At 50.6% G+C, this 70,265-nt stretch overlaps 3 protein-coding genes across 3 annotated transcripts in view; 1 reads left to right on the top strand and 2 right to left on the bottom strand.

The window, feature by feature from the left end:
• Positions 1-23,439: 23,439 nt before the first annotated feature.
• Positions 23,440-32,761, bottom strand: UBXN10 (UBX domain protein 10). Its single transcript, XM_057556912.1, has 2 exons — positions 32,680-32,761; positions 23,440-26,581 (listed from the first exon to the last, which is right to left on the bottom strand). The coding sequence occupies exon 2, from the start codon at positions 26,564-26,566 to the stop codon at positions 25,730-25,732; it is 837 nt and encodes a 278-aa protein (XP_057412895.1). The 5' UTR covers positions 26,567-26,581; positions 32,680-32,761; the 3' UTR covers positions 23,440-25,729.
• Positions 32,762-42,350: 9,589 nt separating this feature from the next.
• PLA2G2C (phospholipase A2 group IIC) lies at positions 42,351-55,729 on the top strand. Its single transcript, XM_007175171.2, has 5 exons — positions 42,351-42,424; positions 44,374-44,518; positions 45,494-45,511; positions 46,329-46,408; positions 55,578-55,729. Exons 1-5 carry the CDS (start codon positions 42,385-42,387, stop codon positions 55,727-55,729), a joined length of 435 nt encoding a protein of 144 aa, XP_007175233.2. The 5' UTR covers positions 42,351-42,384.
• Positions 55,730-68,250: 12,521 nt separating this feature from the next.
• Positions 68,251-70,265, bottom strand: part of PLA2G2F (phospholipase A2 group IIF) — an 8,361-nt gene continuing 6,346 nt past the window's right edge. Inside the window, 1 exon segment of the mRNA XM_007175170.2 lies at positions 68,251-68,427. Coding sequence (XP_007175232.2) covers positions 68,251-68,427 — 177 coding nt within the window.

The following is a 70,265-nucleotide window of genomic DNA, read 5'->3' as shown; positions in this document are numbered from 1 at the left end:
CATCGAATCCAACGACTGGATTCTCTTGACTCTTCTTGCAGTATTGGGTATTTCCTGGAAGCTGTTTTAGTACAAACTAGTTGTACCTAAGAGTATACCCCAAGGAAATCATTAGGAACACCCAAAAGAAGCTGAAGAAATTCATCTCAGCATCACTCATAGTAGGAAAACATTGGAAACACCTGAGATGTCCGGCAATGAGGACGTGGTTGAGGAGGTTAGAACACACAATAAGAGGGAGTTTTATAGAGCCATTCCGAGTGGCCTTTAGGGAAAGTTGTTTGTTTTTTGTTTTTTTTACATAATGAGGAAATTCTTTTCTTTTTTTTTCTAAATTTATTTATTTCTTTATTTACTTTTGGCTGCGTTGGGTCTTCGTTGCTGCACGCGGGCTTTCTCTAGTTGAGGTGAGCGGGGGCTACTCTTTGTTGCAGTGCATGGGCTTCTCATTGCAGTGGCTTCTCTTGTTACGGAGCATGGGCTCTAGGCACGCGGGCTTCCATAGTTGTGGCACGTGGGCTCAGTAGTTGTGGCTCGCGGGCTCTAGAGCGCAGCCTCAGTAGTTGTGGCACACAGGCTTAGCTGCTCCGCATCATGTGGGATCTTCCCAGACCAGGGCTCGAACCCGCGTCCCCTGCATTGGCAGGCGGATTCTTAACCACTGCGCCACCAGGGAAGTCCCTATGGAAAGTTTTTAATGGAAGACATGGGAAAATGTTTACGATATAATTAATGCAGGACATAAAAATTGTGAGTTGAGCCTGATCTTGACTTAAATTTGAGAAGATATATACATGAAGACTGAAAGGAAATGGTCCAAGTGGATAATTGTACCAAAGTTGTTCCTTGGGAGTGGGACTATAAGTGATTTTTATTTTATTCTTTATATTTTCCCATATTTTCCAATTTTTCACAGTACATACTAACAATTTCAATTTAGGTAGAAATGTTACTTAGCAAAAGTAAAGGCAAAACCTCATAGGTCCAGGGAGGTGATCCTGGTAGAACCTTTAAATTAGAAATTGGGAAGAAGAGGAATCTGCTGGGTATTAATGTTTAGCACTGAGATAACATTTCATGGGAGGCTTTTAAGGTGTATTGTAGCACCTGAGCTCATTTTCATGCCATCCCTGTGTGGTAGGCGATAGGAATTGTAATAATTTTGTGAATGAAAAAAAAAAAAACAGGCACAGAATGAACACTGTATTTTGCTTCTACTGATGTTTTTAAGCTGTGAAATTTGGGCCCACATATGGACATATTGCCACCGTTCCTCATTCATACACACACAGACATTTAGGATTGGCAGGAACCGTAGAAATAGCGTGTTCTCCACTACCTCGTAAAGAGGAAACTGAGGGGAAACACTGAGTTAGCCTAGTATTTGGAAAGATCATTCCCGTGCCTACTCGTTCAGTATGGAGGATCTTCCAAAGGAGATTTTTGCTTTAATATATAACGTTATTCTTGCTGAGAACCTTCAAAAGAAAAAGGAGGGACGCTGAATGATTACAGAAGTAGACTGGAGATGGGGCAAGTAGGAAGGCTACTGGCAGCTGGAGAAAGTAGGCCTAACTCCTGGATTGCCCACTGGGTCAGTGTCTCTGGGGCTCTTCTCATCCCCTTGTAACAGTCAGACTATCACAGCTCCTCCTCGGTGGCCCTCCAGTCTCCTGCCACTGGTGTCTCCAGAACACCGGCCCATCTATGGTAACTCTTATATTTGAGATTAAGGTTATGCTGCCCTTAGAGTGATAATAGAATTCTAAGCTTCTCTCCATCCCAGTTTTCTGATGTAGTTTTAAAAGGTGGTCACAGTCCAGATTCAGAGGAGGCAAATACACATATTCCCCAGCAGTTACCATCTCTGGTGTTTTTTATCAGTGCTTAACTGAAGATGAACTTTTTCATGCATCCAGGAGTTTGCAGATATTCCAGAAAAGGCAAATGTTCATGTGAAGATGCAACTTTTGGAGTTTAATAGGTACCTGGGTTTGAATGGGGGTTCTCCCCTTGGCTAGTTGACCCTCAGTTTCTTCAAAGTGTAAAAAGAAGGTAATCAGAATAACATAATAATGCTAGGTTAGTCAGGATAGGGTATGCTATGCTGCAGTAACAAGTAAATCTGGAAATATCAGTAATTTAGTACAGCAAAAATTGAGTTTTTGCTCATGTAAAATCTGATGTGCGTTACCAGGTCCCACCTCAATCTGGTGACTCTGGAATGCAGGTGCTGTCCATCCAGTGTTGCCACCATCTAACAGGTGGCCTCTAGGGTCATGAGTTGGGGAAGCGAGAGCTAAAAGGTCATGCACTGTCTCTTAAATATTGTTCTGCAAATGACATGTCACTTCCTCTCATATTTCATTGACTCAAACTAGCCATGTGGTTTTGTCTACCTGCAAGGGGATTGGATATTTAGGAGAAAACATGGACCACTAAGTGTGCAGTAAAAGTCTCTGCCACCTTACCGACATTAATTGAGTCCTTCCTATGTGTCAGGCACTTTTATAAATGCTTTACACTCTGATCCCATTTAGCCTTAAGCCTTATGAAGTAGTTACTAATATCTCCATTGTACAGATGTACACTGAGCCACAGAGAGGTTAGGCTACTTGCCAAAGTATCACAGCTAGTAAGTGATGGAGCCAGGATTTAACACCAAATAGTCTGACTCCAGGGCCTGAGTTCTTCACCTCTATGCCTATTGCCTCCCTAAGAATATCTCTCCTGGAGGGGTTTCTGTAAAATTATAGGCAATGTAAATAAAACACCTGGCATGCGATGTCTGACATGTAATAGTTTCTCACATGAGACAGCTCTTTTTTTTCTATTATCATTGTTGTTATTGGCTACCTCAAATACTTTCTGAGTCAAGGCAGAGTATAAATAGATGACTATGTGATAGAGCTTTATTAAAAGGTATCTCTTTTGTTGAGGCATGTGAGACTGCAAGGAATGCTTTAATATAACCTTGCAGAGAAGTATCAAGAAATTACCATCATATGGAAGTATTTTAGCAAGTCGTGCCCATTCTTACCCTGTAATGGCACGAAAGCAAAGTCTATATTTTAATTACTGGCCTGCCATGTCTCATTACTGGAATCTGCAAGGCTGCTCTGAGCAAAATGTAAGGACACAACAGTGGTTTATTTTGTATTTGTTTTAATTAAACATTAGCACTGATCCTGACTTGTTCTCCGGGTAGTTAGAGCAAAAACACTGTGCTGTAAAGTGATTTCTGAACCTCTTCGTGAAGCCAGCAATATATTTGGTGTTGAAGTGACTCCCCTGCCTCTTTCCTGCCAGGAGCTGATTGCTAGCACTCCTGCCCTTTCTCAGGGAGCCTCAGACAGCCTGAGGTATGGGCCAGTGAGCCGGCAGCACGACCCCGAGGAAAGGAACTGTTTTGGATTCTCTAGATTTGCATACACCAGGGAAGGATATCACTGAGTCTGTAGAAGGACCGGGGCAATCAATGGTGCAAATAAATGTGTGTGACTCTGCTGGTTGGTGACATTCCTCCCCAGTGGGAGATGGAAGGCAGAATCTTGGTACTTGAGAACTATTTCTAATTCTCCCCTCCCACTGGGAGTTGAGGGATGGCTCCTTTATATTCCTTACCTCTCTCAGAAGCCCAATTTCTGCCATAGACCGCTGACCATTGTCTCTGACAAAAGAAGATGCACTCCTAGGAATCTCTCACGCATTCAACTGTGGACGGTGAGGTACTCTGCTCAGCAATGGGCCAGGATAGAAAGAGAAAGAGACACACTGTCCCAGCTCTATCACACACAGATAGATAAACAATAAACTAAGCGAATTAGAACTTCAAAAGTGCTAAATAGAGATACCCAGGGGAGTGCAGAGGAAAGGGTAATTAACTCCAAGGATCCGTCTACGGGATCACTAAATCACATATGTGGATACCTGAGAGTCCTTTTCTACTAATCAGAACCCACAGGTATTACTGTTTCTAAGGACTAAATAGGTCATGATAGGTAATGTAATTCCCCAGTATCATTTTAGCTTTAAGTGATTATCATTCTGAAGGATCTTTGGGTTAGGTATTGAGACTTTTTGCATTTTGAAAATAATGTCAGCCAGATATTGGATACATTTTGGCAAGTCTTTAAAAAGGGGTATTCTGCAAAATAGCATGTATTCTGTGGTTACGGTTATACAAAAATACCTATATATCTGTCCAACATCCAGAAGGTAATATGCATGGTGAAGAGAGTTGGTTTTTTTTTCATTTGGCTGCGCTGGGTCTTAGTTGCAGCATGCAGGATCTTCGCTGCCATGTGTGGGATTCTTTAGTTGCAGCATGCAGGATCTAGTTCCCTGACCAGGGAGTGACCCCGGGCCCCCTGCATTAGGAGCATGGAGTCTTAACCACTAGACCACCAGGGAAGTCCCAGGAACAGTCACACTTAATGGAAATGCTGATTTTTGGGCAGAGAACTTGAAAGGGGTTTTAAAACAGAAACACATTTTTAGGGAAATACAGGAAGCTTTTTAGAAGTCAGTAGATCCTGGTCTAATTAGGGATCTGCTATTGATATTTTTCAAACATCAGAGCAAAACTAAGAACATTCTAAATGTAAGAAAGAAAAATTCCCCCATAACACACAAATGCCACAAACCAAACCATCTTTTGATTTGTTCCTTATACTGTAATATTTGCTCACATATATACACAACTTTTTTTTTTTTTTTTTTAATTTTTGGCTGCGTTGGGTCTTCGTTGCTGTGCACGGGCTTTCTCTAGTTGCGGTGAGTGGGGGCTACTCTTCGTTATGGTGCGCGGGCTTCTCATTGTTGTGGCTTCTCTTGTTGCGGAGCACGGGCTCTAGGCGCACAGGCTTCAGTAGTTGTGGCACGTGGGCTCAGTAGTTGTGGCTCACGGGCTCTAGAGCTCAGGCTCAGTAGTTGGGGTGCACGGGCTTAATTGCTCTGCGGCATGTGGGATCTTCCCAGGCCAGGGCTCGAACCTGTGTCCCTTGCATTGGCAGGCAGATTCTTAACCACTGCGCCACCAGGGAAGCCCTATACACAACATTTAACACAGCTTTAGATACATTTATACAGTTTTCTTCCCACAGAGGACTATAAGTATTTTTACTTATACTGTACAATATTGTTTCAAGTATTCAGAGAAGGATTTACTGACTACATTTTAAAACCTGGTTACTCTGGTACACTTGTTGACACACGATTTTGACCTTGTCTCAAAAAAAAATAATAATGTCGAGGTTGTAGCTGAAAAAAGAAATGTCAGTCTTGTCATCTTTGACTTGAACGGACATGAGGAAACGTGCCGGTCGCAGGTGACCTGGACCGCCACCACTCGGGGACTCCATGGCAGGGCTTCCGCGGCAGAGGGTACTTGGCCTAAGGTTCTTCCTAAAGCTTCTGAGCCTTTGATCTGTGAGGCTGACATTCTAGAAAGCTCAGCCGCAAATGGAGATCCAGCACAGAGCCTGCGCCAGAATCCTCTGGTGTCTTGTCCTGGTGAAAACAGGGTACGTGCGGCAACACAGGCAACGCTGTGACGTTCACAGCGCAGGAGCCTGCCTGGCCTGTCCAGCCTTAGCCTGAGCGTCACCGTTTACACCACGTCGCTTTTTTTAAAGTTTTTTTTCTTTCACACTATTTTAAATATTTATTTATTTATTTATTTATTTTTGGCTGTGTTGGGTCTTCGTTTCTGTGCGAGGGCTTTCTCTAGTTGCAGCAAGCGGGGGCCACTCTTCATCGCGGTGCGCGGGCCTCTCACTATCGCGGCCTCTCTTGTTGCAGAGCACGGGCTCCAGACGCGCAAGCTCAGTAATTGTGGCTCACGGGCCCAGCTGCTCCGTGGCATGTGGGATCCTCCCAGACCAGGGCTCGAACCCGTGTTCCCTGTATTGGCAGGCAGATTCTCAACCACTGCGCCACCAGGGAAGCCCCCACCACGTCGCTTTTTGAAATGTAACTCCTGACCATTCCCTGTTCTGCTCTGATTCAACCTGCAGAGCCAGATCTCTCCATCTCCGTCTGGTCCTGGAAGAGCGGCCCCCACCCTCGCCTTTGCCGCGCTGGGCCAACTGGAACCGCCGAACAAACACCCACCGGATTGCCGCAGATCCCGGCCAGCGGCAGTTGGAGGCACGGCGCCATCTAGTGGAGAAACAAAATCTCCCATTGCTTTTTTTTAATTAGCAGAGCATCCTTGAAGCCGACCAAAGAATCAGCGGTCCTCGTTCGATACCAAAGGTGCTTGAGAACCAGAGAAGGAAACGGATTTCCCGAATGTCACACAACCGGCTAGTGGCTGCATCAACACGCCAGAACCTCATCGTTGGAGCCTTGGTTCAGCGTTCTTTGCACTACCTGCAGTAAAGAAACCAGAAGATAAGAGAGCTTCTCGTTTCTGTTGAGCATTTCAGACCTCTTCCGAGGTGGAGGTGAACACATGCGGGGGCCAGTGTCAGAAGAGAAGGCTCACTGATGTACTGTCCTGTAGCATGCCTCGGCTGGACTGCCCGTGATGGGTGCGAGGCCAGAGCAAATCCAGGTGTCTGCCTTGCTCCCCTCCCCCACAGGGCTGCCGTGAAACTCAGCACACCGTCAGACCACATCCATTGCACTGGGTTACTGAGCAGAAGATGCCACAGGTCACCTGTGCCCGGAGGGGAGAGAAGAGAAAGAGTGTGTGGGTTGCCAGCCCCAGGCTTCCCCAGCCCTTTTTCCTTTTTCCTTTTTTTGGAGCATTTTTTGCACCTTCGTGGTGGTCCCCAGGTGCTTCCTGGTCCTTCCAGGTCCCCAGATCCCGGAGGAGGGATGCGAGTGGGAGGGGGTGTGGCACCCCTGTTTCTTGCATTCTGGAGACTGCTGTCAGGAATCACGCAGCACGTGGGCTCCTCAGCCAGTCTACAGCCAAAAGGCAACCAGACTGGGTAGATCGTGGAAAGGGAAATGCATTATTCAGTGTCAGTGTGAGGGGTGGAGGGAAAGGTGAAAGCCGTTGCCTAACTTCATTCCCTCGAAATAAAATCCTAAATGTTGACTTGAAACATATGGCTGTGCTTTGGGAGAAATCTTAAGTCTAGTTTCTCGTGGATACCCTAAAATAGCCAAAGAATTTCTTGGTTGCATTCTCTTTCTTCAGGGTCTGGGCCTTCCCTTGACTCCCAGACCATCATTTCAGCAGGAAGGATCTTGCTTTAAATCCAAGGTCACTGGCAGCGTCTTAAGCCGTCAGTGTGAGTATGAAGGGCGTGCTATTCACCTTGGTGCTCCTTCCTTTCATTTAATGTCTTTAAAGCTGATTAGAGGAAAGGGAACTTTTCATTAGTTTTTCTAACCCAGGGAATCTGACTTAGGGACTTTTGTGGACTGGAATGTCCTGAACTGGCCAAGATTGATAAAACCTTCAGTGCCCAGGGCCCTGACTGAGTCACAGTGCAGCATCACACGGCCTGGTTTACTCCGGGTAAAAACATCCTAAGTTCACTAGATGACAGAACTGCTGGCTGAGGCTGTACTGCAGCCTGCTGAAAGCCTGTACTGCAGCCCCCGGGGCAGAAAGCCCAGCCCCAAGCAAGGTCCTGCATCTGCTTCTATCCCTTCCCCGGCCTCACCGCCCTGCTCCCCAAAAGTCATCCTCCTCCAAAGCGCGTGGTTAAACCTGGGCTTTGTGGCCGTGTCCAGGAGTCTGCTGAGATGTAGAAGCCTAGACAGTCCTGCCTTTCAGCCCAACGCATCCCTGGGAAAGGGGCTAGAACGAGTATTTTTGTGATGTAGCTATTCCCCACAGGGACACCGTTATAATCAGGGCACCTTTCTAACCAGAGACCTGGCACCACACGAATCCCCATGATAGCCAGCAGCAGGTCATAAAAGCCAGTATGTCCCCAGGCCTCTGTAATCATCTCTCAGAAGAAAGTCTCTGACAAGCCCTTTGCTCTGGACTCTGGCAGGGCTCTCAGCTCATTACTCAGTGTTCCTGAGCTGAGTGGTCCCTCCCCAGCCGCACAGGCCAGGGCCTCATCCCCCACCCCCTCTCCTGGCTTCGATCTTGATCCCCTAGTTGTTCCACACTGGCCGGCTCTTCTCCTTTCCTCACCAAATGCCTTTAACTAAAAGACCTTTGAGCAGTTCACAATCTCCTATGCCCTCCTTCCCTGCAGCCCCGTAACCACTGTGACATAATCCACACTGTGACGAGCAGCCCCCCAGATCGTCCTAACAGCCTCCCTCCCCAAGTTATTGAACCTGAACCGTGATTAGCATGTACAGAAACCCCCTACGTAATGCACTTACAGGTCTAAAACGCCAGGATATACCCCCAATCCATTAGGCTTTATGAGAAAAAGGTACCTAAATAGGGCATTCATTTATTCCAAAGATACTTATTGACTTCTTTCTATGTGCCAGACACTTTCCAAGGCACTCGGATAGAGCTGGGAATAAAACAGATAAAAACCCGCAAATGGCTTGAGAGGGGAAGGCATAATGGCATTTATCTAATGACTGGAAAGACCATTGGCTTGGGAATCAGGAAGTCTGCGGAGCCGGTCCAGATGCTTCCGCTAACCGGCTAAGGCACTTCTCCGTCTCTGATCCAGACTCCTCACCGGAGTCCTTCCCTGTGACCATCTAAGGGCACTTTGATTTGTGAGCTTCCTTCTACCGCGGAGTCTTTGGCTTCCCAACCAAGAGAGCAGAGCTCCCCTGCCTCCCCTTAAGTGGGGCATCTTTCACGCCAGCTCCCCGCTCTGCCCTCGCAATTCTTTTCTGCTTTGACTCTTCTTTGGTCTTAAGAAAAAGAGAAGAGAGAGCACCTCTGTATCGGGTTACCCTGCCTGCCTTCCCGCCTTATCCCCCCCGGTAGCCTCCCTTCTCTGTTTTCCTGTGGTCACAAATATTTTTCAAGAGCGGTCAAATGACCCCTTCTTCAAAGATGATTGTTGCAGGAGGCCGCCTCTTTGGGGTCACGGTGATGCCTTCGGGGCCGTCTGCTCCCCTGGGCACCTCAGGGAGGCCAGCGGACAGATTCCAGGGCAGGATTCTGCACAGTTGGTGCAACAGAACCACTGGAAACCAATTAACAGGCTGAAAACCAGAGAAAGGATGGTGGCCAAAGAACAGGCACCCCGTGGTAAACAATTACCAGTGTGGGCAGGGACAGCTATGTAGGTCAGCTCCCAGCCAGGAAATAGTTTTACAAGAGCAAAGTGCCAATCCCTTCTGGAAGCAGAATCTAGGTAAAGGTTTGCTTTCTATCTTTGGGCAGATGACCACCTGGTTGCCCTGCAACTCCCCTTGGTTTCAGAGACATCTGGCCTTGGCTTCTACCTCCCTGCCAAAAGAAAGTGGCTCAGGTCCCTTCTAACCTTGACCTTCTGGTTGACGATCACGACAGCGAGTGCTACATCCTGCTTTATGAACCAGGTCCGGACAGGGCGCCTGTATTGTACTCTCACCTTCTGAGGACACCGGATGTTTTCTGGCACAGGTGTAGGAGATGCTTTCTCATTTGTTTTTGAGCACTCAAGTTCACCCTTGTAAAGATTTGCCAGTTTCAGATGAATATCTGGGGAACTCAGAAATTAAGATCAACATCCAAGCACTAAGAACTGTCCTGGCAGGGATTTGGTCAAGCAGGACAGGAGACTCTGGGGTTCAGATCCACTTGGGGGTGAAATCAAGTCCCACAAGCCCTTCGGGGCTCATACCCAGAGGTTCAGGTGACCTTTAACCTCTGCGACCTTTAACCTCCTCACATGGCATGGGCACAGGCTTTTACAGGCTACAACGTGCTTCCATACTTATTCTCTCTCTTTGGTTCCTCAGAACAGTTTTGGAAAGTGGGCAGAGCAGGTGTTAACATCTCCGCTTTGTAGAGAAGGAAACAGGCTCAAAAATGCTGCAGGCAAATGGCATTTTGTTGTTCTTTTTTATGGCTGAATAATATTCCATTGTATATATGTACCACATCTTCTTTATCCATTCCTCTGTTGATGGACATTTAGGTTGCTTCCATGTCTTGTAAATAGTGCTGCAGTGAATATTGGGGTGCACTTATCTTTTCAAATTATGGTTTTTCTTCGGGTATATGCCCAGGAGTGGGATTGCTGGGTTATATGGTATTTCCATTTTTAGTTTTGTAAGAAAATTCCATACTGTTCTCCATAGTGGCTGTACCAATTTACATTCCCACCAACAGTGCAAGAGGGTTCCCTTTTCTCACATCCTCTCCAGCATTTATTGTTTGTAGGTTTTTTTCATGATGGTCATTTGCAGCAACATAGATGGACCTAGAGATTGTCATACTGAGTGAAGTAAGTCAGACACAGAAAGACAAATGTCCTATGATATCACTTATATTTGGAATCTAAAAAAAGGGTACAAATGAACTAATTTACAAAACAGAAGTATAGTCACAGATGAAGAAAACAAACTTATGGTTACCAGGGGATAAGGGGGGGAGGGATAAATTGGGAGATTGGGATAGACATATACACACTACTATATATAAAATAAATAACTAATAAGAACCTGCTGTATAGCACAGGGAACTCTACTCAATACTCTGTAATGGGCTATATGCGAAAAGAATCTAAAAAAAAAATAGAGTGGATATATGTATATGTATAACTGATTCACTTTGCTGTACACCTGAAACTAACACAATATTGTAAATCAACTATACTCCAGTAAAATTAAAAAAAAAATAATAAAAGGCTCTGGGCATGTTTGCTGAGCTCATATGTGACAGTCAAGCCTGGGGGGTGGGGCGTGGTCTCCTGCTGAGACCGCGTCAGATAAGCAGTTGTACTCAAGAAAGCATATCTCTGCCATCTCTTTTGACCTTATTCTAGGAAATTCTTTAGGTTTACTAGTAACTCATGGAGGCTGCTCCCAGCACGTTGCTTGGTAGGCCAGAGCCACAGAACCCTGACGGGCATTTTTCCAGGTAGTTCCTGACTCTGCTTCAACAAGACCAGAGCGAAACTGCATCCCCTAAACATCTGTGGTTTCCCAGGGAAGCGACAGTTGCTGTTTGCTAAGAGCTTCAGAGGCTCTGCTCTCTGGTCCCCACTCTGGTGCAGCTTTGCCCTGAAGCTGTTTCCCTCGCTGACACACTTTGGCCTCTGACTTATGTGGAAGTGTTGACCAAACCCCAAGACTCTCCTCTTCTCAGGCGCTGCTCGGGGCAGCTCTCTGGGCAAACAGCTCTACTGATGGTCAGACCTTCTGCTGGCCTTTTCACAGAAGAACAAAGAACCGTCATCCTCAACCTAGCAACATAAACCTCCACCCATGAAAAACACCTGCTGACAGCTAGTCCTGCAGCCTTCCTCCAGATGATACATGAGGAAGTCTGCCAATGCAACTGTCTGGAATCCTGATCTTACTTAACTTTGCCAGCTGAGTTGTCTTCCTAAGTGAATTGCAGTAGAATCCTGCTTGGACTTACCTCCAACCAGCTGGACCAGCTGCAGCTCACACCAGCCTCCCCCAGTACTTTCCATGCAGTAAGTGCTCGGATGAAACAGTTCGCTTTCCAGGCCCTCTCTAGGGCCTTGCTACCGAGGGGTAAATGTTAGGGGCGAAGAAAGGAATCTAACATCTTTTTAAAACCAGGAATTGAGAAGTGTAACTAACGAGCACACTGTAAAAGCACAGTGACCACCTCATTAAAGCTCAGAGCCATCGCCCAGGTTGGGCAGAAATGAAAATCCCCAAAGAAAGGCCACCCCATCCATTAATGAAGCACTTTACAAAAAAGTGTGGTAAGTATTCAGCAGACATTTTGATAGACAAAGAGCATTTACCAGAGGCCTTAAAAATAAAGCCCTGATTTCTGGTGGGATGTGTGGGGGCGATGAGAGAGGTGAGGAGGAAGAGATCTCCAGCATGATGTACTCTATGTATCAAAGAACCTCTAGTTTGGGATTTCAGGGTTCAGATGATTCTCAACTGTTCCTCCCTTCTCGGCAAGGACTCTTCTGCCGTGTTGGCATTTGCTGATTCTTCTGGAGCCCACCCCTGCTGTTGTCGTGAGGTTAAAAGAGAGGGTCCACAGAAAGCTTGAACTTGAGAGCCTGGCACACAGCAAGCGTTTAGGGTGTTTGTTGCCTGGGCGATTCATGATATCCTCTTTGGGGGAGGAGACGTATCCCTTCTGCAAATTGGGGAAGGAGAGGCGGGGGTCAGGGAGGTCTGCTGCCCACGGCCCCTGCAGAAGGTCTCAGCTGCCTCAGGCTTCTGTGTCAGGGCCAGTCTGACTTCAGCAACAGTGCTGGAGAAAGGCCAGCCTGCAGGGCGGTGGGCCGCTGGCCAGGGTCCGTCCCCCTGCAGCCCAGCCCTCCTCCGAGCACCCTGGCAATCTGGGTTGTGCTCAGACAGCAATGCTGACCTACCAGCGTGGTTGTAAACAGTGAATCTCCACACTGTCCTCTATGAAGAACCTTGTCAATTGTCGAGTGGCTTGGATTGAGCTGTACGTACTTTATGCTGCAAGAGCCTTAGCTCAGGGCCTCCAAACCTATCTCCCGGTCTCACCCTCCTTTACCCTTCACACAGTCACCAACAGACCTTTTGAGAACCAACTTCTGATTTGGGTCAGGATACACTCCTGTTTGGAAATCTCTGCAGGCTCGCCTTTGCCTACAGGGTCAAGGGCACAGTCATCAGCATGGACTTCAGGGTCCTCTACGATCACCCCACCAAACACTCCCCCAGAAGGACACACCCCAGGCGCTCTGCACTCATCATTCACGGCAGGGCAGGCCTTTCCTGGCACCACGCTCATCCCACTGCCTGGAAGGCTGTCCCCTACCCCCTCCTCTGCCTGGCGACCTCCTGCTTCATCATTCAAGACTCAGCTGCAAGGTGACACTCCCTCTAGGTGGCCTCCCCTGACTTTCTCAAGCAGAGGTTCACACACTCCCTGGTGAGCAGGAACCTCCTGCCTGGTGAAGGTCAGGATGTTTCCTGTTATACAAGGTCCAACTCCTGCCTACCAGCCACCCCGCCAGCCCCGGCTTCTGCGTGGGGCTTGGGTGCCGCTGACCAGTGTAGCCTGGCCTTGGGAAATGTCACATGCGCTCCATTTCAGCCTCCTTAGGAGACTTAGGATAAACACTTACCGCAGAAATTGTCCTAGACCTGGAAATTGTATAACTGAAGATTCGGGGTTATTAAATACTGTTAAAACATCTCATTTTTGTGATAACGAAACAGGGAAGCACGGGGACCTAGAACTGAAATGTGCTCTGAACTCTAGCAGGGATTCTCAGCTGAGGGTGGGAACAGAGGCATTTCGGAGTCACCCACAGGGCTTTTCTTACACAGATTGGATGCTGGTGCCCCTCCCCCCAGAGGCCACCCACCCCTGTGTCCCGCTCTGACCCACCCTAGTCACCGAGCTTCACAGTCACCTGTGTGCTGGGCACAGTGACGCTTCCTTGCTGAATCTCTGCTGCCTCGTCTATAAAAGGGAGGGGATGATGTCGGCCTCAGAGGCATACCCTGAAGATTAAATGAGAATCTACCTATGAGGTTCTTAGCAGGCACTAAAAAGAAGTTAGTTCCATTCTCCTGTCCCCTCCTCACTTCAGCTAGAAATTTGTCCCAGGTCCCACAGGCGGCCATGGAAGGGAGTCCTCAGCTGTGATGGGTGAGACCAGAGGGTGGGATGCCGGGGGCCAAATGCAGCCCCTTTTCCTCTTCTTTCTACTGCCTAGGGAAAAGCTCTGCCCACAGACACTTCATAGCAAGGGGTTCCGTAGATACTCACTCATGTCTGTGACCGAGTACTAGGCGCAGAGGTGGCGCCTTTGCCCCACCATCTCCGGTCAGTGCCCTGTGGGTCCACCGGCTTTCATCACTGGGGTGCAGACGGGCCTGGAACGGCTGAGGTGCTCTTCCAGGAAGTACACCAGGTGGTGCTGTGGAGTGACCAGAGGGTCCAAAGGGAGGGACCCGAGGAGGAGCACGTGGGAGGGGAAGCAGCATCCGGACTAGGTGGCTGTACTGGCGGGGACAGAGAGCCCCTGGTGGCCCTCCGCTCAGGAAGCCTGACAGAACAGCCCTCTGACCCATTTGCGCACAAGCCAGAGCACCTCCCTCCGTGCTCCTTGCAGAGTTGTTGACAAGAGCGTCGACCATATGCCACATGCAATTCTAGGTGTGGTTTAACCTGTTTAATTCTCACAACCCTGAGAGCTAAGCACACAAACCGCCCTAATGAAAAACACTGGGCAGCTGAGGCACAGAGAGGTGACATAACTTGGCCCAGCTGACCTGGCCGGTAGGTGGGAGGCCTGGGGCTAAGCCCAGGTGGTCTGGCCTCCTTACGCAAAGAGCTGATTTTGCTCCCGCAGCTGAAATAACTTTCAGGTTATCTCCAGTGGTTCTAGGGTAAATCAGCAGCCCTGGCTTAGAGAAGATACCTCAGGAGGCTGAAGATTCCACTTCCTCTTGGATCATAGGCCTTTAGATTGCCATTTTCAAGAGGCCCAAACCCAGCGTACCTGCGGTGCGCTCTTGGGCAGTGGGGCTTTCATTCACTTATTCCATACAAGTTTACCAGCCAGGCAGGGGGTGCCAGGGGTACAGACGGGCAAGGTCTCAGGCCTCGTGGACTTTATATTGGGGTTGGGGAAACAGCTAACAAGCAAATCCATAAGTAAGAAAATTTCAGGTAATAATAAAAAAGAAAGTAAAGGCAGGTTAACAGGGTAGAAACTGAACGATAGTTGGAAGAGGGGAGGGAAGGGGTGAGCAGGTTGGTGCAGAAAGATCACTCTGTACGAAGTTTGAACTGCACATTTCTTAATTCCGTGATCTTCTTCAGGCGGAGAAGATGTCATCGGACTTTTACACAGCGACCTCTGCATACACCCACTCGTATAATCACCCTCTCCTGGAGTAGAGTCAGCTTAGGCACAGGCTATGCACTAAACGAGGCAAGACTTATTCTCTAAGTGCCAGAGGTTCTGGAGCTCGGGCAGGCTGTCTGTGTGCCTTGCTTGCCCACCTGGCCCCAGGTGTAAATGGTGCAGAAACGCAGGCCCATTCGGGCTGGGTAGCTGGCCCTGTCAGAGGACAGTTGTTGAACCTGAACCTCGGTTTTGAGCGTTTTGCAGGAGGAACCTGTTGATGCTTACAGCTTGGCAGCAGTGCTTGCTTTTAGCCAAATCTCCAGTTACGAGTAATAAAGACCCAGTCCCTGGTGGGCTGCAGAGCCATGGAATTGAAGGGGTCCTGAGAGATTGCCCAGCCTCTGTCTTCAGACAGGGAATGTATAAAGCACCCTGGTCCCAAGGCACTATCTTGCTTCCTGAATGTATCTAAGGACAGAGATCACAGAGGGACCCCAGATGCATTCACCCACCCATGTCCTCAGGGTGAGGGCTCTGCCTCCAGTCAGGGCGTCTTCATTCAGAAATGTCATCTCCATGAAGAACCTAGTGGTAAGACAGGAATAAAGACACAAACCTACTAGAGAATGGACTTGAGGATATGGGGAGGGGGGAAGGGTAAGCTGGGACAAAGTGAGAGAGTGGCATGGACATATATACACTACCAAAAGTAAAATAGATAGCTAGTGGGAAGCAACCGCATAGCACAGGGAGATCAGCTCTGTGCTTTGTGACCACCTAGAGGGGTGGGATAGGGAGGGTGGGAGGGAGGGAGATGCAAGAGGGAAGAGATATGGGAACATATGTATATGTATAGCTGATTCACTTTGTTATAAAGCAGAAACTAACACACCATTGTAAAGCAATTATACTCCAATAAAGATGTTAAAAAAAAAGAAAAGCAATGTGGTCTCTGAAAGGGGCCCAGCAGGGGCCATTAAAGTCTTGGGTTACTTATCCGGTGACTGTCTCCGCTGCAGACTGGGCTTCTGTTCTTGTGAAACTGGGAAGCCTACAGAGAACAGGAACCTCCCTGTCTTCACGGTCCCTCACTGCTAAGAATGTATTATCTTGATTAAGGTAATGAGAGATGTGCTCTGAAATACGTGGATGAGGACCAAAGCAGATGCACGGAATTAATCTGTGTTTGCCAGCTCTACCCAGAGCACTGCAAGCACTTTGAAAACCATGCCAAGCTGCTTGGGAACGGCATCATGGAGACATGCCACCGTGAACTGGATGAAGGGCTTGGGTGACCCAAATGACCTGTCAGTTCTATGCCTTTGGTGCCGAATATTTGTTTGGTTTTGAAAGCAGGATCTTTAACAGTTTCATTTGGGGGACGTTGGCACCTACCAGGGGCAGCCCCATTGCTAGGTACCCAGAGAAGCACAGGAAAAATGAGTCATGGGCCGGTGTTGAAGGGCCCCACAAACTAGTCGAAGAGGCCAGCTGTGCGCCGGTTCTGGGCCATCGCTCCTCCCTTGGCTGGTTCCTTCCTACCCGGCCCGCGGAGCCTTCAGAAGCTTCCCCCATCCTCCATCTGTGATTCCATAATATCCTTTAATGTAGTCATTAATCCCCCAAACACTTACTGAGTGCCTGCTGTGTGCCAGGCACTGCTTAGCTGCTTGTGCTAATCTGGTGATATGACAGTTTTCTGTGCACCCATCGGCCTCCCTCACTGCACGGGGGCTCCTTGAGGGCCGTGAGCACATCTTCATTCCTGTGTTCCCAGTCCCTGGAGCAAAGCCACCGCTCCATAAACGTCTGTGGAACAAATGAAGAGAGAAATGGCAACAAGAGGGGTAGTTCCTAAAATAAAAATGAGCATTTATCCCTATTTTTACGGGTGTCAGAACATTCTCAATAGAACGTTACTTCTTCTGATTCTTCACCACGGCCCCTTGGGAAGATGGAGGCTTGGGTGAAATATGAGCTGCCCAGTAGCAGATGGGGTTCTTGATGCCAAGTCCTGTGCTCTCGCTACTCCACATGGGAGTGTTTCTTCTATGAGAACTTGGAGGCGGGTGGATATTGAGCTGGGGAAACCCAGGGAAGAGAGAGGTCGCTCCCTGCAGAGAACTTCAGAGAAGTTTGGGCCTGAGGCTGCAACTGAGAGGCAGCTCCTGACAAGCAGGGGAGGGGGGGGTTGGTGGGGAGGAAGCCCACGGCCCAGGGCAGGTTCCAAGGCCAGTCACTGGCCTGGCCTGTGGAGAGGGGGCTGAAGAGAATCAAAGACTGTAGGTGTTGGAAGGGACCTTGAAATGACCCAGCCCAGCAGTTCTAAGCCTGGGGACCCTTAGCATTCCCTGGAGGCGGTTCTAAAAGGGTGGTTCCCAGGCTCCAATCCCAGACACTTGAATTCAGAAGATCTGGGGCGAATCTTTCTAAAACTCTCCAGAGCCTTTGGGATGCTGGGGCCCCTTTTAAAGTCCATTCCTCAGGTTTGTTTTTTTTTTTTTTTTTGCCTATTGGACACAGTCTTTGAGTTCAAAAGCCGTTTGGGAGGCATCATGGCTATACCGCATCAAAGGCTTGTTGGGGGTGGTCTGAATTTTCCCCAGTACTTGCAGCCTCGCCCTTGTCTGCCAGCTGCATCCCCCCTCGTCCCCCATATCCCGCCCCCCCTCTCCCACCTTTACACACTGGTCTTCCCACTCCTCTGGCTGAAAATGAAGGAGCAGCCTCTGCTGTTGACTGTGAGTGTGTATGTTGATTTAGTCTCTCTTGAGCACTGGGCTCACACTTGAACTTCCCGGAGACGGGACTGAGGACTCTAGACTGGTTGGTGCCGGATGCCTTGGCTGGCCCGGCCTTGGGGGAACGATTGCAGGAGTGGAGCACAGCATGAACAGCCAGAACCAAGTCCGAGAGCATCTTCAGTCAGTCATGGGAGTGTCACCTTGATGGCCCTTTCCAGTACAGATGGCAGTGAGGGCAAATGCTCTCTGCAGGGTGAACTGATTTCCTGAGCTCCCACACTGGCCCTTGCCTCAATGTGCCTCTTGTTCCTCCTCCATCCTCTTTTTAAATCCAAATTAAAAGGTGTTAGAAGACTGTGGCAGGGTAGCCTGGGTCCTCAGACTGATCATTCATGGCTTTAACCAGGTTCCTGGGCAGTTGAGCATGCAGACCTCCTTCCAAGACTATTTGTCATAGATCAATAGGAATATTTTCTGCCACTGTGGAGTGTAGTTGGTTTCAGACTACTGTCAAATGAGATAAAAGACGAGTATAATACTCATCACATATGATTTTTTAAAATCTACATGCCTCTTCCCTCTAGATGGGAAATTCCTGGAGATCAAAGACCCGCCTGATTCATCTTTATGCCCCGTGTCTGGTGCATGTACATGTCCATTTTGTTGGTTCAATGAAAAGATATGTATTTAAGATTTGATTCATAAAAATTCGATAGGCGTACCATTCAGTTCATGACTATATGTATTTTGAAAAGTGTAATGTTTATATCAACTATGATGCATATAGCAACAAATATGAATATTAAGAACAAATTTGTCTCTCAGCCCCACCCCCATCAGTCCCACTTTCATTGGGTCCCAGATTATGACAACAAATTAAATGCACCTTGAGGGACTTCCCTGGTGGCACAGTGGTTAAGAATCCACCTGCCAATGCAGGGGACATGGGTTTGATCCCTGGTCGGGGAAGAACCTACATGCCATGGAGCAACTAAGCCCGTGCGCCACAACTACTGAGCCTGAGCTTTAGAGCCCACGAGCCACAACTACAGAGCCCGCATGCCACAACTACTGAGCCCATGCACCGCAACTACTGGGCTCACATGCCTAGAGCCCATGCTCCGCAACAAGAGAAGCCACCTCAATGAGAAGCCTGTGCACGGCAATGAAGAGTAGCCCCCACTTGCCACAACTAGAGAAAGCCCGCGCAGAAATGAAGACCCAACGCAGCCAAAAAATAAAAATTAAAAAAAAATTGAAGTGTTCTTTGAGTTTTTAATTTTAATATTAAAAATATTTTGAAAGACATGCAAAAAGTGTTAATATTTAATAGTAATCAAAGACATGAAAAATATTTTTAAAAAGCATTTAGCTTCTTTTTTCAACAAAAGTAAAGAAAATTATAACAAGCAGTAACCTCAAAACTGAAGATGCTGCATGAAACTATTAGGTGCTTGTTATATAATCCTTCGAAAAGCAAAGCAGAATCCATAAGTTTACATATATATATATATATATATATATATATATATATATATATATATATATATATAAAATTGGACCTATCTATTCCTATTCCTGCAAATCTGTCCTAAAGAAAGAATTCAAAAGATGCAAAAAGCTACATAAATGAAGATTTTAGCATTGACTTCTGTAGCAAAACAAAAACAAAACCTGGAAATATGTAAATGTTCCCCAAAAGGGAAGTAGCTTAATAAATTACAGTACATCAACATGTTGAAGTATTACTCAGTCTTACAATAATTATGAAGACTATAGAAATTTGGAAAAAATATAAAACTGCTGTTTTTGCTAGGATTACAGATGTTAAAAATATGCACGTGTGCCTACTGACAAGAAGGTAATGTGCAAACGAATGTAATCTTTAAGAATGAGACAATATACACCAAGATATTAACAACGGTTGTCTCTGACTTAAAGGATCATGGACGATTTTTAGTTTCCTCTTCAATCTTCCCTGTATTCTTCACGTTTCCCATTATTAAAAGAAAAAAAAGCCTGTGTTTTGTTTTGGGGGCAGGGTGTAATGGTTCTGCAGAGTAAACCTCTTCTGCCTGGAAAAATCATTTATGATGACGGTGCATACTACGGGTTAGCATTTACTTCACTACTGTTTTTACAGTAAAATTAATATTTCTCGAAAAAGTAAATGGATTCGATACCCAGAAGCTGACTGCTTCTCAGGACATCTGTAGCTACCTCTCCGGTCTTCATTGCTCACTTGGATTGTACAAGTAATAGCTTCTACTTGTTCTTCCATCTTCTGCGCTTGTCTGCGCTCAGCACAGCAGCCAGAGTGCTGATGTGAACACGTATGTCCGTAGACTCCTCCGCCCAGCGCCCTGCAGTGGCTCCTGTTCTACCCAGAGCTGCAGCCCCTAAAAGCTCCCAAATGATCTGTCTCTCCGCCCCCATCTCCAACAGCTCAACCCCTTCCTCCCACCAGCCGCACCGACTGCCCTTCCCTCCAACAGGCTAGATGGGCTCCCGCCTTAGGACCTGTGCGTCCCCTCCGCCAGGAGCAGGTTCCCCGCCCCCGGAGCCCCGCCCCCGCCCCCGCCCCCGCCCCCAGGAGCGCGGCTGAGTCTCATTTTCAAGTTCTTCTCTCAGATGTTGCTTTGTGTGTGAGGTCTGCCTTGACCACCCACCCCCCATGTAAGATCTCATCCTCTGCAACCCCCATGCTCTCCAGGTCCCCCTCACCCTCCTCTGCTTTTCCGTTTTCCATCACCTGTATCCTTTTCTATCATACTATATTATTTATTATGTATATTGTTCCTTTTCTGTCTCCAGGCATTTGAATGTAACCTCCATGAGGGCAAGGAATTTGTGCCTGCTCTGTTCACTGATAGACCTAATAAGTGCCTGGCCTATAGGTGCCTATAGATACATTTTGAATTAATTAGTTACAGCTAATTTGAATAAGGTGAGCTCCTGCTAGGAACTCCATTAAGAAGCAGAAATGTGAGCTGAGGTCCAGGCCTGGGTTGGGGAAACTAACAAAGCTCTTTTGGGTCTGGATCCAGAGTCTTTGGGACATGGCCCATTCAAGTATGGTCTGGGTTGACCCTGCAGTATATCCAGCGGCTGGATGCAGGGCTGGAGTGGAGACAGCAGGTGATTTCCAGACTGCGCTTCCCAGTAGGGAAGATGAAAGTTGCTACCATTCTCCCACGGTCTGTCTGCCGGTGGCTGGCCATTCTTATTAACAGTGGGCTGGGGCTAAAGCAGACCCAGGATGTCTGTTGGTGGTACTCACCAACCAGAGTAGACCCATGATCCCCACCTCTCTGCTAGAGGGCAGACGTCAGAGAGGTGCAGCTCTCAGCGGGTCCAAGGCCCTACAGCACAGCTCTCCTCAGTGTAAAGAACAGAAGAACAGGTGGGCGTGGAAGTTATGAAACTAGGAGCTTTGTTAATTACACCAAAGGACAGTGGTTTTATTTGCCCTCCTGAAAGGAAATGCACCCCAAATCAGCCGCTGGATTTGGCTGAATGGAATGGAGGCAGGAGAGGGAGGGAGAGAAGAAGACATAAACAATGTATTTTACTGGAACAAGGATTTGTCATAAAGTAACCTTGGCGGTAATTATACCCCTAGAGTTAGACAGTAATTGATTTAACCTATACATTAAGTGAAATAGCAAGCTTTTTAGTTGCATCTCTTAATTAAAGCAATTAAGAGCTTTGAAATTCTCCACACACTTTGTCCAAAAACTTTCATGCATTTCCTTCCTCTGCACATTGCTTCTGGTCAGGGTTTTTGCCCTGCCTACCACGTATTGGTCTTGTTGCTGTCAGGTTTGTTTTTGTTTTTGCAGAAACAGTCCACATTGGTGATGTGGTCAAGCTAAGTCCACTTGGGTAAATTCCAGTCTGTCAAACTATCTTTCCTTTTCTTTTTCCTTAAGAAAATGGATTGTGTATCCAGAATCTGACCATCTCTCGTAACACTTATGGCTACGCCCCTGGCCCAAGCCACCACCATCTCTCCTCTGGTTACTGTCAACGTCCAGTAGTTGGTCTCCCATCTTCCACCCTGACCCCTACGGTCTGTTCTCAACACAGCAGCCGGAGCGCTCCTCTGAGCAGGACTGTGGGAATGAGGCTCACTTCATTGTACCCATTGGCAGTTGTCACATCAGTTGTTCAGCGTCTTGGGATGGGATTTAAGTGTGTCCAAAAATACTTCCAGAGATGTGTGCTTGTGCATCAGCTGTTCAGGATTTCTGCTGTTTCCTCAACTGTTTGAAGGTAGAGGCACAAAGAGGGACGTCAGCAAGGGCTGGTAGAAACTGCCCTCACCAGGAAAGGAAAATGTCACATCACCGGTGCAGACGCAAAATAAAACACCCAATTTTATTTTTATAATTGAGTGGCTGTCTTGTTTGTTGGTGAGTCACCAAAAGTCTGCTCCAGACTTGGATGGCCAACTCCTCCGCAGTGGCCCCTGACCCTCTCTGCTTCTATGGTAGGGTTTGGTCGGTTCTGATTTCAGGGCGAGGGTAAACATGCTCAAAGTTTTAACTTTATTGTGGTGTGTTGCCTCGGTGCACTAAGAAAACGGATATTCCTGCTTAATTCTCAGAATGATTTCCACACTAATGCTGAAGTAAAATGATCTAGTTTTCTTTGCAATTCTGTTTAAAAGGTATAAAAGTAGATCCACTGACCATATAAAAGGCTAGTCTAAAATATACCCCAAACCACGGGAAACTGAATACTCCTTTATCTCAACATATTATGAAGACAATTAAAAATTGTGTAAAGAGAAACCTTTTCGCCTCTTGGGGCAGGGTGGCTTTATTTGACATTAGACACCCCTTTCAAATGGTGATGAGAGCATGAACAAAAGCAAAGTCTAGTGCGTGAAATGCCTTACTTTTGTCATGCCTGATAGTGAGACTGATCTGTCACTAGTCTTGAAAGTTTCTCATTGGAATGGAAGCCTCAAGGCTTGTCTTGGTTTTTTTTGTTTGTTTGTGAAGGATTTTCTGTGGGGAGCTCGGGGGTGACCGCTGGCCCATGGTCCCGTTCACCTCGCTTCTTCAGCAGGACTGCCCTGGACTCACGGCTGTGGGCTGGGTCTCCGGGTACTTTCAGGGCAAGGGCTGTTGTTGTGTTAGAACCACCTGCCATCTGTTGGTGAAAATTTTTTGGATTCTACATGATGAGTCACTTCTTTCTCCTGCTGTTCCTTCTGCTGTCAGGACGAATTTACCTACTGGACTTTATCAGGGGATGGAGGGGAATCACTCATCATGAAGCTTTGTCCTATGCAAAGTCCATATCCCTAATGAGCGATCTTCCTAGTGCCGTCACTAGGAGAGGTGGGGAGGAGTTTCCTCTGTGTTCCCACAAGGTGGGGAGAAGACCGGCAGCCATCCAGTCTGGCCCTCACTCTAGGGCCCTCCCAGATAAAGCTACAGCTGCCGCCCTCGGCTGGTTGGAGTTGACAGTCCAAGGTGGTTCCACATTGTCTTGCCAACGCTCTCTTGCTAGGGCGCCAATGCCTGTGAGCCGGTGTGGCACAGGGCAGACCCTCAATGACTGTGGGTTAAATGAATGACTCAGGCCTGTGACCACAAAGTGGGCCAACTTCAGACCTACCAGGGCCACCAAGAGTTAGGCCCTGGGCTCAGCTTAGCCCATTAGGCCAGGGCACCTGATTGGCAGTACCACCTACAGAGCCAAGAACGCTGAAGTTCTGATACAGTGTGTTCTTGCCGACCTCAAAAGGAGAGTACGTGGAATGATTTGGGGAAGAAATTCAGGAGTTTCTTCCCCTACAGACCAGCTTAGTGCTCTGATATGAGCTGAAAGCAGGAGCTTTCGGAAGGGTGGGCATCTGGAGTGCCTGGGGAAGAGGACTTGGATCAAACAGCAGGGCCAAGTGCTTTGCCAAGGAGAGAACTGAAGACGGGGTTCACAATGCCCCCTGTCCACTAGCGTGGGTGGCTGAAGCCTTGCACTGAAATAAGAAGATGCACTTCTCCACTGACTCAGTTTCACGCAAATCGGTTTTTATTATTAGTATTGTCATCTTTTGTCCCCGCAGAAAAAGTTTATTTGAAACAAAAGATGTGTTTCAAATCTAGCTTTGTTCACATATCCCCAAATATCCTAAAATATTTCTATGCTTTATGCCTTCCATTTTGTTCCCACCACCCCAAAATTCTAAGCTAAATAGCAGTAGCAAACCCCTAAGTGCAGAACATTCTAACTCCTCCAAGCTTGCTCCATTTCACTGCAATTTTCTAAAGATTTCTTGCCTGGAGAAATTACCAAGTCCCAGGTGGGTGGGATTTTATTCTTACCACAGAGTAGGTGGTAAGAATAAAATGTGGGAGGCTCTTCCCCCAGCCTCCTAGATCAGAGGCAGAGTTCTGTGCTCGAGTCCTGGGTGGGAGGCGAAACCCCTGGACTTGAGTACCAGGCTCGAGTCACCAGGCCCTTCTGCGTGGTCAGCAGCTGGGGGATGTGGCCAGTGGCCTGGGCCTGCCCAAGGCTCCACCAGCCCCAGCTGACCTTTGCAGTCAGAGGAGCGGCTGACCAAATGGCATTAAGAAATTTTGCAAAACATTCCAAAATAACCTATTCTAGAATGATCTGGGTGGCGTGGGATGCAGTTAGGACAAGGCGAGCCTTCTTCAGAGGAAAGGATGTTGGTGTTCATCTCCAGGGCCAAGTATCAATTTGCTGGAAGTAACATTTCCAACCACAGGCTTTATCTATGCACGAGATGCACTCGTTGCTATGCTTGTAGAAGTCCTGCCTTCTCTGTGTACCTAGCAAGTAGGGGTGTGTATCAGTACTCAGGGCTTTGTGATGGCTGGGCTCTGGGAGGACAGGTGTTCTCCACTCTGAATGGGGATTTGGCCGTAAAGGGGATCCAGGTGAGATGTGGGAGCCTTGCTGAGCTTACAACACGAGGGAACTTGGGAAAATTTCCATGTCACCATTTCAGAGCTGGAAAAGCAAGACTCCGGGGTCTGCCACACAGCTACGGGTGTCATGCTGATCAACCAGACATTTATTTGGGCACGTGGTCTCAGCGTAGGCACAGCAAAGCGACACCAAACCGAGGCGCCCTCTTCCTCCGGGGGATTCTAAATCAGAACACAGGGGCACCCCTGTCGTCTCAAGGGAGCCTCCGTGTTTGAAGTAGGGGAGACCCTGAAACTGGGGGATAAAACAATGTATCCACACCCAGATAAGCCAAGGGGGCTTTTCCTACAAGTTTGTGCAGACTTGTAGGTTTGTGGCATTTAAAAACAAAAGATGCCACCACTGGGGAAAGCAAAGGATGTAAGATTACACTGGCTTTTCTCAGTTTGGGGAAAATTTTGTGCAGAGAGTAGCTACCAAAAATTGTAAACCTGGTCAGTCTGTATTAAAAATAAAGCAGCTCCTGGCTAATCCCTGCTTATGGAAGGGATTCACTTTCCAGCTCTTGGGCTCTTTCCGAAATGTTGGTGTATTGGGGGATTTGTATTAGCTGAAGACCTATTCTTTCCTCTGAAACCACCTCACACAAACGGTAATCCCCGAGAAACTCGAGCCACCCGAGCTTGGCAAAGGGGCTGCTCCCAAAATAGGGTCAAGCGCCTGTTTCTTAAAGATACTTGCAAGAAACACAAATGCCAGTGCAGTATTTCCTGAACCCTGGTTATTTACCAGACCAGAATCCTCTCTGGGAAGTGTTTAATCCTGCATCAAATACAGAAAGGCAAACCATTGGCTTCAAGAGAGTGCAAGTTCATTGTAAAGGTAAGCAGGTGCTTCAGAAAGGACCCAAGGAGAAAAGGAGAAGGCCTGGTCACAGCTGTTCCAGGAACAGCCTTGGTCACTTGCCAGTTCACTCCCGTGGTGGAGAGAATTTAACAACTGGAAGAGAATCCTCTTAACGCATTTGGTGCCTGTGTAGATTTCACTGCTTCAAAGAAGATGCGCTGAGGGTGAGTGTCCCGAGTCACAGCTGCACCAGATTCACATGGCACTTGGAACCAAGCTGCCTGGGAGGCCGTGGCGCCCAAGCACGCTCCTTGCTCAGAGACCCAGGACCCCAGCTGGGTGGCTGTGGACTCAGGGCCATCCCTCCCCATCTTCCCGTGAGATGCCCAGCACTGACTTGTGGAGGATTCCGCACTCCTGCAGAGACTTGGTGAGGTCAGAGAAATGTCTCCTGGGCACCTCCATCGTTTCAATGCTGCAGTGTCGGTAGGTGGCCTCGTTCTTTTGTTCGGCCACGGCGACAACGGTGTGTAAGTCATCAGTTGGCCGGAAAGGGTGGACAAACCTTCGCCCTGACGGTGATCTGACGGCAAGCAGCAGTCTTGGCTCTTGATCTGACGGTTCCTCCAGGTCTCTGGCCCTGTAGGAGCTTTGTCTCTTGGTCCGCACGATGCATTTCCTCTCCGGGGAACAAGGTTGAGCTCGGGAACCTTCTTCACTCGTCTTCACGGTGCAGGTCTCCGCTTGGTAAAGAGCCTGGGTGCTGCTCAGCTGCAGGGAACCAGCCTTTTTAGCAACTGTTTCCAGGGCCGCCTCCTCCAGGGTCTTCCTGTTGATGGAAGGAAGGACCGGGTATTTATTGAGGGAAGACGATGCCCCTGTGGGCACCTGCTGCAGCAGCTCCGGGTTCTCATCGGCGGCTCCCTGACTTGGAGATCTGGGTGTGCAGGCTGCCGGTTTCTGGCTGCTCGGCGACTCGCAGGGAATGGCTGGAGGTGAAGATGGCGTGAGGCATCCCTCCGTGCCCGCGGGCTTATGCAGACTTGGCCGAGTGCGTCCCTTGGCGGACTTGGGCCTTGTGACGTGCGTGTTCAGTGAGTCTGGCTGCCAAATGAAGCTGCCAGCTGCTGTGCTGACAGCAGTGCTGCGTTCAGGGGGCGCTGTATTCACAGGGGCTTCCGTGGTCATTGCTCCTCAAGACCCCTAAGGAAGCAAGAGAGGAGAGGAGGCTGTGGGTTAAACATCCTAGGACTTCTGGACCTGAGCCATTCACGTCCCAGGATCCAGAATAAGGACCGGCCACGATGGGGGCGGGAGGGGGTGCGCAGAGGAGCTTCTCTCTGGATTTCTGGCATCTGGACAAGGGCACCAGCTGCAATTCATTCATTCCTTCATTCCAGGCATTGGAATATATCAGTGAACCAAAGTCCTTGCAACTTAAATTATTATAGTGAGAAGAGGCTGGTGTGAAATCCACAAGTAAATAGATATTTTCAGCGACTCATAACTGCTATGAGGAAAATAAAGTATTGCTCCAGCGAGTGACTAATTCTTATTCTTACGGGGGGTCGGGAGGGCTTTAACCTGAGAGACCAGATTGATGAGAAGGAATAAGCCCTGTTACGATCGAGAGCAGGGCTCAGCTAACTTTTTCTCTAAATGGTTTTGGCTTTGGGAGCCGCGTGGTCTCTGATCCAACCACTCACCCCTGCCCCTGTAGCACAAGAACAGCCATAGACAATACGTAAGCAAGGGACTGCGGCTGTGTTCCCTGTGTTCCCAGGCAACTTTATTTACAAAGACGGGGTGGGCCCCGTTTGGCCCACAGGCTGTGGTTTGCCCACCCTTGCTCTAGGGGGAAGGTGTCCCAGGTGAGAGAAGAGCCAGGGTCCAGTCCTGAGGGCGGAATCTGCTGGCTCCCAGGGTGGGGCGCTCCGCCCTACACCGTCCACAGACCTGGAGGCCCAGAAGAGCGTTACCCGTGGCTGCCTTTGCTCAGAAGAGAGAAAGTAACCCTGTTCAGTTACCCAGCAGGGAATCCAAGCTCAGCTTCACTCAAAAGCTGAGAGCTATATATACGCGTTAGCATACGGTATTTGTTTTTCTCTTTCTGACTTACTTCACTCTGTATGACAGACTCTAGGTCCATCCACCTCACTACAAATAACTCAATTTCATTTCTTTTTATGGCTGAGTAATATTCCATTGTATATATGTGCCACATATGGAATCTAAAAAAAAAAGGTTATGAAGAACCTAGGGGCAGGACGGGAATAAAGACACAGACCTAACAGACCTACTAGAGAATGGACTTGAGGATATGGGGAGGGGGAAGGGTAAGCTGGGACAAAGTGAGAGAGTGGCATGGACATATATACACTACCAAATGTAAAACAGATAGCTGGTGGGAAGCAGCAGCATAGCACAGGGAGATCAGCTCCGTGCTTTGTGACCACCTAGAGGGGTGGGATAGGGAGGGTGGGAGGGAGACGCAAGAGGGAGGGGATATGGGTATATATGTATACGTATAGCTGATTCACTTTGTTATAAAGCAGAAACTAACACACCATTGTGAAGCAATTATACTCCAATAAAGATGTTAAAAAAAAAGAGCTGAGAGCTAGAGCTTCCTGCCACAGGTGGCAGGGGGGCTCCCGCCGGGTATTCACTGACAAGTCACTTCACGCAACATCCCTCTGCTGCCCTCACTTTGTCATCAGGCTGGGGGAGAGGAGCAGGAGACCCCACTGCTGGTCCACCCATTGGCCAGAACTCACAGGGGGGCACTCAGCTTCCAGACCAGGGTTGGCGATCCCTTTTCGTAAATGGCCAGAGAGTAAATATTTTCCGCTTCGTGGGCCACAGTCTGTCACAACTACTCATCTCTGCCCTTGTGGTGTGAACGCCGCCATAGAGAGTGTGTAAATGAACGGGTGTGGCTTTGTCCCAAGGAAACTGCCTTTATGGACACTGGCATTTGAATTTCATATCATTTTCATGCGGCACAAAATCTTCTTCTTTTTATTTTTTCCAACCATTAAAAGTGTAAAAGCTATTGTTAGCTCACGAGCCACACAAAATGAGTGGTGTGATCTGGCCTGTGGGCCATGGTTTACCAAACCCCGTCCTAGGCCAACTTCAAAGGGGCCTCCGGCCACACGCTAATTCTACAGATGTGTGAGCCAGAAAAGCAGAGCAAATGCCCCAGGCCGCCAAGCCAGCTGGTGGCAGAGCCTGAAAGAGAACGCAGGTCTGTGACACCCAGTTCTGTTCTCAAGGACCAGTCTTGGCCTCTCCCCCAGCACTGATCACATTCAGTCTCTCCGTTAGCTGTTGACATTTCTTCTTCCCAACCACCTTGTCAACACTTTGAGGGCCCCTGTGTTTGGACCTCCCACACCCTGTATTTGGGGGTGTGCACGAGTGCACGTCCTGAAGCATGGTGGGAGGCGTGTTTCTCTTGCAGGCCTGGAACTGCCAAGTCAGGTCCCCTCCCCTGTCCTCGCCGTCTTCACAGCACCTTCGCTAACACGCTTCTGATCACCTTTTCTTCCCAGGTCTGGTTACGTCCTTCCCAGGACACTGCAACGTGTTGGGCTCCCTGCCTCCTCTGAATCCTGACCACCACTGTGACTGCGGCTCTCTCCACATGCAGCCTGAGCAGCCCTCTCCCAGCCCTCGAAAGACCTTCTGGTAGCTTCCCAGAGCCTCCCCAAGAAGCAGCACGTTTGGGAGCAAAGGGCCCAGGACCCGGTGTCATAAGACCTAGGTTCTATTTCAGGCCCTGCCAAGAGCTAGCTGGATGACCATGGGACAATCATTCTACCTTTCTGGTACATTGCTTTCCTCATCTATAGAATTAGCTATATGACCTTGAAAACATTATTTAACTGCCTCTAAACATCAGTCTCTTTATCTGCAACATGAGGACAGTGATACGAAACATCATAGGTAAGGCCGTAAAAACCAGGCTTGGCACACAGTAAAGGCTTCATTTTTCTGCTTTTGGTTTTTGTTTTCTGTTTATTTAGTGCTTTCGACTGTTTTAGGTCCAAAAGTCTTACGTGTTGCTTCAGAGCTTTTCTCCAGGGTGTCCGTGGTGGGTCTACTCCCAGTCACCTCTGACTCAGGGGACCCATGCCTGCCCCGCCCACTGCACAGAAATGCCGGAAGGTTGACTCCAGTGAGCTACTGCCTATGAAATTGCCTCCAAAAATGCATTCTAATATGTCCCTTCTAATCCCATACTTTAACTTATTTATTTAGTTAGTTAGTTAGTTATGTATTGGCCACGCCACATGGCTTGTGGGATCCTAGTTCCCTGACCAGGGATCGAACCTGGGCCCTCGGCAGTGAAACCGTGCAGTCCTAACCACTGGACTGCCAGGGAATTCCCCCTAATCCCACACTTTAATCGTATACTTACCTCCCATTCACTTACTCCAAACTACCTTCATCACACGATGCTGAGCAATGCAATTCAAGCCCCTTAGCTCTGCACCCTAATATTCCCATTCTGTGCATATTACCATCATTGTCTACTTTTAGGGCATATCCCCTTCCTCACCGCTAAAACCACAACCAAACAAAACACAGTATCCCTGTGTATTCCAGAAGGGCTACTCAGTTCAAAGTCTGCCCTGTCAGAAAGAGAAAAACAAATACCGTATGCTAACACATATATGGAATCTAAAAAAAAACAAAATGGTTCTGAAGAACCTAGGGGCAGGACAGGAATAAAGACGCAGACATAGAGAATGGACTTGAGGACACGGGGAGGGGGAAGGGTAAGCTGGGACGAAGTGAGAGAGTGGCATGGACATATACACACTACCAAACGTAAAATAGATAGCTAGTGGGAAGCAACCACATAGCACAGGGAGATCAGCTCAGTGCTCTGTGACCACCTAGAGGGGTGGGATAGGGAGGGTGGGAGGGAGACGCAAGAGGGAGGGGATATGGGTATATATGTATACGTATAGCTGATTCACTTTGTTATAAAGCAGAAACTAACACACCATTGTAAAGCAATTATACTCCAATAAAGACGTTAAAAAAGAAGAAAAAAAAGTCTGCCCTGTCTTTCTTAACTGCAAGGCCTCTGTGTTTGCTCCCTTCTGCTCACAGGCAGTGTCTTTCCACACTCCTATTTTCCCACCTCTAGTCTTTCACACTCAATCTGGCTGCTGGGAGTCCGGGAGCCTTCTCCTTGGCATCAAAAAAGCCTACCCAGCTCCTTGTTAATTTAGTCTATTTTCTGATCAACTGTGAAGAATGTGGGGGGGGGTCCCTTTAATTTTAGTCAAAGTCTTTCGCTTGTAATTAAGCAGCTCTGCACTTAACTCAGGATGGCATGGGGAGGTCATAACTGCCCAACTGTTCTGCCAAAGAGAAGCTCAACTGGGAGACCGGCTCCCCCTCTCTGCCCACCCTTCCCCGTCGAAGAAGCGCTGTTAATTTGCCACAGCTTCTACCCAATTATCACAGACTTGGCATCTAATTCCCACACACGCCTCGGGAAGGTTTAACTGTCAGTAAGTTTGGTAACTTAGAAACCTCTTCCTTAACAACTTTGATGAGGAAAGTCATGTGTTCTCATAGGCTCCCTGCTGGATTATTTTTAACAGTAAAACTTGAGTGTGTGCGTGCACTTTCTATACCTTTTGGTACTATATAATTATCCATGTTCAGGGGGTGTCATATCCAAGACACCCTGGTCATAAGATAACATGACTGCGAGCTATCTCGGAGAGAAACCTCAATTATGACTAATCCTTATAAGCCCACTCATGGTTATTTAGAGATTAACACCTCCTTCAGGTAAAACCGTTCCATCAAACCTGCTTTCATAACCCGCTGCCTCCTGCCGAGCGCAGGAACCATCTGTTACATGCAGGGAACATCAACTCTCCCCAGCTTCTCCCACATGGAGAGGGGAGGTGGGGGAAACAGGTGTTTGGGGACCTGGGCCAACGGTGTCTTTATATTCACACCTTGGGTCTCAAACTCTGCCTGCCCGCCTCAGTCCAGGGAGGCTTCTGCTGCATCCATCATCAACCCTGCTCAGCTCATCTCACCACCTCTAGGCCTGGCAGACTCTCAATCACAAAGTGATTTGACAAGATCTAGGCGTAGGCTTCCATCAAGCTGCCTGTTGAATAGGCAAGTGGCCTGTTTACTTAAACATAATAGCTGCACCCCAGAGGCCTGCTAGGAGTCAGGAAACAAACATTGATAACGGTTCCCAAGGAACTGCCAAAAGGGCAGGTGCCCATGCCTTAAGATTACTCACCAAATCAACTGGAAAGAAGGAGAACTGGATAGGAGAAGCTAACGGCATCTTCCTGTTTTCCCACCTCCTACCACGGGGTCAGACCACCCTATTTCACTCACAACCCAAATCTAAGCCTACAATAAATGTAATAAAATATAACTACCCACGTATCATCTGCTGGTATATACCAAGGATGCATACATTTGAATTGGTCTTTTAAAAATGTTTGTCAGTTAATACTATCCCCTGCCAATCCCCACCCCTCCTTGTGAGGCTCTGAGGATGAAAAATGCTCAGAAGAACCAACAGGAGATAGTAGTTGGCCTGAGAATGAGAAAACTTTGGTACCATTCCCAGTTCTACCCAGGACTAAAGATTAGAATACACTGTCCTACGCAGAGTGCCATGTTTAAAAGGGGGAGTGGAGAAATTGGACCACAAGCCACCAAGTGATCAAAGGTCTGGAAAAGGAACTGGGCATGATTCCAGCAGCAGTGGGGAGGGAGGATTAGAGGTAGGTGGAGAAGAAGAGCTCAGTTCTTTTCAAGTACCGGCAGCTCTAGAAGGAGGCAAGATGAGGCGGCAGGAGGGATGTGGGGGGAGGGGCTAGAAAGTGCGAGTTGACCTGGGTGAAACAGCGGGGGTCTGGGGGGAGGCTCAGATCTGGTTCCGGTCTCTCTGTGTGACAGGACACCCCCTTGTCCCTCGGAGTCTGTGTTCGGTCTGTACTGCCCAGCCAGGAGGGCATGGCCCAGCAGCTTCCTAGGCCCCTCGGCTTCCGCAGAGCCCGGGAGCTGTCCCATTCTGCCAACGGTGAGCTCCGGGCCGGGCTGGCTCTGCCCCTGGGGAGCAGCCACTTCCCTCCTGGCCCCTGGCCTGTCTCCCGGGCTTCGCCCCTGGGGCCGAGTCTGGGGAGGCCCGCCCGGGCGACGGGCCCCGGGGGGCTCGGGGCTGGCCTGTCCCGGCCCTTCCCAGGCCCCCAGAAGGCCGAGGACAGACCCGCGGGCCGGCGGCCGGCCGCGCTCACCTAGCGGCGCCGCTCCATCCGCCGCCGTCGCCGGGCTCCGTCCCGCGGGTAAACAGCCTGGGTCTCCCGGGCAACCGCGCCGGTGGGCGGCCACGTGCTTCCGGTCTGGCCGGAACCGGCCCGGCCTGGGGGGAGTGGGTGTGTGTGGGGGGGGGAGGGGGTCGGGTCGGGGCTAGGCGCGAGGGCTGAGGCCCTGGGAGGCGACGGGGTGGGGACTCAGGCCTGGCCTCTCCTGCCTCATCTTTTCCTCACCTAGCCTGCCTGCCTCGCTGCACATCTCCTGGGGGAGAGGCCGTCCAGGGGGAGGAGAGCCCTGGCCAGGAGGCTGGGGGTGGCAGGCCCGCCTGCCTCAAACCCCTTTCGTGACCTTGGCTCAGGCCCTGACGCTCTCAGTGTCCCTGATTGTCAGATGAAGCTGCTGAGCTGACTGAATCTTGTGAATCCTAGAATCTGAGCGGCTGCTTTTGGGGCATCTGATTGAGTCCGCCCTTTCGACACCCGTTCCTTGACCTCCTCATTTCCCTATCAGCCTACCACTCCCAGGCCACATCCGAAATCTTGCTGTAGCTACATCTGCACCTGCTTTGACCCTCCTGACCATGACTTCTTCCGCAACTCCAGCCACTTCTACCACGCTTGTCATTCAACATCTTCCAGAGCCCCGTCCATTGCCTTTCTGCTTTCTCCATATCAACCTGCGTCTTCCCTACCCTGTTGAGTTCAAGCTCCATTACCTCAGCCATTCCCTTTCAAGAAGCCGTGCCCTTGTCCTGCTGTCTTTCCATCACTCCCACCTGAGGAAACCCCAACCAGTCCCTCTACACCAAGGTCCTGAAGAAATCTTGACCAGCCACAGGCATTGATGTCATGGAAACATGGGATCTCCAACCTCCTTTGGACGCTCAGTCCTACACAGAAATCATCCCACTTTCCCCAGGCCAGTTTTGACTCCTTTCTTCTCAGTGGCTATTTCAAACCTTGTCCTCTCTCCTAAAATCTCTCACCTCTCCTCGTTCCTCCTCCTGCTCAGAAGATATCCTTACTTCCCTCCTCAGAGAGAAAATAGAAGCCATCATATGGGAACTTTCTCAGCTTTCTGCCCTCAGACCTACAAACCTGCCTACTTTTGTCTCCCTGCTTTCCTTCCTCCCTCCTGTTCTGATGGGAGGGAACCCATCCTCTGATTCTGTCCGAGATTCACTGCTGCTCCAGGGCTGCCCTGAAGGCTGTCCCCGGCCACAGGGTCACACCTGTACACACCCTCATCATACTCCAGGGCTTTGCTCCTGCTGTCCCCTCTGCCTACAAGATTCTTCTCCACTCTCCCCAACTCCTCATCCTCTTTCTTTGCCTAATGGCCACTTATCCTTCAGATCCCAACTTAATAGATGAAGGTTTTCTTCCAAGATGGAATTAAGATAGCTTCAGAAGGAGACCTAACTGGACATTTGTCTGCCAGGCCCTGTTCTAGACTCTTGGAATTTGCAGAGGAATAACTAGTGACTATATTATTAGAAGATAACGTTCAGAGACATTCAAGCACCATATCATCAGAGGAAAAAATTCAGATCCACTACCTAGCATAATGGCAAAATGTTTGCTACCTTGTCTATCCCAGATGCGTGGATACAGGACTGTAATAGAGCACAGCTCTAACCCTCCTGCAAGATGTTCACGATTGGCTAGGAAGACAAGTCGCACAGTCATAAGGAGTTACAAATCAGATTCTTTTCAGTACAATCTGAGCCAAGGGTGGAAAAGCCGCACAGGCTGGACATGATTATGTGCCACGTGACTGGCACGGACAGGAAGTTCTCTGAGGGCCTGGGAAAGAGGGGATCGTTTCAGCGGTGGTGCTTCTTCCCATCTCAGAAAAGAAGCACCTGATCTGTGGGAGCTGCTGGCGAGGGCCTGGGTTGGGCAGGCCCCAGGCAAGGGTCACCCCCTCACCCACCCTGCACATCTAGGGAGGCATCTAAGGACCCAAGAAGGTGCAGGAGCTCGAGGTTTTAGGAGCTGAAGGTTTTAAAGCTCTGTGCTGGCGGCTTATTTCTTGTAAATGATTCTGTCAGAAATATCTAAGCAAGGCTCTTCAGCCCTTCAACGCCCACCCAAAAAAGATTAAAGCGGATTCTTCATCAGCTATTTTAATATCACCTAAGAATTATGCAATCTTTTGGAAAATCAGATTGGCTACTTACCCCATTTGTGTGCGTGAGTGTGTTTGTGTGTGTGGATGTGTCCCCATGTGTGCACACAGTGGAACGGTGCTTATGCCTTGGGTCTGTTTAATCTTCAGCAGTGTGTGCCTTTTGCTCCCAGGGGCCACGGAATGCACAGCCCTAGGGGGGAGGCTGGAGGGAAGGGAAGGAAAGGAATCTGGCCAGTCAGTTGCTGTGTCTGCCTGCTCTTTAAAGAGAGGGCTGACTCCGCTACCTTTGTCTCTCCGCCTCTTTTGAAGAGGATGTCTTTAGAGGATGAACCCTTTAACACCAGGTCTTCAGCACACATACAAAGTGGATTCTCAGTAAACGTGGCCAAAGGTCACTGCCCTGCCAGCTTAAATGTGGATTCACCTCCTTCCCAGCCATGGGTCTCTCTACTCCACAGCTCTCTTCCTGGGCTCCAGCCAGCTTGTCCCCCAAATGGGCCCTCAGATTTTTCACCTCCAGGGTCTTTGCGTGTGCCTGCCCAACCCTGCTCCCTTCCTTGAAGTTAATCCAAATTTACTGATCCTTCAAGGCCTATCTTAAAAGTCACCATCTTCTTGAAGGCCCTTCCTGACCACACCCCCCCCGACACTCCCCCCCCCCACCCCCGTGCTTTCTCTGGTCCCTTTTGGTCCAGTGGAAGATGCCCAAGATGGCACCATGGACCCCACTAGGTCAACTCCTCTGATCTTCAGGACTCTCCTCCCTGCCACTGGAGTTGTAGAAAACAATTGAAAATCAGCGCCCCCCAAGTTAATGATTAGCAGAGCAGTTTTAGAACCCCAGTCCAGCTGATTCCAAAGCCCACCCTGTACCCCAGAGGCCCATCCCCCACCCCAGCATTCCCGCCTGGCACTTTACCTGTACCCGCCTATTGCGCTGGTCATGGGTTTGCAGGCATGACCTCTGGGCTCAAGGCTTGAGTTTGAATCCCAGCTCCACCCCCTTGCTAGCTGGAGACCTTGGATAACTGCTTTAACTTCTCTGGACCTCAGTTTTCACATCTGTAGAACGGAGGTGATGAGAATAGGATTGTTGCGAGGGTGAAATGAGATAACACGTGTAAAGGTCTTCATAGTGCCTGGCGCGTGGTAAGTGCTTGGTGAGGGTTAAGTTCATCATCCTGTTGTTCTCATCCCACGGTGCACATCTCTTTCAGTAGATTATGAGCTCCTTGTGGGCAGGAACTTGCCTGTGTCTGAGTTTCCTGCTTTGCCCACCACGTGCCTGCTTTGTGGTAGGTACCTGTGAGAATTCAATTAATGATGATGGTGATGTTGATTGCACAGCTGGCTTTTCTATGAGAGATCCAGCAAGTTGCCAGTTGGTATCCCCCCAAGGGTATGTGGCTTGAAGTCTAAGTGAGCCCTCCCCCGGGGCTGGGCTGAAGGCAGGAGCTTCAGTTTCTTAGCAGTTTGTCCCCAAAGAGCAATCGGCCTTTTTTTTTTTTTTTTTTGAACTAGCGACTTGTAGATTTTGGAGTACCCAGTGTCCTGCTCTGTCTGTCCTCAATCCCATTAGACATGTCGATTGAGATCATGGATAACCTTCAAGCAGAAGGGTGGATCCACTGGGTGGATCTTCTGGTAAAGAGGCCAAGAGGCTGCCACAGTTAGTCATGCCTCCCGATGAATCAGCTTCCTGAGCACACTGCAAGAGAGAAGTTTCTAGAAAATGAAATTCGCCCCTTGACATACTGCAGTTGTTTTTTAAAAAAAATATTATTTCCGCCATATTATTGGAAAACTTCCAAAAAAGTATTGCCTACTCTTCCCAATGTTCTTCAGCAAAACATACCAGACATGGTAACTCACCTTGGCTACTGTTGACCAAGTGCTTTTGCCGTCGGGAGCTTGTTGAGTCTTGCCAGCAATCCGTCGGGGGCCAGGACTATTGTGTCCATCTCACAGATGACGACACTGAGGCTCATGGAGCTGCAGTGGCTGTGACAGGAAGTGGCATCTCTGCACACTACAACCTTTTCTCGGGTCTCGGAAGGCAATAACTTCGCTCCGGGTGCAATACTGTTGACGTGGCTAGAGCCACCTGCCCTGCACTCCTGGCCCCAGCTTTGCGGGCTTGGTCAGTTATCCTTTTAATCATTCCTCTCTCTCCCTTGCCTTCCTGCTAAGAGCGGCCACTCTTTTTTCTAATTTCTGTTCAACTTCTGGGTCTGAGAAAGAGAGGCTGATGCTCTTGCTAGAATTTTGTCTAAAATAAGAGCCTTGTGCCATGTGCTTGGATGCTCGGGGGCGTCTTCGGTTTTGTTTTCTCGGCTGTGTGTTGGATAGTTACAGCGTTTGGCTCAGTGACCCACAGGTAAGCAAGAGAACTGCTAAGGGGTTAGGGGTGCTGTCTTTGGAGTCAGACACACCTGGACTAAGCCCTGGCTCTGTCAACTTGAAGGACCACCTACCTACCCTCTGCCAGTCTCTATCGCCTCACCTGTGAACTGGGCTTGATCATCTGTGCCTCTTCGGGAGGACTGAAAGAGGATTCGAGGAGATAATCCACGTACCAGGCTTAGCCCCATTCTGCTCCTCAATGGGCTGTAGTTTCGTGTTTATTTCTGTGACTTGAAGCATGATAGGCCTCGGATCATTCATTCATTCATTCACCCCTCGAGTATTTATTACTGCCCATCTCTCCGTGCCTAGTTTCCTTTATCTGCAAAACGAGGATAATAACAGTTGTTATCTAGCTGAGGACTAGATATGAGGACTTAAAGAGTAAATATATGTGAAGTGCTCAGAATTGTGCCAGGTGTAAAATAAACGTGATACACATGTTAACCGTCATCATCATTAGTACTGGTTTGTGCCAGGCACTGTGATAGTTAGACTCTAGGTGAACAAAATAGAATGACCTTGGACTTGTGGATCTTGTAGGCTCTTTCCTCCTTATTTTCTCCATGGGGAGAAAAGCCAACCAATGTTTCATCGCTGTCCATGTAAGATGAAGTGATGGGTTTGAGAGAGTCGCTCCTAGGGACCTGCCAACTTGCTGGCTGTTGCCCTAGAGGCTGGCGTAAGAGTCATGCCTCCCTCCCTCCCTCCCTCCGTCTCCCCCTTCATCAAGTCTCTGGGCCCCTAGCCCTGTGCTCTTGGCTTTGGTTCAGCACAATTCAAAGCACCCGTAAACGATTACTCAAAGAGAGAGAACCACGTCTGTCTTGCCTAAGTCACAGCTGTGGAGGTCAGTGTGTATGAAAAGGCTCTGTAACCTTCCAAATGCCACACAGACAAGAGGTTTAGGTAGGGAGCCCGGCGAGGTGGATATGAAGTTAGGGAACAGAGCTTAGTCCTTGGCCCCGCCACTTGGTAGCCATGTGGATCTGTTTCAGGTCACCTCTCCTCTCTGAGTTGGTTTCTCAATTGTCAAATGAAGAAGTGATAGGTCCTGCCTGGTAGGATTGTAGTGAGGAGGAAATAGGAGCAGAATACAAATTTAAGGTCATGCAAGACCCCCTCAAACGCCTCTGTCCTTTTGGAGGTGAGTCCGCTGCCCCTTTCTCTGAGCTCAAAGGCGTGTATATATACAACCACTAGAGCAACGCTCATCACTCCGCACAGGCTTAGACGGGCCTCCCCGGACGCAGACTCTGAGAAGGAGAAGTGCATTGCCAGGCGGCTCCCTGGAGAGACACCTGTGCGGAAGTGAACCAGGCGAAGTTGGGGAGCAGGAGAAGCTGACACGTGGAGACAGTTGCTAAGGCCACAGCTGGTCCCCCAGCGATCTCTGGGAGACCTGGGATGGCCTTTCAGAGCTGTCCCGAAGGACGCAAGGGGGCGGCCCTTTTTTTTTTAATTTATTTTTTTATTGAAGTATAGTTGGCATACAATATCATGTTAATTTCAGGAGTTTACCAGAGTGACTGAGGAAAGGCATTATGAAATGATCACCATGATAAGTCTATTAACCATCTGTCACCACTCAAAATTATTACAGTATTATTAACTATATTCCTTGTGCTGTATATTACATCCCCGTGACATTTTATAACTGGAAATTTGTATCTCTTAATGCCCTTCACCTCTTTCATCCAACCCTCCACCTCCCTCCCCTTTGGTAACCACCTGTTTGCTCTCCATATCTATGACTCTGTTTCTGTTTTGCTTTGTTTGTTCATTTGTTTTGTTTTTTAGATACCACATATAAGTGAAATTATATGGTATTTGTCTTTCTTTTTATGACTTATTTCACCTGGCATAATACCCTCTAGGCCCATCCATGTTGTTGCAAATGGCAAAAATTTTAATTTTTTTATGGCTGAGTAATATTTCATTTTATATATATATATATATGCTTAGGTTGCTTTCATATCTTGGCTACTGTAAATAATGAACATATGGGTCATCTGTGTTTTCGGATTAGTGTTTTTGTTTTCTTTGGGTAACTACCCATAAGCGGAATAGCTGGATCATATGGTAGTTCTACTTTTAATATTTTGAGGAACCTCCATACTGTTTTCCACAGAGGCTGCACCAATTTACATTCCCACCCACAGTGCACGAGAGTTCCCTTTTCTCTACATCCTGGGTGGGGGAGGGGGTTGGCCCTTTAAATCATCACCTCGACCAGGGGCTACTCCTCCCCCCATCACCTGTCGGAGTCATAACCTTCGACCAGACAGAGGCAATTCCCAGTGAGTGAGTGAGAGCGTCAGGAACAGCTGATATTCCATCCCTAAAGAGAGGACCTGCCAGAAACTATGCCAAGCATTCGGGATCAATGGAGACCAAATAGAATTTCTGCACATGGGGCTTTCGATCTATATATAGTCTATATTTACCTATTTGGTCTCTGGTCAGCTTGGAGGCCCAACTTGGGCCACAGTCTTGTCTCATTAGAAGAACGCAGGGCTCCCTGGTGGCGCAGTGGTTGAGAATCTGCCTGCTAGTGCAGGGGACACGGGTTCGAGCCCTGGTCTGGGAAGATCCCACATGCCGCGGAGCAACTAGGCCCGTGAGCCACAACTACTGAGCCTGCGCGTCTGGAGCCTGTGCTCCGCAACAAGAGAGGCCGCGACAGTGAGAGGCCCGCGCACCGCGATGAAGAGTGGCCCCCGCTCACCGCAACTAGAGAAAGCCCTCGCACAGAAACGAAGACCCAACACAACCAAAAATAAATAAATAAATTTGTTAAAAAAAAAAAAAAAAAGAACGCATAGTTGGTGCTTAATAAGAGTCTGTACCATCTCATTCCCGGTAGTGCACCCAGGTCCCTTTCTTTGTCTCTCCAAAGTGTCACCACCCGATCTTTTGAAAGATATGAGTCCCTCATCATGGGCTAAACCATCACACAGTTATTTTTTCACACTCAAAAGAGACAAAGGAACCCAGCTGTAAGATGGAACCTCATTTAAAGACATCCTATGCAGCATCTGAAACGAAGGCTGCCTGGGACCAGGCCCGGTGAGGGCCCAGTCTCGAAGGATCCACCAGAAACTTGCCAATGAGGGCAAAAATGGCAAAGTCTCCCAGGACGCTTCAGCAGGACGCTTGTTTTGAAATTTTCCTGGGAAACTTTGCCACGGAGTGCAAATCTAGCTGAAGCTCTACACCTGCCAAATCCTCTAGGCTCTGCTGAGCGAGTGTTTATACTCCAAGTCTCGACCTTATCAGATTTAGCCTGATTTATGATGGAGTGCATAAAAACCACTTGTATTTAAAGAGAGCTGTTGACTGACTAGTGGGGACTCCATGTGAGGATGTGGGACCCTGAGCCTGCATTCTCCTCTGTCGTCCTGTGGGAAGTGCGCCGGATATGGCTACCGCTACCATTGCTAATAATATTGGGTTGGCCAAAAAGTTCGTTCGGGTTATTCTGTAAGATGCTATAATAATAATAATAAGGGTGTGGTCGCCTGGTACAGCATTTTATAGTGCCAAGCAGTTTTACTTGCATTATTTTAGTTGGTCCCCACAAGTCTGTGCAGTAGGGGGCTGTCTGAGCACGAGGAAGTTGTCCAAACTCTCTAGGCCTCAGTTTCTCCATCTCTAAACTGATAATAGAGCCTCTTAAGTTATTGTGAGGATTAAATAATGTAACACCCATGAAGCCCTTAAAGAAAATAGCACCTGGCATTTATGAATTCTTTTCTTTTTTCTTTTTTTTTTTTTACAAATAATTTACTTTATTAGAAATAAAAATGGGATTTCCCTGGTGGTGCAGTGGTTAAGAATCTGCCTGCCAATGCAGGAGACACAGGTTTGAGCCCTGGTCTAGGACGATCCCATATGCCGCGGAGCAACTAAACCCGTGAGCCACAACTACTGAGCCTGCACTCTAGAGCCTGCGTGCCACAACTACTGAGCCTGCACTCTAGAGCCTGCGTGCCACAACTACTGAGCCCACGTGCCACAACTACTGAAGCCTGTATGCCTAGAGACTGTGCTCTGCAACAAAGAGAAGCCACCGCAATGAGAAGCCCGTGCACCGCAACAAAGAGTAGCCTCCGCTCGCCGCAACTAGAGAAAGCCTGCGCACAGCAACGAAGACCCAACGCAGCCAAAAAATAAATAAATAAACAAATTTATTTAAAAAAAAGAAATAATAAATTGTTATGATGCAGTGATCTGCTAAGTGTTTTTTCTTTTTTTAATTGACGTTTAATCGATTCACAATGTTGTGTTAGTTTCAGGTGTACAGTAAAGTGATTTAGTTATACATATACATATACCTAGTCTTTTTCAGATTCTTTTCCCATGTAGGTTATTACAGAGTATTGAGTAGCATTCCCTGTGGTTTATCTATTTTATATACAGTAGTGTGTATCTGTTAATCCCAAACTCCTAATTTATCCTTCCCTCCCCCACTGCCTTCTTTGATAACCATAGGTTTGTTTTCTATGTCTGTGAGTCTATTTCTGTTTTGTAAATAAATTCATTTGTATCTTTTTTTTTTTTTTTAGATTCCAACTAATTTCTAACAAATGTTTGAAATTACTGATAGGCAATCTTAGTTTCTTTAGGAGAGGAAAGCCAGATTCAGAGGGGCTAAGTTTATGAATAAGATACCTGGGCATCAAGGAAGGAAAACAGAGGGGGGACTACCATGCAAATGGGGCCAGACTTTCCCACACTGGATTTCCAACATGAGCCATATAGTGTTTGCCTGTCAACTTGGCAACAGAGGAAATACTGAATCTTCAAAAGAAAAAAAAAAGATGAAGGCATAGTATTGCTAAAGAAAGAAATAAAAAAAAAAAACAACGTGCACTTTTCTAACAATTGAACCCTTCTCATCTTTATATTTAGGTCTACATAACCGAGGGGTTATCATATTCAGAGACAATTAGGTTTGAAAAAGGTCTCTTTGCTCCGAGCCCTCCAGTGAGGGCTTTTGAAGGCCTGCACTGTGCTTGGGGTTTCACATCCACGTGGCCTCCCTCATTTTGGTTATTTCCTCCCCAAACAGGAGTTCAGCTGGCAGAGCCCTCGAAAGCAGAGGAAAGTGTGATCCTGGTGCCTTGGACCCCCTGGTCCCCGCAGGAATGAAGGTCTTTGGGGTTCTCGTGGTCTTTGTCTCCTGCCGTAAGTAGTAACGGCTGAGTGAGCTCAAAGGCGCTGTCCTGTCTGTATGTCTGTGTCCGGGGTGGCCTCTCCTCAGGTAGCATCAGGTGAGGGGAAGTCAGGTGTCACTCAAAGGGGAATTGGGAGTGGAACGGCGCCCACCAAAGTCCTGCTGCTTCTGTTTCTTCTACAAAATGGGTTGTTCTTGGTGTTGGGATCTCACAGAACGTCTAGAAAATCAAAGGTTGCTAACCATTTGCTGAGAAAGAGGGCATTTGACTATTGTTTCACCACACACACACCATTCAGGAGTCTTTTTTTCATTTGGATGCTAGTTGCCTTTATTTAAAGTCTTGTGGATTCCAGAACAAAAATGCAGACATATATCTAGCTAATTTAGGAATGATTAATTCTCATCAGAAAGCCATTCTTATGGTGACCTATGGAATAATTAGTAATTATAAGTCATTGCTACCAGGAGATCCGATTACATACCTCTGCAAAGTGAAAGAGAACTTACTAGGAAACCGTGTTGGGTTTGTTGGAAAACTCTTTGACTCTTTGGTTTGATTAGATGAGCAGAGATTTGCTCAAATCCATTTTTCTATCTGTTTCAGCTGTGAAGCAATCACTTTGGGCTTCCTAAGTCAAAATGTCAAAAATGGGGTTCCCTTTTCCCTTAGTCAGTGGTGGAATTTACAGTTTTCAAGATCATGATATTAGAGGCAGGGGACCCATGTGCAGGAAGAGCCACTGCTGCAGCCCCCATCGTGTACCCCAAGAGCAGTGTCTGAGTGTGGTCCTGCCCTCTCTCCAGGGGCTGCTCCGGCCCCAGAGACCACCCCCAGGCTTTGGCCCCCTCTGCAATGCTTTGTGACAACAAGGCATCCAAAATCACAGTATGAGATGGGAAGGCTCCTGGGAAAATTTCCCCAAACCTCCTGTCTTTGGTTTTGTTCTTCAAGTTCACGTTTTTATTTTATTTTTTATTGTAAAAGTAATATCTGCTTATAATTAAAAAGAAAAATACACAGAGTAACAAGAGTATAGAATATGGAGTAACAAGATAAAGCCCCTTCTCATCCTTCCCAGACCCTGATGCTTTTCCTACACTCAGATGTAAGCACTCTTCAGAGTTTGATATACATCCTTCTAGGCCTTTATATACATACATTTCATACATTCAATAGAAAAGTAATAAATCCTTTTTGTAAAAAAAAAAATATATATATATATCAGACAGCAGAAAAGTATTTAAAATAAATGTTGCCTGTTGTTTTTCTCCACCTACTTCCTCAGTCCCATTGCCTAGTGATATTGCTAAAAGTAGTATGTTTTCAAGACATCATTTAGTTATTATCTCCCTGTCCCTGGGCATGTGGGTAGTCTCCAATTTTTTGATATCACAAATAATGCTGCAGCAAATATCCCTGTATATATATATGTATATACATATGTATATATATATATAAAATTTTCCCCCCTCACTTTCCTAAGCATTTTGTAGAAGGAAAAATTGCTAGGTCCATGTGTATTTGCCATTAAAAAAGTGGATTGACGACAACTTTTTCTGCCTCTTAAGTATTTTGTTTCTCCTGTGAGGTTGTAAATGCCTGATGGTATTTGCAAGGACTGACATTTCTGGCTTTGAACCTTTCTCATTAATGTTTAACATCAGATCTGAGAGTATTTCTGCCCAGGATGGTAGTCTTTTACTTTGGGGAGAAGACTGTAGTTGATAGTATTGTCCTGAATGTCATGGAAACTGGGTTCTCATCCTGGGCTAGCGAGACACTAGCTGTGTGACGCGGTAGACGTGACCCTATCTTGTCCCCATTAAAGGGGCTGATGCCCAGGCACCACATTTAGGGGTCTCCTGATATCTGAATGCTAAGCGCTCTGGCTAGGGGACCTGAAAGCAGCATCTTTCTCATCACATCTTCTCTTCTTCTTTATTTTCTCCTTGGCAGTGATGGCCCCCACCCATGGCAGCTTCTGGCAGTTTCGAAGGATGGTCAAACACATCACAGGGCGGAGCGCCTTTTTCTCAAATTATGGATACGGCTGCTACTGCGGGCTTGGGGGCATAGGGACCCCCATGGATGACACTGACAGGTGAGTGCAGAGGCTCTGAGGCCTCCTGTCGGTTGATTTGCATTGAAATCCAGGCTTGAAGAGAGAGAGGGTGTTAGGACCCTTGCATTGCAAGGAACCGAAACCAATTCAGGTGAGCCTGAGGGTAAGAAAACAACTGAATGGGAGTGGGAGGGTGGTCTTGAGGAACCCAAGGCTGGGGCTGGCTTCCTGTGGCCTATGCAGCTATACAGGGCCCGCATGAGGTTCACTGCTCTGTCACCTTCTGGAAATGCTTGACAATGTTTGAATAAGGGGCCCCTCGTTTTCATGTTGCACCAGGCTTTGCAGATTATGTGGTCAGCCCTGCCCAGAGCTCTAGAATGTTCAGCTCTCAGTCCTCATGGTAAACGTGGTCTTCTCTCAGGCCTCCAGTTTTAGGATTACAGATGCAGCAAGACTGACCAACTGTCTCCCAGTCCTAATTCCATTTTCCAGGAAAGAGAATCCAAGTGGCCCAGTTTGGAAAAGTTGTCCATCTGGGTGAGGACACATGACACAAACTTGGCTGCCAGGCCTACTTCTAAGGATGGGCGTGGGGGAGGGTGAATTCCCAGAAAAGGTGGAGGTTGGTGTTAATCTGGGGAGGGAACAGGGAGGTAGGAAACAGGATGGTTTGTGTGTCTTTTTATTCGAAGAAATAAGAAGCAAAATGTTCCTGGTCACTTTCACCGTAGTGTGGATAAATATATCCCCATAGTAAGGCCTGAATATCACCCCTGGAGCTTGATTCCTCTGGGTTGGGCTCATGAGACCATGGAATGTTCCAGCTGGAAGGACCCCAGAGCCCTTGAGGGGACCTGACACTGATGAAATGCCCGTCACATCCTGAGCCCTGGGATTGGTGGTTTGCATGCAGGGCCTGGTTTAATGCTCCCAGCACGTGGCCGAGGCCATGCCACCATCCCCACTCTACAGGTGACAACGGTGAGGGACCCACAAAGCAAAACAACAGAGCCCAAAGACACACAGCCCTTGAGTGGCAGGGCCAAGATTTGAACCAGAATTTGCCTGTTTCAAAGTCCGGGCCCTTTGACACTCTGTGCCTCCCCTTCCAAGTCCCGTGGCTGATGAGAATTTTAACACTATTAGCCAACGATGACCAACGGCAAAGAGCCCACGTGTGGATGGGGATGGTGAGTGAGGAAGACAGAGCGTCCAGCCCAGGACATCGGCCGGAAGCTGATCCTTTTCATGTCTTAGAATCCAGCCCCAGATCTCTGTGCTCCTGCCACTCAGATATGGTGGAAGAGGTGGGCCGAGGCCGTCCCCCAGCTGTTTTCTCTCCTCCAGTGCTCTCCCCTCCCGGCACGCCCACCCCTCCCCTGGCCAACCCTGAGCTTCGAGAGAGCAAAGACTGAAGGATTATGCCTGATGTTCTGACCCTTGTCTGCTCAGAGCCTCTCCCAGGGCTGGGCACATATTCAGTGCTCAGTCAAAAGTCATTAAATGAATGAATAAGTTATGGGCACCTAGATTTGAGTCCTGACTCTATCATCTTCCAGCCGTATGATTTTGGGAAATTCACCTCTGGACCTCATTTCCTCTCCTATAAAATGGGGTCAAGGACTGCACATCCTAGGGTTACTGTGCAGAGCTCATGAGTCAGCAGTAGGTAGAGGAGGGCTCATTTTGTGATTTTTAATATCATCAGGAAGTTACCTCCCTGCCTTCTCACCTGGGGGGGAGGAGGCATGTGAATCCTTTCCAGCCAGTTCCCCAGGGCCACCCTCAGGAAAGCTCTCATCTCCCTCCATCTAGCCCCCAGGTGCTGCCTGGCCCACGACTGCTGCTATGAGAAACTGAAGCGGCTCAGCTGCCAGCCCGTGTTGAACGGCTACCAGTTCCACGTGGCCAACGGGACCGTGATCTGTGAGTTGCCTTCTCTGTAGGGAATGTCTTTGAAACTGGGCCTTTCCTTAAGGTCAGCCTTGTGGACCCAGAGAGCTTTGGGGAAATGAGAGTTTTTTCCAAGTGCTTTGGGATGGAGAGCTGTAATTCCGAGAATCAGAGCTTCCGGAGAGTCCTGGCCCGGTCCCTCCCTGGTCCCCGTTCGCAGCTGTGCCCCCAGCTCCCTCCAGAGGCGGGGTGCAGGGCACAGCACCCCCGCCCCCGCCCGGGGGTCTTGCATGTGCTCGATAAATAGTTGCTGACTCGGGAGTACAGTGAATTCTGCAGCTTCGCCTGGCAGCTGCTGCTGTTGAGAAGCTTCTTCCCGATGTCTGTCATGTGTTAACAAAGCAGCTCAGCTGTCGTTCAGCTGAACAAATATTTGTGAAGGGTGATTGCGTGCCAAGCACTGGGATAAGTGTGGGGGCGGAGAGGGGGGACACCAAAGTCAATAGGAGGGGGACAGGGAAGGGAACCCACGTGTCATGGAGGCCATTCAAGGAAGAGGGCCAAGGACAGAGTGGGCAAGTACTGAGTGTCCAGCGCGTGGGGAGGGGCCCCTGATCTCCCAGAGCATGTCCTGGGGCTGCTGGGTGTGTAGGGTAAGTTGGATCTAAAGAACAAGCCCATTTGCAGGTGCTGGGCCATGGCCTTGTCGTGAACGCCATTCATTTCGGCGGAACCGGTGGTTTGAATGCCCCTTCGAATGTGTGGCTCGCCTTCCGCTTGGCCTTGGGGAGTTGCGTGAACTGCCGTCACCCCCTTGTGTGTTTATTCAGAGCTGTGAGTGTGTCTTGGAGATCGTCTGTCTTCTCCCGAGGCCGGGGGACTGCCTCCCTTCCACTTATCTCCCAGAGCCCCCAGCCAGGGCTCCGGCTTAGGACACACTGAGCGTTAGGATGGTGCAGTCTCCCTGGTCCCAGTGGTGAAACATGGCTCAGGCCCCTGCAGACAGGAGACCAGCTTCAGCAGAGTCTGCTTCTCGGCCCCCCCAAGCACACCACCGATGGGGAGGGAACCCCCTTTTTCTTATGTGAGCTCAAGGAGACTTCCTGTGTTGGAGCTCTCTGGCTGTGACCATCCTCAGGCCTAAAGCAAGGCGTCCCCTCCATGAGGCCCCCAAGGCCATGTCCAGGAGATGGGGAGGGATCAGGGTCTAGTGGAGGGGCGGGGGAGGGGGTGACTGGAGGAGGTTGTCCCCAAAGGATTGTTTGCTTCGGCACATGATGCCCTCTGGAGGCCAGGGACCAAGTTTCTGACCTCTCCTCCCACCCCTCTTGGCTCCACATGGTGGAAGGCAGGGGCCAAGCCTGGCGGTCGGTTGGTGGCGGAGAGGCACACAGAAAAGCTGCCCCTGACTCTTCTCAGCCCAGCTCATGGTCTCACTTTCACATGGCTTCTTCTCACCTCTTTTCGCCTTGATCTTAACATCTGTCATGTTAAGTGTTACCTTAGAATGGTTGAAAAACATCACTTTGAGAGAAAATATGCTCTAAGAGCTCTCTCCTCTGATGCCCCTGTAAAGCGCAGGGACCAAGGAAGGAGGGAAACGGTGTTCTGAGGAGGGAAGTGGAATTTCAGTCAGTGCAAAGGACCTTCCCGCCCTGTGGTCTCAGGCCCAGGCCAAGCCTCCGCCCGTGCTCCTGTGTCACGGGGGCCAGCCGGGGCTCTCTGCACCTGGAACAGCTCCCTTATCCACCCTCTTCACCCTCCCCGGTGGGGACCAGAGCTGCAGCCCAGGACCCCAGGAAGTGGAGGAGAGTGACCTGGGGGCAGAGGCTGGAGGCCCAGGAGGTGGCACAGGAAGCGTTCTCTGCTTGGCCCATCAGGCTGGGGGACGGTGAGAGGTGCAGGCAGGGGCCGGGCCCTGCTTTCTGCAGATGCTGGCGCCTGCCAAGCAACAGAAGCCAGTTGCTCCCGAAGCTTGACCAGGGCTCCCAGAGTCCCACACCTTGCTTAGGGAGTTAGCACGGAGGGATGCTGCCCCATCCTCACCAGGCCATCAGCATCCCCTCCTCGGCTGACCCGGCTAGTGAGGACCAGGCTGACGCCCCTGTTGTCCCCGCCCCCCACCTGGCCAAACCCCTATTGCAGGAACAGGGCTGGGGGCTGGGTCATCTGGCATCTAGTCCTGAGTCTGCTTCCACTGTGTGCTGAGACCCCAAGTGAACCCCACACACATCCATTCACTCGCCCAGTATCAACTGAGCACCCGTTGGGTGCCCATCCAGGGCCAGTGCTGTACCAGGGCCAGGGGCACAGAACAAGGCAGCCAGCCCCAGGCCCCGCTGTCCTGGCCTTCTCCAGAGCTGAAAGTGCCCTTGGAGACCATCCAAACCAAACCCTCGTTGTAGCAATGGGGAGACTGAGACCCAGAGATGGGGAAGGGTTTGATCCAAGGTAACAGGCAAGATTAAAACTCATACGTCTTGAGACTTTCCAGTGCTCTGGAACACACTGCTGGCCTGAGTTTTCTAGGCCTCAGTTTCTCCATCCATAAAATAGGTGCACTAACAACAGCTACAGTTCATGAGCATCTGACAGATGCTTTACACTCAGCACTGTGAATCCGTGAGAAACCTTTGAGGTGGACATTATTCTCCCCATTATCGAGGAGGACCCCGAGGCTCAGAGAGGTTAAGTGAGATGGCCAAGGCCACACAGCCAGGGAAAGAAGAGTTGGGATTCAGGCCCAGGTCATCTGACCCCCGCTGGTGCTCCTGCCTCCCACCACCCTCCCCAGTGGCATGGGGCTGCTGGGAGGGCGAGGGGGCTCCTCTTGACTGGGGGCTCACACAAATGCAAGTCTTATTATCTACAACAGGCATTTCAGAATGTTCAGCCCTGGCCCAAGGGGCAAAGAAGAACAGAAGGAGCTTGCCCCTCTGCAAGGCCCCAGATCTTTCTGTTCTAGCTCTATGTACCCTGCTAAGAGGCCCAGAGACAGCACATGCTTTGGAGTCAGGCAGAGCTAGGCCTGCATCCCAGCTTCACCTTTTCTAGCTGGATAATTGCACAACCCCCCTGGGCCTTAGCCTACTCATCTGTAAAATGGAGATACTAATCAGAACTTCATAAGGTCACTAAAGGACTGACTAAAGTAACCCAGCTCAGAGCAGGTGCTTAGTTGGTTAATGCCCCTCCTTTTAGAAGTTGAGATTTCTTTCGTTTATTCTCAGTTTCCTTTTCCCCTTTACTTTGTGGGAAAGCACTGGGAGTTTTCTTTAGTACTGTTGAGAGATTTCTTGGAAGCATCTCCTCTGCATTTGCCTCCCCTTGAGCTAATGTTATTAACCCCTTATAGGATAAAAGCTTACCCCCTCTACCCCCGGTTATACTGCAATTCAAGGAGCTGCCTTGCAAGGGTTAACCACCTCCCCAGCCTTCAAGTTCTGAAATCCCGCACCCAAGCCTGGTCCCAGGTTGCCTAGCAACCAGTGGCTGCTCCGGGATGCAGTTGGTGTGAGCAGGGAAGGGAAAGGAGAAAAACAACTTGGTCTGCCCATGTCTCTAAATGTCACTGGGAGCTCAGTGCAGAGAAAGGCCTGGAACCCAAGCCCTGGGGCCAATTTGCCGAGTGGCAAAGGCTCCCCTCAGGTAACCGGGGAGGTCATTAGCTCTCTGTTGAGTGGGCTTACGTAAGTACTTGGCATTCGCAAGGGATTTTAAGATCTGCCAGTGGTGACGCCCCCTCCACCCACACATGAATGCATCTGTAGTGCAGCGGGCAGCCCGGCCGTGGGCAGCAGAGCCCAGGTTCCAGCCAGAGGTACCACTATCACCTCCATCTCTGAGCCTGTGACTTCTCCCTCTGCCGAAGGGGGAGGGTGAAGCAGGTAACCATTGGAATTTGTAGTTTGCAAAGATCTTTCTCCTTTGCTACTGAGTTTCCTCCTCACAACACCTCCGCTCGCTGACACATCACCTATTTCCTCTCCTAGCATCTGTCTCAACCTGACATCATCTCATTTTCTTGTTTACTTATTTGTTTATTTATGCACTGATTCTCCCCTCAACTGGAATGTGAATTCCAGGAGAGCAGCGAGCACTTGTTGGGGGAGGCGCTTATCCTCATAAGGCCACAGAGGATGCCCAGAGCTATGCAGTGTGGGGTCCACTCGCTCAGACCTGTACTTCCGCACTTCCTAGCCAAAGGGCAGGCACGGGTTAGGAACTCAATACCTGTTTGTTTGATGAGTGAGTGAATGAAAATAATTCATGAAATAGTCGATGCAAGCACCCGTACCCTCATTTGAAAGCCGAGGAACAACTTGCCTGCCATGCTAGAACATGCAGGCGGCAGATCTGGACCGAGAAACCGACTCCCTGTTTCTTGGGATGGGGGCTTCATTCACTGCCCCGCAGGCCGTGTAAGCCCAGCCAGTATGGCAGTAGCAAACTGGGATGGAGCGTTTATAGCGTGTTTGGGGCTGAAGATCTGCAATGAAAAGACAAACTCCTTGCCTGTGTGAAGGGAGAGAGACAGCCCATAAAATATTCAGAAAGAAAGATACACTTAGGTAGTGACAAGTGCTATGAAGCATCTAAAATAAGGCCACAAGCTAAAGGATGAGGATGGCAGTGGGCGGAAGGGCGGGGGCTGTGGGTGCGCGGGGAGGATGGCTACTTTATGTGGCTGTAGAAGGCCTCTCTAAGGAGGTGGCATTTAGCTAGTGTGGAAGGAGACGAGGGGCTGGGGGGTGGGCGTCCCACCAGGAATGAGTCCGGTGGGGCCTGGCCGTGGGGTGAGGGGCTCACCTTCTCCTTCGGTCTCAGGGGGAAGCATTAAAGCAGGAAGTGATCTGCTCAGATTTTGCTTTAGAAAGATCACTCTGGGGCTTCCCTGGTGGCGCAGTGGTTGAGAATCTGCCTGCCAATGTAGGGGACATGGGTTAGAGCCCTGGTCTGGGAAGATCCCACATGCCGCGGAGCAACTAGGACCATGAGCCACAACTTCTGAGCCTGCGCGTCTGGAGCCTGTGCTCCGCAACAAGAGAGGCCGCGATAGTGAGAGGCCCGCGCACGGCGATGAAGAGTGGCCCCCGCTCGCCGCAACTAGAGAAAGCCCTCGCACAGAAACGAAGACCCAACACAGCCAAAAATAAATAAATAAATAAATAAATAAATATTTTTTAAAAAATGAAACTTTAAAAAAAAAAATCACTCTGGCCCCTGTACAGAGAAGTTGGGGAGCAGGGGAAGAAACGGGGAGCCACTAGTGGGGTGTTTCAGTAGCAATGGGGAGAAGCGACCATTGCACAGATCGATAGCTGGGGAGAAGTGTCAGACGCTGCGTGTGTTTGGGAGGTAGATTGACAGGACCTGCTGATGGATTAGACGTGGGGTTTGAAGGTAAGGGAGGCTGACGCTGAGGTTCATGGTCTGAGCAGCCACGGATGGTGGTGCATCTACGAGCTTGTGCTGATGGGGGAGAGCAGACTCTGCAGACACAGCAAGAGCCTGGCATGAGCCATGTTGGGTTTGAGATGCATATCAGACACCCAAGAGGGAGTCACGTGAACACAAGCCTATTGGCATCTAGAGCTCAAAGGAGATGTCTAGGCTGCGGTGAGAACTGGAGAGTTGGCAGTGCTCGGAGGTATTTAGAGCCCTGAGCTTTAAAACAAGAGCTCCCAAGGAGGGGGTTTAGAGACCAGGTCAGAGGCCGGGCACAGACAGGTAGCAGCCTGGCAGGCAGTCTGGGTTAGCCCAGGCAGGAACGTAGACCTTCTTGCTTTGCCCCATTGGTGGAGGTATATTTCATGGAATGAGAAAGCATATCCTAAAGCTGTCAGTTCCATTCTTCATGCCTCAGTTTCCCCATCAGCAGATTGGAAGATGCAGGATCTGGGCTTAGGCTTGTTTTTAAAAGATGACTTCCAAATATGGTATTTCTTGGCCCAGGGCTGCCTCTTCTTCCAGCCCATGACTGGCCTGATGCTACAACGGCTGTGGGATGTCCACAGCAATAGAAGGCTGCTCCAGGTCGGTCCTGACAGCCTGCACCCTGGGCAAGCTGTTAGACGTAGAACTGAACAGCAGGAAAGAATTATACTCCACACTTTGGAAAAGACCAGAAGACAAAGCAAGAAAGGGGGTGGTGAGAAAGGAAGAAGGAGGTTTGGTGAATTGAGATGGAAGAAAGAAGAGATGTTAAAGAAGAGGAACAGGAGACAAAGAGATAAACAGAAAGGGAGAAGGATGAGAAAGAGGAAAGGGTGAGAAAAGTGCCTCGCTCCCAGTTTCCAGAGAAGCAGCACCCGGGTAAGTGACAGCAACAGGTGCCAGGCCCTCTGGGAGGGAAGCGAGGTTGGATGGGGCAGGGCCCTTTGCCCAAGTAGCCCTGGGCCCCACCAAGGGCAGCAGCCAAACAACCCGGTGAGCCCCTGCAGACCATGGCGGCTGCCAGGGGAGGGCAGCAAGGGGCACGCTGGGCAGAGGTGACAGACCTGGGCTTGGAGGGGACGGAGGCTCTCAGGGAGTCCCTGCGGGAGCTGGGGCCTGATGGGTCTTGAAGGATTGTCACAGATGGGGAAGGGAGAGCTCGAAGGCAAAGGTGATCCAGGCGCCAGGAACAGTGGGAGCGGCAGGAACCATCCCTGGCACATTTCCTGAGGGTGAGTGGAGAGGTACAGCTGAGGCGTAGGGTGGGTGTCAACATGTCTTGAGAAATCCAGGCTCCAGTGAGATGTGGGAGGACAGCTTCCTGCAGGAATTGTAGACTTCGGAGAGGGGGAAAGGCAAACAAACAGATGATAGCCAGCACTGGTCCAGCTTCAAAGGGCCCTTCTTTTTCCAACGTGTGAAGCTAAGGGTGCACCATCGTCATAATAACAAGCATTTATAGAGGCCTCTCTGTGTTCTGAGCACATCCAGACCACTCCATCTGTAGCGACAACAGTGAAAATCCTCACGACGATCCTGTGAAGTAAACACCATTATTTATTTTTGATACTATTGCTTTTATCACCATTTTATAAATGATACTGAAACTAACTTGCCCAGGGCCAACACATCAGGGAGTCTGGCCACCTCACTTCCTCACCCCCCCAACCCTCAAAAGAGAGTGGAAATGGGGTGGAGTTATCTAGAAGGAGGCTGCCTTAGACATCCCCTACACACACACACGCACGCACGCACACACGCATGCACATGCACACGCATATGCACCCATGCACAGAGCACTATAACTCTGACTACTAAATAAAAGATCCGGGGCTTCCCCGGTGGCGCAGTGGTTGAGAATCTGCCTGCCAGTGCAGGGGACATGGGTTCGAGCCCTGGTCTGGGAGGATCCCACATGCCACGGAGCAACTAAGCCCGTGAGCCACAACTACTGAGCCTGCACGACTGGAGCCTGTGCTCCGCAACAAGAGAGGCCGCGATAGTGAGAGGCCCGCGCACCGCGATGAAGAGTGGCCCCCGTTCACCGCAACTGGAGAAAGCCCTCGCACAGAAACGAAGACCCAACACAGCCAAAAATAAATAAATAAATAAGTGAAATTCTTTAAATGAAAGATCCCCATCTAATGGTCACTTGGCCATGGTGCAGACACTCAATCCCAAAGGCCCATTGAGGCTTCATTCACTTCTTCAATGACTGTTGAGCACCTACTATGTGCCAGCATAGTATCCCAGCTGGGGATACTGGGAGGGACAGGACAGAAGAAGCCCCAGTCTCACAGAGCTTACACTTTGTTGATGAGAGACAGACACAAGCAAGTAAACAAATAAGAGAAATAAGAGATGTGAAAAGTACGGTGAATCAAACAAATGGGGATGTGAGGGAGAGTGGCTGGAGAAGCTTTAGAAGGAGTGGGCAGGGAGAGCCTCTCTGAAGAGAGGAAATTTGACCAAGACCCAAAGGTGTGATGGATCCAGCCACTTAAAAATCCCGGAGAGAAGTGTTTCAGACAAAGAGAATAGCAAGTGCAAAGGCCCTGGGACAAGACCAAACAAAACATGTGACATAAAGAGGCCATTGGTCCTGGAGCAGAGTGAAGGTGAGAGAGTGGAGGTCTGTGAGGATGGAGAGGTTGGCAGGGGCCCCATCATGGCAAGCCTGCTTCGGAGTCCATGGCAAGGACTTGGGATGTCTTCGCCCAAATAGTAGGAAACCACAGCAGGGCTTTCAGCAAGAGAGTGAACCTAATTCAAGTTACATTTAAAGACGGTCTCGGACTTCCCTGGTGGCGCAGTGGTTGAGAATCCGCCTGCCAATGCAGTGGACAGGGATTCGAGCCCTGGTCCGGGAAGATCCCACATGCTGCAGAACAACTAAGCCCGCGCGCGAGCCACAACTACTGAGCCCGCGCGCCTAGAGCCCGTGCTCCACAACAAGAGAAGCCACTGCAGTGAGAAGCCCGCGCACCGCAACGAAGAGTAGCCCCCACTCGCTGCAACTAGAGAAAGCCCACGTGCAGCAACGAAAACCCAGAGCAGCCAAAAATAAATAAAATTTTTAAAAAAATCATAAAGACAGTCCCTGTTTATTTCCTTCCATTAGGGCGGAATTGCTGGTGATGACAGGGATTGGGATTGTGGCCAAGAAGATGGAGAGAAGAGGGCAGAGTGAAATATTCTAAGCATAGAGACATCAATGGAAGTTTGGGTGGATGGGCTGTGAAAGTGCAAGGGGGGCAGGGATCAAGGTTGGCTGCTAGTTTTCTGGCTTGAGCGGGAGGTGGTACCATTTCCCAAGCCGAGAGTGTGGGTGGGGGACCAGCTCATTGGGCGGGGTGGGGGGGGGCGGAAGGGGACACTTACATCAAGAGCTTCCTTTGGGGCGCCTTACATTGAAGATGCCTGCGACATCCAGGTGAGACGCCAGGTAAGCTGTTGGAAGGAGGAGCTGAGTTCTGAAAAAATAGGTTTCGTGTCCTTGGCCTGGGTGCTGCTTGGCAGCACTAACCCAGGGCCCCTCTGTGCAGCCCACACCTGCTCCTTCTCTTGTTTCCTTCCAGGCTTCTCCTTGGGGCATGTCCAGGTATGGTGGGGGAACGGCTTGCGGACAAAAGAAAAGAACTCCCAGTTCCTTTCCTTTCTATTTTCAACCCTTGACCCCTTGCAGCGAGCTCCCAGTTCTCCCCAACTTTAGAATCAAACCCTGGGGGTGGATGGAAGCCCCCTGTGACCCTCTGTCTCCCTTCAGTTGAATGCACCCTTGGTCCTGGTGTCGGCTGCCTCTGTGGGCTAAGGGCTGGCGAGTGTGACACGCAATCTGCTTCGAAGAGAACCTGCCCAAACTTCAAGCAGTTCTTCTCCAGCTGGCCCCGCTGCGGCAGGCGCAAACTCCAATGCTAGTGAGGCCGCAGGTCCCTGGTCGGTCTGGTCTGGGATACTCCTTTGTCACTCGGCATCAGAGGGCTGGAGATCAACAGTGGAAAAGACAGGATCCTGGCTTTCTATGGAGGGAGACAGACCATAAACATACACATAAATAAACAGTACATTCCAATAGCAGTAAGCGCTAGGAAGCAATAAAACAAGGTGACAGGGTAGAGAGATGTCGCCTACCCCCATCCCAGGAAATTTCCAGGAGGGGAAGGGGCCCAGGATCCGCCTTAAACTGTCCCTCCATCCCCACCTCAAAATCAGGATACAGGGCAGACTTGGGAACCAGACCCACAGCCCAGGTCCAGCCGGAGCCAAGCAGGGATCCTGGAAAACAAGGTCTTGGCCACATGCCAAGGACCCGAGACACACACTTGGACTCTGTTTCTCATTTGCTGGAGTTCTGCCTTCTCCAGAAAACCCCGAGGTAGGAAAAAGTCGATGCCATTTTCACCTCCCAGGAGACAGAGCATGAGAACATCAGCTCCCACGGCTGCCACCTGGATGTCACGCCAGGAAGATAACAAAGAAATGAAGAAAGAGGGCAAGGGAGAGGGAACTGGGGGTATCCAAGATTTCGATCCATATTTAGAAGCCCCTGGTTATAAGGCGTAAATTCTAATAAATATTAAAGTGATCCAATCAGGGTGGATGCTGATCTTTCTGATGCCCGGGGGTAGATTGCAAAAATGACCACAACTGTTCTTACCTCTCTGTATCCTCACGTCTCACGATGTAATACTCAGCTTTTCCCATCAAGCGGTAGACTGTTTTCCCCACCCCTGAATCTGAACTCTGAACTGGCCTTGTGAATCACTGTGGTCAATAGAACATGGTGGAAGTGATGGTCCACCAGTTCGCCAGCAAGACCTCTGGAGGCCCAATGCACGTCCCCTCTTTCTCGGAAACGCCTGCCACTGCCGTGAGAAGCACCCTGGGCCCACCTGCAGGAGGGCAGGAGCCCACCTGGATCAGGGTCGTCAGGCCAGCTGTCTGGCCGAGGACCTCAGACCTGTGAGAGCACTCGGCAGGGATCAGCAAAGCCAGCTCACGGCTCACCACAGACATCAGAGAACCTCGCTGAGACCCAAACAACCGCCCAGCTGAGCCCCAGCTAAACCACCACCTTGCAGAAGTGCAAGCTAAATAATGGGCCTGTTTAATGTCTTTAAGTTTTGGTGTGGTTTGCCATGCGGTGTAACTCACTGATGTCGTTGGTCTTCACTACCCGAGGCTCTGGGGTTCTCAGCACTGTGCCGAGCTTGGAGGCCACGTGAACAGCGTGGACGTGCCCCTGTCCCTTACCTGACAGGCTTGGGAGGAGAAAGGACATCCTCATGCAGTACCAGAGAACACACAGAGGCTGTAATCACTCAGTCATCCAACAAACGTTCATTGAGCCTCTGCTAGGCGACAGGCACAGAGCTGGGCAGTAGGGATTCAGAGGTTTAAAGAAAACAAACAGAGAATCAGGTGTAAATATCCTGGGGAGAAAGTTGAGAGCCAGAGCAGCTTTTAGAAGTTCAAGTTCAGACACTTACAATCTGGATTGAGTGACGCTGTCACGGGTGTGAAGACAGAAAGGGAAGCCAGAGGTGGGTGGTCAGCAGAGGGTCTGGGAACTAGGGCTCCGAGGCTCTGCCTGGCTCAGCTGGCAGGTCACAGAGGAAACTGGTCTGTTTTCCCACCTGCCCACGTGCTGTAGTAATTACTACTGCAGAAGGAAGCCTGGGGTTGATGGGCGTCACGGTTAAGGTTGTATAAGGCGGTAAGGGGAGTGACCATGGAAAGGCAGGCATGGAACCAGGGTGGCAGGGCCCAAGCCAGGCACCTCCCCTCCTTGGGGACTCCAGACCACAACAGAGACCAGCTCAGGACTGGCCAAATGACACAGTGGAGGGAGGGAGGCCAGGGCTGGGCTCAGCGTGGGGGCAGGGATTTCAGTGTGAGATCCAGGCCATGGTCCACTGCCTGGGCCTCCGATTCTAATCTGTAAAATGGGGCCCGTGGTGGTATCGAACTGCTCACGTCGATGCCCTGATTCTGGGAGGACAAGATGGTGGTGGGACTGTGGAGGGATGCCGTTGGCTTTCACTGGGAAAGCCTGCTCTCCTGGAAGGGCGATCATTCATCCCCTCAACAAATCCACATCGAGGGCCTGCTGCAAGCCAGGCCCTGTGCTAAAGCAGAGAAATAAAGCTGCATCCGACTCCAAGTTGCTCTCAGCTCAGGCAGAAGACAAGTCAGCGGGTGATTACAAGGCAGGCTGGGAGATGCTGGAATTGGGGTCAGCTCAGGGAGCAATGACCACCATCGGGGCAGGGGGTCAGCATTCCCCGAGGAATGCTGAGAGTCTGACGTCTCACCTGAGAGCTGAAGATGAGGAGGAGTTGGGGTAGCCAAGTGAGGTAGAGGGATGGAAGGTGATTCAACAAACCTGCTCGAAAGCGCCACTGCCACCAGTCTCCCCCCGGATCAGCTGAAGGGCCGTCCTCCATGTTTGCCCCTCCCCCAAGCCAAAAACATGCATGTCTAATTCTTTTTCTCATATCCCACATCTAATGTGTTGGCACCTTCAAAATACATTTAGATTCTATATTTATAAAATACTTCAGTAAAATGTACACATTTTAAAAAAGAAAGAGATGAGAGGGGAAAAATGTAGAACCACCCGGACCACCTTCAGGGCTGCAATCTTGGTCTGAGCCACCATTGCCTCGTTCCTGGGCTACTGCTTGCCCCTCATCATTCTCTCCACTTCCACCCTCAGCCTCTGCAATCTCTCATCCACCAGCAGCTGGTCAGCAGGGGGCCTGGCGTCTGATCGTGTCACTCCTCTCCTCACGCCCTCCCCATCTGCCTCCGAGTAAGAGCCCATGTCCTTCCACAGCCCCGAAACCCCCATGACCATCCCCACGCAGCCTCGCTTCCTATACCCTCCCGCTCACTCCCTCCACCCCAGCCAATGGCCTCCATGCTGTCCTGTTCCTTGAACACGGCAGGCACGCTCCCTCCCGAGGACCCTGCCCACAGTGGCGCCCCCTGCCCAGAAGCGGCATCCCACGTGCCTGACTCCCTACCTCCTTCAGGTCTTCAAGCTGGAATCTCAGCTTCCTAATAAAGCTTATGTGACCACCCCCTTTAATACTGCCCACCCTCCCCTGGCCTTTCCCATCCCCTTCATCCTGTTCTCTGTTTCCCCATGCATCGCACACTCATGGATACCACTGTTCGTTGTCTGCCTTCCCACTGGAAGATGAGCTCCTGAGGGCAAGGATCTGTGTCCTTTTCTAATCCCTGATGTATATGTTGAATGACGACGTGAGGTCAATGTGAAGGGATTGCATTAGCTCAGAGTGGGGAGCATGGAATGTGGGAGTAGATTTTCAAGCGAACAGAAGGGATGAGGAAGGCAAGGCCAGGTCAAGGAGAGCCTGTGGCCACCCTAAGAAGTCTGGGCTCGATCCTGGGAGCAGCGGGGGTCCCAGCGCTCTGAGCCATCACCACTTTCCACCTGGGAGAACTTGGGCAGCTCAGTGTCCTCAGGGGCAAAACAGACAGACGGGTGGACGGCAGAGACCAGGGCGCATGATGACTAACATGGGGAGGGCTGTGGCGATCGCGGGGACGCAGTGGTGTCCCTTCCCTTCCGCCTCGGCACTGTTGTAGGAGCGAACGCCCCGACTCAAAGGGGACAGACGTCAAGCGTAGATGCATTTTTGCGACAGCTCTCTGTCTGCACCTTTTCCTCAGCTGCATTTCCTGCCGTCTGGGTGAAGCTACCAGGCGGTCAGGGAGGTGGAGCTGTGGGCATGCCCTCCACCAAGGGCGGGCTTTGGGCTCAGTGCCCCACGGGGAAAGGCTGTCACTGCTTTGGGGTGACTGTGTGCATGGCAGGCAGAGCCATTGTCCCCCATCCCCACTTCCGGGGGGTCTGCAAAGCTGTGAAAGGCGCGGGGATGAGCAGATGTGGGAGTCTGGCATAAAGCAGCAGCGTGGGCACGGCTGGGGGCCTGGAGCGGGGCAGCTGGCCTGGCGGGGAGAGAGGTGACTGGGTCAGCGAGTACAGAGCCTGGGATGGGCCAGGCATTACTGAGCTCATCCGGAAGCGAAATCATGTCCGGTGGGAGAGCAGAGAGCTGGGACAGGGGGCGAGGCCCAGGCCCCGGGACCCTGAGCGGGGAGAAGGGGGCATCCAGATGTGTCCCCCCAAGCCTTGGTCGCTGCAACACGCAGCCTCCAGGTGCTGAAGCTCACCTCGTCCAGGCACAGCGCCCCCTTTGTGCACAGTATACCCGACCTTCCTCGGGCAGTTGCTGTTAAGTCCCTAGTTGACTGGGGCTCAAGGCCACACCGCTAACACCTAGCAGAGCATCGACTAGAGCCCAGGCTGACTCTCCTTGCCCTAAGGTTCCCCTCCCCAGGCTCATCTCGGAAGGAATCCAGTCCTGGCGAGACTTGGGGGAGGGGTAATGCGGGAGGCTGCTCCAGGGGGTTAAACACTTGCCCTAGAGGGAGGCCTGGGTTCTGGTTCTGGCCAAGCCACTAAGTCGCTGTGTGGTTTTATTCATTCATTCACCCAGTGCACAAATATCCAGTGTGCCAAGACGGGGTGGGCACTGGGATTCAGTGGGAGTAGGAGGGCGCACCCCTGACACCTAAAGCCCACAATGGAGCTGAAGACAGACAGGTAACCAGGTGATAACAAGACAGTGAGGGGCAGGGAGCCCGGATGCAGGCCTACCTGGGGGGCACCCCATCCAGACCCGCTGGTCAGCAGAGGCTTCCAGAACTGAAGGTTAGGTGGAAGTCAGCCAGGCAAGGCAGCGAGGAGGGAGAGGGCACCAGGCAGAGGGAACGGCCTGAGCAAAGGCCGGGAGGCAGGCAAGGGAGAGAGGCAGCCCATAGCTGAGATGAGTGTGAAGCAGGGGTGGAGTTGAAGGGGGCTGGAAGGAAGCGAGCTAGGAGGCTGGAAAGAAGGAAGCTGGGGTGAGGACCACCTCACATAAGCCCCTTCCTCTTCCTGGGCCCCAGGTTCCTATTTGTGTACATCTGACCCTTCCTGAAGCTTTTTTTCACCCAACTTGTTGATCATCAGTGGGACCTCAGGAATGATTCATTCCCTTTTCACAGATGAAAATGGAGGGTCTGAGCAAGCAGGTGGGGCTGGAATGGGAACCCATGTCTTCTGATTGTAAATTTCTTTTTTTTTTTGGCTGCACCGCACGGCATGCAGGATCTTAGTTCCCTGACCAGGGATCGAACCCATGCCCCCTGCAGTGGGAGCACGGAGTCTTAGCCACTGGACCGCCAGGGAAGTCCCAGTTCTAAATTTCTTGTTTCCCATCCCCTTTCTCAAAATGAAGGGGTTGAAGGGATGCTCTCTGAAGCTAAGGCTCTGGAGTCAGGGTTCAAACCCTGCTTCTGTTGCATGACCTTGAGTAACTTACTGGGCTTCTCTGGGCCTCGGTTCCCTCCTTTTATAAACAGAGCTGTGAATAGCCCCCACCTCACAGGGCTGCTAGGAGGGTTCAGTGAGGTGGCACACACAGAGCTCTGAGCCCGATGCTCAGCATACAGTAAGTGCTTAATAAATCTTGCTCTACTCACAGGACCCTGACATCCTGAGGTACCAGATGGCCGGCCCAGGAGGCAGGGTGTCCGGCAGGGTTGCAGGGCCACGTGCCCGGACCTTCGTACTGCGCACCCCTGCCTCCTAGTGCCCAACTCTGCTTGTTGTCACAGCTGGTGGCATCAGCTGCTTGTCAGAAGCCACAGCTGGGGAAGCTCACCGCAGTGTTGCCATGACAACCGCTGGGGAGGACAGGGCCGCCTCCCTGCGTTCATAGCCGGTCCTGAGCATGAGGAGAGGTGGCTCCCAGGCCCAGCTGAGACCAGGGCCGGGCAGGCACCAGGGGCCTGGCTGTGCAGCTGGGGCACTAAGTTGCCCCCTTCCCTTCTCCTTCTGCCTCTCTCCTTCCCCCTCCCCTCCCCGCAACACCCACGTGCAGAGAGCCGGATTTTCTTGGTAAACCACAGCTTTGCTCTGCCAGGTTTCCATTTGGGGGAGCATGTCCCAGGCCATACACTTCCATCAACATCTTCTTTCCTTCCACCTACTGCCCTTTGCCAGCCTGGCCCTGAGGACCTTTGGCCCAACAGGCAGTCAAGGGCCCCAGTCTCCAGCACTGAGTTTCCAGTCTCTGCACCAGGCCCTGTGCTGGGGGCATTCTCCTCCGCGGCCTCATGTAGTCCTCAGACCCAACGACGTGCTCTTCATTATTACACACAGAAGGGGGAGACGGAGACTGGGAGGGGTGAGGCAACTAACCCAAGGTCAGTGGGCCCATGAGCGGCAGAGCCAGGGTTGCACCCAGTCTGCTCCTTGTGAGAGGCGGTGTCGATGGCAGTGACAAGGTGGGGGTGACAGTGATGGTTTCCTAGTGCTCTCCTGGGCATTGCCAGCCTGGGGCAGGGTCTCTCCCTTTGGGTTCAGACCCAGAGGGGCAGGAGGTATGGAGCAAAGCATAGGTGGTGACCTATCATGACCACTAGGTGTCGCCCAAGTTCTAGAAAAGAGTTGACAGCCACTCCCTGGGGGGGGTCTGAAGAATGGGGGCAAAGGGCAGTGCTTCTCCGAGAATGGAAGACTGACCTAGGTCTGGGCAGAGATGGTGTTGTAGAAAATCAGAACTGGACAGAAGTTAAAGTGGTAAAAGTAGATTTTATTAACTATTGCAGTGGGGGAAAAGAGACAGTATAGAACTGGGCTCAATTCTTAATAGAACAAAGAAAAGTGGGGATTTCTAACTAAGGAGCAGGGTGGGGGTAATCAGTGGCTGGAAAATTGCTAAGAGAGTAGGGGATTCTTGCTAAACTGACCTAACAGGATTCTTTTTTTTTTTTTTTTAATTTATTTTTATTTTACTTTTTTTTTTTGGCTGTGTTGGGTCTTCGTTTCTGTGCGAGGGCTTTCTCCAGTTGCAGCAAGCGGGGGCCACTCTTCATCGTGGTGCGCGAGCCTCTCACTATCGAGGCCTCTCTCGTTGCGGAGCACAAGCTCCAGACGCGCAGGCTCAGCAGTTGTGGCTCACGGGCCCAGACGCTCCGCGGCATGTGGGATCTTCCCAGACCAGGGCCCGAACCCGTGTCCCCTGCATTAGCAGGCAGACTCTCAACCACTGCGCCACCAGGGAAGCCCCCTAACAGGATTCTTGCCGAAGGCAGGTCGTGGTGATCAGATATCACCTGGGGACTAGTGTGAGGTGAGAAATTTGATCAGATATTGAGGAAGGGTGGGGATTCTCCCTAAACTGATATAGCTGGATTCTTGCTGAAACCCAAGAATGATGCAAAGATGAACACAGAAGCCCGCAGGTTGAGGGCAAGTTGAGAAAATTCTCAGAGGAGTCTAAAGTTTGGTCAAGGGGAGAGTCTTTGCCAGTTCCTCCTCTGGTTCAGGGAAAGAGGAGATCTTCTTTCTTCTGAACAATATGAGTTCATTTCTCGATTGGTCATTTTTTGTTCATTAGTGACCAGTGGAACCATCTGTTGAGACTTGGTAGTAAAGGGTATTTTCTGGATGGTGTGAACCATCAAGCATTTAAGTGAGGGGGATATCTATGAAAAAAAGAAAAACAAAGATGAATGATTGGAGCAACTAAACCCAGTTTCTGGGTTCAGAGGACAGCCAGTTGAGATTTCTAGATGTTGAGCTTGAAGCATCTGTAGATGGTGAAGTGAGGAGAGCAGTGGCAATCCTTCGGTCTTCCTGGTTGCCGTTTGCATCATCTCTGGTGATGGCACTGACATCGGTGTCGTGGTCATGTTTGTTTCTTGGAGAAGAGCATGGACGCATCCAGCTTCAGCTCATAGGGCTTCTTTAGAAAGTCCCAGTAAGGATCTGGGCAGTTGGGTTTTAGTTCTCAGTGACTCCAAGTCAAGAGGGTGGGAGAAAAATTGGAAACATTCATTTGAAGAGTTGTAGCCAGATTTTGGAGAAAATTAGAAGAATTAACAAAATGTGCAGGATGGCAGGATTCATTCCGGTTTACAGGCAGGTAACAAAGCAGAAAGGAGAATGGAATCTAGCCAAGAGGTGAAAAATAGCTCAAAGATAATGAACAGGACTGTAATGTAATAACCCACAAGGCTGTGCTATTGTTTCCCACTGAAAGTGAGAGGTGTTGAATTTTTAAAAATGCACAACGTGAGAGTTGTGAGTTAAGTTTTATTTGGGGCAAAATGAGAACGATAGCATCTCAAATAGCACCGAGGAACTGCTCCAAAGAGGTAAAGGGGGGAGGGGTCAGAATATGTGTGATTTTGGTACAGTCAGGCACACATTTTGACAAAAGTTGCTATTAGCCAAGAAGGTTGCTGCTAGTCACAAGGAGCCAGATGTCTCTGTTAATGATTTTAGTGCTTTTCTAGATGTGAGAAGATGCAAGAAATTGAGCTCATAAAATCTTCTCCTGAAAATATCTAACTATCTGAAGACCTGTTCTGCCAGTTTTTCCCAGAGCACAGAGTGCCTCATTCCTGATCTCCACCCTTAACTCCTTTCAGGGGGGTGTTGAAGGTCAGAGGCTACAGTGGCTGGTGACTTCATTCTTATAGAAACAAGAATGGCAAGCGACAACTTTTAGTTGGCAGAGATCCTGGGGTCCAATGATGAATGTGATTCCATCTGAGTCACAACTCCTAGAAAACCAGAGCTGGACAGTAGCTTAAGTGGCCAAAACAGATTTTATTCAAGAACTATTGCAATAGGGGCCAGTATAGAATTGGGCTCATTTCCAAATACCATTTCAAATCCTTGCATGTCTTAAGTGAGGGTTTATAGAAGGGGTTGGGGGGAGGTGGAAAATTGCTAAGAGCTGGGGAATTCTTGCTAAACCGACCTAACGGGATTCTTGCAGAAGGCAGGTGGGGTAATCAGGTATTGCCCAGGGGATGGTGGAGGATGAGGAATTTGATCAGATATTGAGGGTGGGTAGGGATTCTCACTAAACTGACGTTGCAGAATTCTTGCTAAAACGGGGCAATAGAAACACAAATGCTGAGACCTAGTTGAGAAAAGATCTCAGAGGAGCCTGACTAAATTTTGGTCAAGGAGAGAGTCTTTGTTAGTGGCAGCCCCCAGACCAATGAGAAGCAAGTCCAGCCCCCTCCTCGAGCCTCTGCATAAAAGACCTCACTAACTTGAGGAGAGAAAGACCACCCATACTGTGGAAGCAAAGAGCCCTTCTTCAAAAACTGTGACCCCACTCCCCCTCACCACCTCCAGAGGCATCAAATACACCATCCCATCTCCACCCCATCCCCTTGGGGGCCACTTCCAGGATTGGCTGCATCCTTCGTGCTCCCCTAACACCACCTGGCACCATACGTCAAGGGTGTCGGTCCACGTGTCTGCCTCCCCCTCCCAGGCTGTGGGGTCCTGGGGGCAGACGCTGTGTCTGATAAGTGGTGTCTACCCCGAATCCCAGCCTCATGCCTGGTCCATAGGAGGCCATCGGGATAGGTCCGTTGAATGAATGAACCAATGGATGATCATGTCCAGGGGTTTTCAAAATGTTAGCTGAAGACTCTCTTTTCTTCTTACAGTAGCTCATGTGAAGGATCAATATGTAACACAGGAAAAGCACGGCTACTCATGGAAGAATGAGATGGGGGGCTCAGACCCCCATCTGCTCAGCCTCCCCTTCCCCAGAGATCACCCCTAGAAGTCCCAGGAAAACCCATGGCTTTGGGGAGCATCTGAAACAGCGGCTCTGGTCTCTCTGCACTTGGGGAAACTGATGCCCATCACAGGGAAGAGGCTAAGGCCAGGACCCAGGACCTGGAGCCCTGCTGGACCCTCAGTCACTTGTCCCATTGGCCCCAGCTGCCCAAGTCATCATTAAGAAGGTGCGAAGAGATGACATTAAAAGTCAGATGCTGAGGATTCAGATCCCAGCCCCATCACTAATGACCTGTGTGCCTTTGGGCAAGTTACTTACCCTCTCTGGGCCTCGGTTTTTTCAACAGAAAAGGACGGGGTGGAGGGAGCGCATCGTGGAGATGGGTGCCCAGCAAGCACTCAGCCCAGTAATTGTTATCATTGTCTGACCGCTGGACCACAGCCCCACTTTCCAACCCTCCCAACATTTTTGTCTCTGCTGGAGGAGGGCCGCTTCGCCCAGGCCAGGAGCAGGAAGGGGATAGGCCATGCCAGATGCTGAGTGCCAGGGAACCCACTTTCCCCAGAGCTGGAGATCCAGGAGGGAGTCGCTGTGCTTTTCCCTGGCCAGTGGGTGCCTTGCCAAGGAGGACTCAGCAGTGGGGAGTTGAGGTAGGAGGCCTTTATTAGTTTGAGGAGGGGTGCCACGTCCTGTGGACAATCTCTGGGGGTTGCAGTATCTGGGAAAGTCTGGGGTGAGGCAGGGGGCAGGCAGGACCCCTTAGCAGCAGAATCCCATCCCAACACCTAGACTTTTAGGAGGGGAGGCCGTCTGCACGGGTAGAGGGGCACAGCCAGAAACCCAGGCTCCCACAGGCAAGGCGCCCAGGCCTCTGCTGCCCCCGCCTCTGGGGGACTCCGCATCCTGGCTCCATTCCTGCTTGGGGGGGCGGGGCTTCAGCTCAGAGTGGATGGGGTCAGCTCAGGATCAGGTGGGCTCCCGAGGGGATCTCGGTGAGTAGGCAGGTCGGGTCCGGGCACACGGGGGACCACAGCCATCACACCACAGCCAGCAGGACAGCAGGAGGGGAGCAGCAGGAAGGCCTCGCACACACAGTGACAGCTGACCCCAGAGCCCAAGGCAGGTTTCTAGAAGCTGCAGCTTGGTGGGGCTCCATCCAGCCCTGCCGTCTTTGTTGTAGATGTTCTCCCTACCCCCACGTCTCTCCCCGCCTGTGCTCTTCTTGATGGTCCCTTCCCCCCGTGCCAGTGGTCCTCAGCGGCCCCAGGGTGGGCTGAGATCCTTGGTGGATGTTCTCAGTGTCCAGGGCGGTCACAGCGCCGCGTCAGTGGCCCTCAGGGTTGACGCTGGACGAAGGCAGACGGTGGGGTGGGGCAGGGCACGCTGGCTACTTGGAGGCCGCTGACCCTGAGGTCAAGAGGCGAGTTGAGAAAGGACCGGGAAGCTGGGGAAACAACAGTGCTGGGGCGGAGTCAGGGAAGCGGGCCCGCTGAGGCCTGATCTCCCCTTCTGCCCGTAATCCCACAAGCCCCAGCGGGAACCCGGGCCCTAGGGGGGACCCCACCCCCAAGGCTCCTCTGCCCCCTCTTCTCCTGCCAAGACCACTCTGGTCTGGACGTCTGGCCCTCACCTTGTGTCGCCTCTCTCCCACTTTCTCCCCTCCCTTCCCTCTTCACATCCTGCTCCCGCTCTGCTGCCTTCTGGAATCTTCCCCACAGCCTCCTGCCTGGACCTGGTCTCTCCTGCCTTTGTCTCCTCTTCACCGAGGTGGGTCCCAGCTCTCAGCTTCCTCCCCATCGAGAGGGCTTCTGTGGCCAGGCTGCAGCCTTGCCCAGGGAGAGAGTGTTCTGGTCCCTTCCACCCCCTGGCCTGGTCGCTGCGCGGGGAGAGATGCAGGGGGAGCACCCGGAGGCCTGGGGCTTGCCCCCTCGCGTGTCTGTCGGGGACCCGGGCAGCCTAGGGTTGGGACGCCCCTCAGAGCAGTTCCGCGCTGCAGGGCTGCGGCCAGGGTGTGCCTCTGACACGAATGGGTCGGCAGAGGACCCATTGGTGGGGACACATCTGAGTGTGCTCCCATCTCGGTCCCTGTGCCCCTGGGGGCGGGGCCTGTGGGCTCTGTCGGCGCCCAGGAGCCTGCTCTGGGGCTCTTTGGGTAACTGAGGCCAGACTTCAGGCCTGGGACGTTAGCCCCGTGACCATTCTGTGGTGTCAGGGCTGGGACTCATGTGCTACTTTGACAAAGGCCAGGATGGGCCACCTGCTCTTTCATGGGGCTCTGGAGGGCTGCAAGGCTCCCAAAGCAGGGATCACCCTGAGTCATCCCGTGGGAGCAGCCAAGGGGCCCCAGAACCAGGCCTTGTGACCAGCACTCTGTCTGCCTGGGAACCTGGTCCTAGGACGTGCCGAGCTCTGGGCCCATGTTGGCTGCTCCAGGTCTGGGTCTCGAAGACTCTGGGCCCCAGCCTTGAGGGCCTGGCTGAGGAAGTCAAGCTAGTGCCAGTGAGAGCCCCCCCAACACCCAGAGGCCCCCAGTCTTTCACAGGTCTCGCCTTCCACACTCGGGAGAGACCCCAACAGGGCATACGCCCCCTGCCACGTCCAGGATGAAGCCACACCCAGGTCTGGGCTGGAGGAGCCAGGTGGCTGTGGCCAGGACCAGGGCCCCGGCCTTTCTGAGTCCTCTGGGGCTGGTCTCGCTGGAGGGCTCCAGGGAGGAGGGCAGCCCAGGGGCCCCTGCCCCGCCCCCACCTCCACCTGCTCCATCTGGCTGGTCCCCAGGGCCGGAACCTCCAACCCTCCTCTCTGTCAGCCCCCAGAGGGCGCTAGGGAGGGGCGGGGGCGTGGCCCATAGATGCTGCAGTTGAGCGTGGGGCTCTGGGGGTAGATGTTGTGGTAGTTGTCATGCTCCTCCCTGTACGTCTGCTTCTGGAAGCACAGGACCATGCTCTTGTCACACTCGCACATCTGCTGGTCACGCTCCGCCTATGGGGAGTGGAGCGCACAGACTCTGAGGTCACAGTGGACCCCGGAAGGTGGTCTCGGGCCAGCAGCACCAGCACCGTCAGCGGTCCCACCCCAGCCCTGCAGGCTCCAACGCTCGTGGCCCAGCCTCTGCATTCACAGCCCTCCAGGTGCCCCTGGTGCGTGGTAAACAGAGAACCCCTGAAGCCCAACAGGACAACGTCAAGAGGGGGAAACTGAGGCCAGGGAAAGGGTGCGTTTGCCTAAGTCACCCAGCAAACCCAAGGCAGAGCTGGGACGGAAACTCAGGTGTCAGGAACTCGCCCCCCAGCCCAGTTACTTTCTACCATCGCAGGCCTCTCTCAAGCACAGAATCACAGCACACCCACCCTGGAGGGAGTTCGTGGTGAGGACAGAGTGAGAAAAACACTTGTAAAGAGCTTAGCTCAGTGCGTCCCAGGGAGCAAATGCTGTGGTTGCTGTTATGGGCCTTCAGAAATCATCTACCCTATAGTTCTCAGCCTTAGGTGCGCATTAGAATCTGCTGGAGGGCTCCTGAAAACCAAGGCTGCCCGACCCCACCCGTAGAGCTTCAGATTCAGCAGGTCTGTGTGGGGCCTGATAATTGCGCTTCTAACAAGTGCTGTTGATGCTGCAGGTTCGGGGAACACCTTTCGAGAACCACCCACTAGCCCAATTGTTTGCAAACTTGCAAACTCTCCATCAGCAGAATACCTTCTCTGATGTGAAACTCTTGGCCAAAGACTAATATATCAAACAGCCGAAAGAGGGGACTTCCCTGGGGGTCCAGTGGTTAAGACTCCGCGCTCCCAGTGCAGGGGGGGCCCGGGTTCGATCCCTGGTTGGGGAACTAAGATCCCACATACTGCAACTGAGCCCGAGAGCTGCAACTAGAGGGACCCGCACGCCGCAGCAAAGACCCAGTGCAGCCAAAATAAAAAAGATAAGAATAAAAAAAATTTTTTTTAAACAGCTGAAAGAGAAGCCACTTGAGCTACAAAATACATTAAAGAGCCAGCTGGACCACCAATCCAGGGATAACCGACTCCCCCATTAGCTCTCACAGCAGTTGACCTGATGGCCCCAGAAATCCCCAGAACCAGGTGTGAAAACCATTGCTTGGGTTAGTCCATTGTCTTGGGGGTTGAGGAGAGAGATTCCTCTCCTCGAATTGCTTAATGAACTCCTCTCTCAAGCCAGACCCTCCATCGCGCATCTGAACAGAAGAATATGAGGACCAGACAGCCCTGGGCTGCCAAGGGTCCCCAGATGTGCCCAGTTCCCCGCCAGACTCTTTCCCAGAGAACAGGAGTCCTGAGTATCTTTGCAAAGCTGGCATTGCTTGTGAGCTCTCAGTGAGGGACGACACACAGCCTGGTTAAGATAAGGAGACAAAGGGAGCCCAGGGCTGCCCATGGGGCTGGGCCAAGGGGCACCTGCTGCCCCAGGGTGGGGCACTAGCAGGGGCAGGGCAGGGACACCTGGGCCATCAGCTTGGATGCCGTGCCCCTCAGGTGGGGAATGAGTCCATGGTAAAGGAGGGAACCTGCCAGGCCTGGCTCCAACACCTCGAATCCCTAGAAACCCTGGGTGTCTAGGATGGGGCCACCTCATCTGCTGGGGTCCCAATGACAGAACTAGAAGGGAATGGGTCTGCTCAGATCCAAACCCCTCAATGTAGCCATGGGGAGACTGAGGCCAGGTGGGGAAGGACCCTGCCCAGGGCCATACAGCAAGGAGATGCTGGGAGAACCTGGGTTCCAACCCAGGTCCCCTGACTCCCATGCCAGCCTGACACAAACTCTCAGGATCACCTGAGGATGTGATGAAAAACAGAG

Source organism: Balaenoptera acutorostrata, chromosome 1 (assembly GCF_949987535.1).
Source record: "Balaenoptera acutorostrata chromosome 1, mBalAcu1.1, whole genome shotgun sequence".
Classification (NCBI taxonomy): Eukaryota; Metazoa; Chordata; class Mammalia; order Artiodactyla; family Balaenopteridae; genus Balaenoptera; species Balaenoptera acutorostrata.
The sequence above is the reverse complement of the archived record's forward strand: the minus strand, read 5'-3'. Positions and strand labels throughout refer to the sequence as shown.

What these genes read in the sequence shown, in the direction of transcription:
- UBXN10 (XM_057556912.1), bottom strand. Translation starts at nt 26,566, where the DNA reads ATGACCACGGAAGCCCCTGTGAATACAGCGCCCCCTGAACGCAGCACT.
- PLA2G2C (XM_007175171.2), top strand. Translation starts at nt 42,385, where the DNA reads ATGAAGGTCTTTGGGGTTCTCGTGGTCTTTGTCTCCTGCC. An exon ending in CGTGGTCTTTGTCTCCTGCC is followed by an intron (nt 42,425 to 44,373) that starts GTAAGTAGTAAC and finishes TCTCCTTGGCAG; the next exon opens with TGATGGCCCCCACCCATGGC. An exon ending in GGCCAACGGGACCGTGATCT is followed by an intron (nt 46,409 to 55,577) that starts GTGAGTTGCCTT and finishes GTCTCCCTTCAG; the next exon opens with TTGAATGCACCCTTGGTCCT.